The sequence below is a fragment of the Carassius gibelio genome, chromosome B11 (genome assembly GCF_023724105.1).
Source record: "Carassius gibelio isolate Cgi1373 ecotype wild population from Czech Republic chromosome B11, carGib1.2-hapl.c, whole genome shotgun sequence".
NCBI lineage: Eukaryota > Metazoa > Chordata > Actinopteri > Cypriniformes > Cyprinidae > Carassius > Carassius gibelio.
Window position 1 is genome coordinate 24661247 of NC_068406.1, and position 72089 is coordinate 24733335.

The 72089-nt window shown below is 35.9% G+C and overlaps 1 protein-coding gene and 2 long non-coding RNA genes across 4 annotated transcripts; 2 read left to right on the forward strand and 1 right to left on the reverse strand.

Moving 5' to 3' along the window:
• Positions 1–17138: 17138 nt before the first annotated feature.
• LOC127968170 (uncharacterized) lies at positions 17139–20582 on the reverse strand. 2 transcript variants are annotated; one of them, XR_008155916.1, is made up of 3 exons: positions 18103–20582; positions 17542–17813; positions 17139–17458 (listed from the first exon to the last, which is right to left on the reverse strand). It is a non-coding gene; the product is annotated as an uncharacterized LOC127968170 (long non-coding RNA). The 2 variants fall into 2 exon arrangements; XR_008155915.1 differs by having other exon boundaries at positions 17542–20582.
• Positions 20583–20803: 221 nt separating this feature from the next.
• Positions 20804–26431, forward strand: irf2bp2b (interferon regulatory factor 2 binding protein 2b). The gene is made up of 2 exons (XM_052569156.1): positions 20804–21739; positions 24607–26431. The coding sequence occupies exons 1-2, from the start codon at positions 21001–21003 to the stop codon at positions 25332–25334; spliced, it is 1467 nt and encodes a 488-aa protein (XP_052425116.1). The 5' UTR covers positions 20804–21000; the 3' UTR covers positions 25335–26431.
• A 28394-nt stretch (positions 26432–54825) lies between these two features.
• On the forward strand, positions 54826–58782 carry LOC127968571 (uncharacterized). Its single transcript, XR_008156014.1, has 3 exons — positions 54826–55212; positions 56333–56427; positions 58658–58782. It is a non-coding gene; the product is annotated as an uncharacterized LOC127968571 (long non-coding RNA).
• Positions 58783–72089: the final 13307 nt, after the last annotated feature.

Here is a 72089-nt window from a genome sequence, read left to right on the forward strand (position 1 = left end):
GAATTGCAAGATACAAACTCAGAATTGCAAGATACAAACTCAGATTTGCGAGATACAAATTCAGAACTGCAAGATACAAACTCAGAATTGCGAGATACAAACTCAGAATTGCAAGATACAAACTCAGAATTGCGAGATACAAACTCAGAATTGCGAGATATATATTGCGAGATACAAACTCAGAATTGCGAGATACAAACTCAGAATTGCGAGATACAAACTCAGAATTGCGAGATGCAAACTCAGAATTGAGAGATACAAACTCAGAATTGTGAGATATAAACTCAGAATTGTGAGATACAAACTCAGAATTGCGAGATATATATTGCGAGATACAAACTCAGAATTGCGAGATATATATTGTGAGATACAAACTCAGAATTGCGAGATACAAATTCAGAACTGCAAGATACAAACTCAGAATTGCGAGATACAAACTCAGAATTGCGAGATACAAACTCAGAATTGCGAGATACAAACTCAGAATTGCGAGATACAAACTCAGAATTGCGAGATACAAACTCAGAATTGCGAGATATATATTGTGAGATACAAACTCAGAATTGCGAGATACAAATTCAGAACTGCAAGATACAAACTCAGAATTGCGAGATACAAATTCAGAACTGCAAGATACAAACTCAGAATTGCGAGATATATATTGCGAGATACAAACTCAGAATTGCGAGATACAAACTCAGAATTGCGAGATGCAAACTCAGAATTGCGAGATATATATTGTGAGATACAAACTCAGAATTGCGAGATACAAATTCAGAACTGCAAGATACAAACTCAGAATTGGGAGATACAAACTCAGAATTGCAAGATACAAACTCAGAATTGCGAGATACAAACTCAGAATTGCGAGATGCAAACTCAGAATTGAGAGATACAAACTCAGAATTGCGAGATGCAAACTCAGAATTGCGAGATACAAACTCAGAATTGCGAGATACAAACTCAGAATTGCAAGATGCAAACTCAGAATTGCGAGATACAAACTCAGAATTGCGAGATACAAACTCAGAATTGCAAGATATATATTGCGAGATACAAACTCAGAATTGCAAGATATATATTGCGAGATACAAACTCAGAATTGCAAGATATATATTGCGAGATACAAACTCAGAATTGCGAGATATAGATTGCGAGATACAAACTCAAAATTGCGAGATGAAACTCAGAATTACGAGATACAAACTCAGAATTGCGAGATGAAACTCAGAATTACGAGATACAAACTCAGAATAGCGAGATATAGATTGCGAGATACAAACTCAAAATTGCGAGATGAAACTCAGAATTACGAGATACAAACTCAGAATAGCGAGATATAGATTGCGAGATACAAACTCAGAATTGCGAGATACAGATTGCGAGATACAAACTCAGAGTTGCAAGATATAAACAGTATTGCGAGAAACTCTAAACTCTTGGATGATGATTACTGATTCGTTTATGTCTGTTTTACTTAATTTATATCTAAGACAGCTAAAAACATACAGGTACATCTCAATAAATTGGAATGTTGTGGAAAAGTTCATTTGTTTCAGTAATTCAACTCAAATTGTGAAACTTGTGTATGAAATAAATTCAGTGCACACAGACTGAAGTAGTTTGATTTTGGCTCACATTTAACAAAAACCCACCAGTCTAAATACCTAAAAAAAAAGTATAAATATATCCTGTGTAGGTGTGTGTATACACACACACACACACACACACACACACACAGTTTAACTACTTTTAAGATTTGTACTCATGGAATTAGAAAATTAATGTTTAATTACATAATGATATTCTAGGGAACTGTGTGCTTTTAATTTTATAGCAACAGTCTGGACAGGAATCTTTTTTTTATTCTAACAATGCCTCGGTCTATAAGGCTAGGCTAAAAAATAAATGATTGATTGATTCCATGAGGATGAAATTGGCTGGTCTGAACATCTCTGATGTAACTTTGAATGCAACTCTTTAAAAGGTAAAAAGTTTCCAGGACCATTTAATTTTAATGTGACCTTCATAACAAATGTGTGTGTGTGTGTGTGTGTGTGTGTGTGTGTGTTGTACGTATGTGTCAAGAATGTGCCAGATAACACTGGCCATGAGCCATAAAGCATAGCATTCATGCTAATTTCTCTCATCTGTCATCTGGAGCGACGCCAAACATGCCAAGAGGACGAAAAAATCTGCCTTTGACAATCACATGTCCACTGAATACACACCCAAGTCACTTTAAGATCAGAAGCCAAAGTATATCAAAAGGTCATATTTATAAATATGAAGTAGCTACTTTATATCAATTACAATTGGCTTGGAGGCAAAAACTAGAAAAAAAGAAAAATGGCTTAACTCATATTGTGTTTTGTTCATTTTGACCTAGAGAGGAATTTATTTTTTCCAAAAATGCTAATTAATGTCATTGCTTTAAAATAAAACCTACTGACTATGCTAACTCAGGATGTGTACTTAATAAAATGCCCTGCAATTGTACTTTTAGTATACTAAACCGGTATACTTAAAGTCTGCAAAATTGGAACAACTGATACATTTTACATAATACATATTTAATGCACTTTAATTGTGCAAAAATACAATTAAAAATATGTTTGGTATATTTGATTATACTAAAGTGGAACACTTCAGGTACACTTAAAATATTTTGCATTTAAAGACCGATATCATACAATCCTCATCAAAAGTGACATTAAAACACATTTTAGACTTTATATTAAGGAGTACGCCAAAGTAAGTTTAATTATAATTTTGTATCAGTAAGTCTCGAGTTATCTGTCAGTCAATATGTTAATTGATTTGAACTATACTTAGTATGAAATAAATGTATTTTTAAGCTTTTACTGTGGTAATGAAGGGGTTAACTGAAGTAATCACAGTGGCCTTTGAGTGAGTGACGTGATTTGTGGCCCTGAATTCACTTACAGCATGTGCTGCCAATCTTTGAAGGACACAAAGATTAGCAAAAGAATCGGCCTTCTGCCAAACAATGTGGGACTTCAATGAGAAGTTGGTCTTATATAAAGCAGATTTAATTGCTTATTTAATTTGTGTTTCCAGACCCAAGAGCAACACAGATCTATCGCACGCAGTTTGTTTCTCTGGTTGTGATTATGCAACAACACGACTCATGATACTAAATGTTAGTTTTTCATACGTTTTATCTTCCCTTCTTGATGCATTACCCATTTTTGACAGTAGATGGTGATGTAAGTTATTATAGTAAGCGTATTTAGTGATGTAATATTACTAGTAATTAGTAATTACAGATTATTAAACATAAGTGATTTATAGAAGCTTGTCTCCGTCATGGAATAAAAATAAAAACGGTAATAATTACGACTTTGTCCAAGTAGTTCGGAGAAAAAAATTTAAATAGCGGGATATAAACTCGTGTAAAAATGTAGATGGAAATTCAGAATAATGAGATGTAAACTAAAAAAAAAAAAAAAAAAACATTAACAAAATGAAAAAAAAAAAACTTCGCAAAAAACAATGGCAAATTACCGTTTTTTTTTTAAAATAACTTTTAATAACAGATCTGCGTTTTGTATTAGAGATTTAATTGTTTTAGTTTTTGTTTTGTTTTTTGTATTACAAGCATTGTTAAAGGTGAATATAGAAATAAAATATATATTTTGTTAATTCTGTGCAAAATATATATCTTGTTAATCTATTTTTACTGTTAATTTTGTATGAATTACACAGTATTTCTACAGCGTCTAAATTTCTACATGAAATTTCTATATATGCAGTCTTGTTTCTGCCATGGAATAAAAAATAATCAAATTAAAAAAAGGTAGTCTATATAATTTGGAGGAGGAAAAATCTGAATTGCAAGATATTAATTACTTTTTACTCTGACTTTTTCGCATCTTGCAATTTATTTTTGTCTCCAAATTTTGAGTTTAGAACAGAACAGACACAGAAAAACACATGTCTCTCCCTCATGGCCCGGTTTCTCGTGATCAAAGAACAAACTTCATCATGTAATCTAGTCGCTGGTCGGTTGCTACAGCAGATGAGTTGTTTGAGCAACACATGGCTTTTCCATTAGCCACTCAGACCGAACTCCTTCGTCAGTCCTTTCCTCTTATTTTCCTGTCTGGCATTCGGGATCGTCATCTACATGAAGCTAATTTAGCCTCATTCTAACACACGGCTGTCTGTCCGACCCGAGGGACGCCCGGAGAATTCCAGTAACCCAGTAGCGAGACCCACCCACCGTCTCACACACACACACACACACACACACACACACACACACACACACACACACACACTGGAGTGGTGGATCCATTAAAGGATTTATTTCCAGACGAGGCCAGTCCTGCCGAGATGATCGCTCACATCTCTTCACACGCGACGCACTGATTCACTTTGCTTTCCATTACAGTTCAAAGAGAGACAGCGAAACAAAGCCAAAAACTAGCATCAGAAACTAAAGGTGAAGAAAAGGTCATAATGAGGCACACATGGTTCTAAACTACAAAAAAATATTTTCTAGCTCAGTATTTGTTATATATGTCTTGTTATCCTGTACAAATATCTACACATCCCTAAAGCCAAATACTTTTACCTTATTATTATTTTAATATTATTGTGTGTGCATATATACATGCATACAGTGCCGTGAAAAAGTTTTTGCCCCCTTCCTGTTTTTCTTTTTCCATATTTGTCAAACTTATATGATTCAGATCATCAGTCGATAATGCAAGTAAATACAAAATGCAGTTTTTAAATACTGATTTAATGTAATAAGGGGAAACCGCTGTCCAAACTTGTCAGGCACTACGTGAAAAAGTAATTGCCCCCTCCTGTTGAATCATGAAAGAACTGTGATTAATCACATTATTTCAGAAATCTGAGTTAAACTTCACTAGCCACGTCCAGACCTGATTACTTCCAGACTTGTTGAATCAAGAAATCACTTAAACAGAAGCAGTCTGACAAAGCGAAGCATGATTAAAGAGCAACACATCATGCCACGATCAGAAGAGATTCAAGAACCGATGAGAAACACAGTAGTTGAACATGCATCAGTCTGGAAAGGGTTATAAAATCATTGCTAAGGCTTTGGGACTCCAATGAACCATTGTCAGAGCCATTATCCACAAATAAAGAAAACTTGGATTAGTGTAGACCCTTCCCAAGAGTGACCGGCTTTTAAATTACTCCAAGAGCGCAACGAGGACTCATCTCATCATACTTTTGTAAGAACAAATAAAGTGCTTTTTCTTTCTCGTAGATACACACACATCTCCCTGACATGACTGCTTCAACTCTAACTGCAGTTACTGAAACCACGCCTTCTTTCTTTTACATGTACGCAAATATTTCCACATAGTGACATAGACATGTGGGGGCGTGTCTAAACAAGGCATTCTAGGGGGGCGTGCAGAAATCGTAACTTTGATAAAGAATGTCTCTTTGGATTTGAGATCTCTATCCTAAATTATATATATATAGATCATTCACATCACTCAGTCTACTAAGTGCCTGCTTATGGAGTCACATCAGTTCACACGCCCGAAAAAAAGGATACGCTGAAAATAAACGCTTTAATTTGTAGCAGAAGATCTCTGTAGTGAATCGCCGAGGATCATGGGAAGCGGCCGCAGTGGGAACACACTTGATCTGGTTTCAGCGCTGGAGATGAGGTCAGAGAGGACGATGGGTGTGACCCTCGGATATCCATTTCCAAAAATACACGCGTGGAGAGAGTGAACGCTGGAGCATATCAAAGCTCAAACCCAATCTGATGTTACAAACTGACTTTTCTTTGAACTGTTTGTATTTTAGTAACCGTGTAAAATAATATGCCATAATCTCCATTAATGCATTAACTAACGTTAAAGGGTTAGTTCATCCAAAAATGAATATGCTGTCATTAATTACTCACCCTCATGTTGTTTCAAACCTGTAAGACCTTCGTTCATCCTCATAACACAAATTAGGATATTTCTGATGAAGTCCAAGAGCTCTTTGACCCTCCATAGACAGCGAGGATCATTTCTTCACTCTTTTATCCAGTGCAATTAAAAACGAACACACCGATTGCATGCATAAATCACAAATACATTTTTTCAAACCGAACTTCCTTTTAATTTTTACTGCATTTATGTAGCTTTATACCAAACATAGGATGAATGTCGTCATATTCAGCTGCTAAAACAGGCTGGATTACATCCAAACACACATTAAGTGAATGTTATTAATAAAGCTGGACGTTCCAGTGCAGTAGTATGATGTGACTCTATTATTATTATTATTATTATTTCATACCTACCTTCACGTTTTCTAGCCTTCGGGTCATGAGATAAACATAATCTCAGAGTTTCCCAGCGCCAAACAATCAGACAGAAAATAGGCCACAGTAAAGCCCTAAGGGAATGAAACACATCACAGACTTTCCTCTGTGTGTGTGTGTGTGTGTGTGACTGCATCAGTAGTGGGTCGGACGCAGACACACGGGAGTTTTCCAGGAGTCATCATTCACACAGTTTGGCTGTTGTTTGCTTAAGTCAGCATGTCTGTGGTCTCGAAGCTCACACACATGAGTGTGTTTCTCACCCCCAGCAGACTGACACGGATCTGTGCTCACAAACCCACTCCTGCTTTCCCATCGGGACGGAGAATCACATACGATTATTGACATCTACATTGAAAAGCTGATAAGATTAAACTGAGGTCTTTGCTAAATTTAAGTCTGGTTCAGTTTGTTCTGTTTCTTCGTGTCACTCCATGATGATCAGATCAGATCTCTGTGTGCAGCACATGTGTGTGTGTGTGTGTTTATAAATGTATATATAAATAACGGGGCAGCACAGCTCAGCAGGATACATGGAAAATGCCAGAGGCCTGATGGTACATCAACAGATTGGAGTGCCAGTGTGTGTCCAACACCATGACACGCTGGACTCGTGTGTGTGTGTGTGTGTGTGTGTGTGTGTGTTCCCCTCTCGGCTCAGTGATGTTCTTCAGCATTGTATCTGCTCCCAAACAGATTCGAGTCTGTGGCAGTGCTCTTCTTTTCGAGCCGGAGTGTGAGTTCAGTCGGCTTTGAACACACGACACCAAACGTCTGAGAGCCACATCAGACGAACAGACGAGGGTCAGCGCGAGCGAAGCGTTCCCAGCGTCCAGACGTCGTCTGACCGTCTGACTGACAGCTGTGACACACTCCAGTGCAGACGAATGAGCGAGCAGTAACCATCCTCAAACGCCCATCATCCTCAACCTGAGACACGGAAAGAAGGACAAAACGAGGTTAAAGACAAATGGAACATGCAGCAATTGCAATTTTTTCAATAATTCTTTTTTCATCTATTCCTTTACAGTTTATTTTTTTCAATTGCTTAGACACAATCTTAACTTGTCGCACAGTTTCACAAAAGCTGACACTGAAACAGTGGAAGCACACACCAAATCTGCAAAACCATACACTATTTCTCAGCATTTTCATAAAACACTTTTTGCAAAACACAAAACTCTAACAGGAATTGATGTTGTGGCAAAGGGGTTTGCTTTTGAGATGTGTTTGTGATATTTTGAATGCACTGCTTAATTTTTTGCCAGAAATGAGAGGTATTTTACATTTTGTGTGTGTGAAAATGTCCTTTACATTCAGTCAACATTTCATAATGTTATTATTATTCATTTTTAGTCAGAAACCCTGTAAAGAAAGCAGCTGCACTACAAGCTGACTGTTTCTATAGCATGACTTTAGTGATCAGTGATTGGCTCTTTTACTCAGAAGGCGGGGCTTCGTTCGATAGAGCCGCCTTATTGAGCTTATTTTTTTAACAAAGATTAATAACTTCAGTTGCAAAAGTAGCTATTGCTCATTATTATTTTTTAATGCATTAACTAAGGTTAATTAATGAGATCATATTGTAAAGTGTTACTTTTTGGTCTTTATAGCCTAATTCATTTGTATTTTAATCTGTGTGAAGTTTGTCACTTTATAATTTTTTTTTGCGTATTATATTATACTTTTTTTCAATACCGTGATAATACCGTATACCGTGATAAAAGCGGTATGTGATTAAATATATGCACTTTAATCTCTGTGAAATTTGTTACTTTATACATTTTTTTTTACGTATAATATTATACTTTTTTTCAATAGCGTGATAATGCCGTATACCGTGATAAAAGCGGTATGTGATTAAATATATGCACTTTAATCTGTGTGAAATTTTTTACTTTATACATTTTTTGTGTATTATACTTTATGTAAACTTTCAGTTCTTTTTGTTATAAGAAAACAGTTTAATACACTTTTTGATGCAAATTGTAAATACCGTAATAATACCGCGATACAAGTAATTAACCGCAACGTGAAAATTTCATACTGTCATATACCTAGCTGACAATTAAGTGCAAAATAACAAAAATGTGGTTTATATTTTGCTTGGTATTACTAAAGTACAGCAAAAACGTTTTTACAGTTTAGATAGATGTTATTAATTTAAACAATAATTTATACAGTTAAGTAAAACGATTTTTCGAAGTTGTAAATAATTGCACATTTACAAGAAAATACTGTTTCAGTCTATAAATCAAGTCTAAAAATAAAAAATTATGACTATATATATATATATATATATATATATATATATATAATTTTGATAGCTTTGGAGTTTGGAATGACATATTTACACTAGAATTTAATTAAATGCATCTTTTCCAAATCTTCATATGATTTTTTTAATGTGAGCAAAATACAAAAATTCACGTTTGACATCAAATAATATGTGATATTTCAGTGCTATGACAGGATCTTGAGTCAGTAGTGATGTATGTCTGTGATGTCGTGGATTAGTGTGTGGTGGTGGACGGGGAATTCACTGTTTATTTGTTCTGGTTTTCTCCAAGCCTCCTGATCCTGTTCTCAGAGGCTAATTCTCTATTTCTGTCACGTTAAACCTCCTGCCAGGCATATTCTCCGTTCAGTTCAGTAACCTATGAAGGCTGTGACGCATGTTTGGGCTATTTACACTGTGTGTGTGTGTGTGTGTGTGCTGAACTAAGCCACTCAGAAACGCTGAGTCAGTCTGATCTCTCTCTGTTGGTAGGGGGCGTGTCTGTTTGTGGATATGACTCCGCCCCCTCTACTCATTTGTGTAACTGTGTGTCACCATCAGCTGGCTCCGCCCCTCTCTGTTTTTAAAGAAACAAAGCCAGAGAAAGAGAGATTGTTGAGAGCCTGAAGTATGTGACCTTTCCACAAAAATCTCCCCACATTTAATGGCTCGTCACACAGAAATGTGCACATTGGTTTTCGCATACAAATTCCACTGAATTTACTATGGAAGTTGTTTTAAAAGAAGTCCTACACCACATATTTTCAATAATATTTGCACATTTGAATATACATGCCTTTTGAATACACATAGGAGCCAGGGTTTTCCTGGAAACAGATAAGAGTCTGTGTGGTTTAATGTTTTACTACGGTACGAGAGAATCAGCGAGGGTTCAGACCTCTTCAGTGTCTCTGTAGTTCCTCCAGATAGTAATGCGATTAAACAAGAGCAGATGGAGAATAAAATCCTCTTGTTAGACGCCAGAAAAAGACTTGAGTAACTTCAAGAGTTGTCTAAAACTGAGATAAGATACTAGGATTTGTAATCAGAAATCACAGATCTCAATATCAACTCAAACATTTCTCATTTTATTCCTTAATCATTTAATATATCTGCTCTTTCACTGTATGTAAAAAAAATATTGTTTGTGTCTAAAGCTGTTATTTTATATCACTGATATGATATTATAGATTTTGTTAATATTAGATTTTATTTCCTTTTTTTAGTCTTTATTTTTTTGTTGCTTTTGTAACATTTAAAAGAAATGTATTCATTTTTTATTTTTTTTATTTTAGTAGTTTGTTAAACTAAATAAAAATGAGAAACGTTGCCTTGAAATTAAGTTTTCATAATTTTAATTTTATTTAAAACAATGAAAATAATGACTTTTATGGTTTTAGTTTACCTTGTGTAAAGCAGTGTTGTTGTTTGTTTTTGTTTCTTGTTTTTTTTTGTGTCATTTACATACTATTATAGTTTTTGTTAATATTTTGAATTAGATGTTATATTTATATTTTTTATTATATTTAAAAATTTTAGATAAAATTTTTGGAATTTTATATTTTTTATAAAAAAAAATGTAAATACATTTTTTTACATTTATTTAAATTCATTAGTTTTAGTTGTTTTATTCACGTAAACTCAATAAAAAATGGAAATGTTGCCTTGGCATTTAGCTGAGAATGTATGTTTTTAATATTTAAAATGTATACTTTAATATTACATTTTATATTTATATTTAATAATATTATATTTTGTATTTAATAATAAGTTTGAATATAATTATTTTATTTTTTATTGTCCTGGTCTTAAGCAGTGGTTCTCAGTAAGGAGGGCTGTAGGATTGAATTATTAAAATTGTCAAATTAAAATAATCACATTTAATTCAAATCGAGGCATAAAGCTGAATATGAATTTGATTAGTTTCCACCGTCAATAACTGTAATTGTATTAAACACAGCACAGTTCCTGAAATGAACTGAAATGATCTGAATATATTAACACTCTCAGTTTCCGTTAACAGTTAAAAACGAGCAGCTTTGTCACCAAACACAGTCTGGGAAGCGCTGATCATGAAAAACGGAGAGGATATGTATAAATCAGCTCTTTGTGGTGATATAATGTTAAAGTGGAACAAGCGCTGCTGATCAACAATATAGTTAATCTGCCAACTTCCTTCTTAAAGTGGTAAAACGGCTCATTATGCAAGCTTAAATAATACTTCTGTTCATGAAACACTGGTGTGTGTGAGTACTCTACGTTTGGCTTATGTGGCATGAGTCGGGGGTTTTATTTCCCCATTTGTATTTACAGTAAATGCACTACACGTGTTGCGCAAGCCGCTGTGTTTACACACATAGGTTTCCAGTGAATTCTGCACAGTTCACAGTAAAAGCTCAGACACACACACACACACACACACACACGCTGACCTGCAGCACAGCTGTAATTAGAGTTTGAGTCATGGGTTGCACAATGCAGGACGTGTAATCACATTACTGAAGCTTATCTGTCTCGCCAAGGGCACCTGGTGTACTCTGATCCCGCTTCAGTGTGTGTCACAGAAACACACACACACACCGCGAGAGAAAGTGCAGAAGAAAGTCTCTTCTGCTCAGCAAGACTGCGTTTGTGTGATCTGTAAAAATACAGTAAAAATTTTAAATATTATTCTAACTTAAAACAGCTTTTTTCTATGTGAATACATTTTAAACTTTAATTTATTTTTTGTGTTCAAAACTGAATTTTCAGCACATTATTCCAGAAAGTACCAGAAATGTTTCTCGAGCAGTAAATCATCATATTTTCATGATTTCTGAAGATCATGTGACACAAGACTGGAGGAATGATGCTGAAAATACAGCGGAGCATCACAGAAATAAATTATATGTAAACATGTATTCACATAGAAAATAGTTATTTTGAATTTGTAAAATATTTTACAATTTTTTACAGTATTTTTGATTGTCTTGGTGAGCAGGAGAGATTTTGAAATCGTGTTCATGTGATATCTCGTAATTGTTGTGCTGTCCTCAGAGGCAGATGTGATCAGATCAGTCATTTCAGGACACACAGTTTCATAATACGCATTTTAAAATGATAAATTGGGATTTAGAAAGCCCTCATCATAATCTAGCTCTTATGAAGCTGGCACTATATATTACAAATATTGAGGAATTACTGTTTTTCTACAAGTTTTTTTAAAAGAGCAGTCATTCTCAAGCTTTTTGACTCAGATTCATTAACATCAAGATTCAAAGGTCTGTAAATTCAATTTAAGATCACGTCTCATTTTAACAGATAATAAATAGTAAAAAAAATTGTTTATTTGTACTCAGAAATGGCTTGTAAATTTCACCTGCAATTATAAAGAAGCGTAAAGAAAATTAACTTTTGAAGTAGAAAGTCTGAAATGGTATTTCCTTGTAAAACATACTCCAATAATCCTTGTTTATGCTTATTGTGAAAAAAAACATTGTTTCCAAAGTTGCAAACATCAGCTGCATGATTGTTTATAATGATGCAACATTTTCATGATTTTCTGTAAAGCTGATTTGAAATTGTTTTTGTGAAAAGCAGTATACAGATGTATTTGACTAGAAATTTTTTTATTCTTTATTACAATTTCAATGGGATTTTTAAATGTGTTGAATTTACATAATTTCATTATTTTTACAATGTGTTTTTAATGTATTTATTAAATGGTTTTACTTTACACAACTTTCTTTTTTGAACTTTATTAATTGACTATTATTTTGTGAATTTTCACGACTTCCATTTATTTTTATTTTATTTTTTTAATTCACATAACTTCCATTTATTTTATTTATTTTTTACATTTAATTTTCCATTTTATTTTTTTGACAACTTCCATTAATTTTTGTATTTTTATTATTATTATTTTTTATTATTATTTTTTTTTTTTTACATTTTATTCATTTACTTGACTACCTTTTATTTATTCTATTATAATTTTTTAATATATTAATTTTCATGACTTCCAGGTATGACCTCATATATCAGTCTGGAGAAACCCTTTGTATTAATAGTATATAGATTTTCAGCATATTTTAACACTTGTTTTGTCTCATTTTAAATCATTTTGAACCTGATTGAAAACCTAAAACAGCAGTAGACCAAAAAACTACTACAGTAACTCACAAGCTTTCTGCCAAAATACCAACACAACTACTCTGAGCCTCTTGTGGTCTCGGGTTCCTCTGTTAATGTGCATCTGTGGGTTTTTCCTGCTGAAAAAAGGTGAACATGATGCCAGTAAAGTAATCATTCACGTCTGGAGCACACATGCTGAACTTTCAGACTCTGTTCTGGAGATTCGATCATTAACAGGAACAGTCAAAGGGATGCTTGACTTATTAAACACCACTGATTAACCTAGATTTCCAAATGAGAAATTCCCGGCACGTGGAAGTATGAATGTCAAGTTGTGTTGTCACTAAACCCATAGAGAGAGAGAGCGAGAGAGAGAGAGAGAGAGAAATGGAGTCTGTCTGGACGTTACATAAGCTGTCATTATGTGCCATCCTCGCTTCGGGGCTCGGTTACATCACTCTGAACTTTACCGTGCTGCGCTCGTCTTACTTTTGGAAGCCGTGTGAATAGTGCTAACGTCAGATACCTTTGCAGAGCTAAGAGAGGAAAAAATGAGGGAAGTGGGGAAAGTAAGCAAGAAGAAAGACATCTGTGTTCCCGTCAGACGCTGGTGGGATAAGAGGAGAAACGAACACAGTTCAAGTGAGGATTGTTGATGAGTTTACAGTTTCTCTCCAGGAAGAAATGAGCGCATGGAGAAATCCACAGAAACAGACGGACGCTGTAACACGAGCCTGTCATCATGACATCAGTCTCAATCTGGTCCGAGTTTAACCTCGTTTGGCTCCAGATGTGGATCAGGAAACTGTAGAACAACAGACTACAATCTCAGAGTGATTTCTCAATATAATTTACAGCATCCACAAGCCATTTAACTTTCATATCAGTCAGGCCGGACTTAATTATATCTATTAGATCAGTGGTTCCCACAAACCTGATAAAAATATTATTAAAAATAGATATAATATTATTAATAATCATATTTGATTTGTATTGTATTAATTATAAATGTTTAATATTATATTTATTTTAAAAAGTTTTTTTTTTAATTTGTCTGGGGGGGGGGAGGCAATATTGGAAACCCTGTATAAACGTACTATCAGAAGTTCTGAATAATTAAATAATTAAAGATTTAATGTAATATGCAAATTAGGATATTTTCATGATTTCTGAAGATCATGTGACACTGAAGACTGGAGTAATGATGCTGAAAATACAGCGGAGAATCACAGAAATAAATTACACTTTAACTGATATTGACATAAAAACAGCTGTTTTGAATTCTAAAAATTTTTACTGTATTTTTGATCAAATAAATGCAGCCTTTAAATATTTAAAAAAAAAATTAAATCATTTTCACACTTAATTTTGAATATTTAGACTTTGAAAGTCATGCAAATTAATCAAATATATATTTTAGAATAACTATCCATTTTTCTAGTCATGTCAAGCTCTAAAATATTTAATCAAGAAGAAAAAAGAAAAACTTTTATCCCACAAAGAACTGTAAAAGTCATAGGGCTTTGGGGTCAAATAGTTTGTGAAAGCTACTGCATTGGAGTTATTTCACGTTATTTCCATATTTAATTAATTGTATCTATCCGCTGCTGCTGTTGTTCTCCAGCAGATGCACCGCAGCTGGAATCTCTGGTCACTCATTGGCTGCAGATTTTTTTGGCAGCGGAGTGATGCGATGGTTGCGAGAGAAACAGGCCAAAACACAAACCAAAAGAACACAAAGAAGTGGGAGAGTCTGCGTGCCTGCATTAGTTTGGCGTGCGTCCAAGGCAGCCATAATGCAGAGACAGAAATGAGGCTGTTGGAGGGACACCAGGTCTCAGAGAACAAAGATGTGAGTGCTTCTAACGCCGGCAACTGGGGCTCGCTTGGCAGCGTGTGTGTTTTCCCTTCCATTTTGCCTTGGAAGCGCGCCCCTCCAGTTTCCAGGCCTGCAAAGAGGATTACGGCGAGATCAAGAGGAGGGAAAGAGAGACAGACTGACATAGAAACACTGAGCGATTCCATCTGAAGCTACAAACCCTTTCCCCAAAATGCAACCCTCATAATGAATTCAAAATCTGTAGATTATTTAAACATTCTAGGTCCATTGTTAACCATTATTATTTTAGAAATAGTCATAATGTAATATTTTTCAGCTAAACCCACATCTTATCAGTAAGTTGTCATTAATATGATTTAAGTGTTTTTTATAAGTTATCATGTTATTGCATTAAAATCTAAAATTTTAACTATTTAAAATTTCACTAACTACACATGAACCACAACAACAACAAAAATATGATGCAAAATATATACATGGTTTTTTTTTCAATATTGCTGAGAAATCTTATAGGAATATATCGTTGTAATAAATGTATAAGAACATATAATCTGATAACTGTTAACCCCATTGGAATCAATAGAATTCAGTTAAATTCCTTTGAATGAATCATTATGGCTCATGATCGATTAAATACAGTCCAAATGTATGCAACTATTTATGCAACTTATTTATATCTAACAAAAATACATATATATACAATATAATAATTTTGCTTCATGCTTCTTCATCAATAGGTGAACATATTTATGTTAATCAACAAAACTAAGCGTGTGAGGCATTAAGAAAAGGCTTAATATATTTTATAAAAGATTTTGACACAAATTTAACTTCATAGATCATTTTACAAAAAGTGTTTTTGATACTAACAGGACTCCATACATACCCGGGTCAAAAATGACCCGAACACGAAACTTAATTATTTTATTTATTGGTTATATCTCTTAAAAAAGAATTTTACAAAATCTGAAATTTCAGATTATGTGTATTTTTAGGGTCTTAAAGCATTTGCAAAGTTTTATTCCCTTACTTAAAACTATGCATTTTTTAGCTATCTTTATGTATCACTTACGGGTCAAAATGGACCCATATGCATTATGCATTTCTGAAGGTTAAGTCAGTGCATTGGTAGCCCTCCAGCATAAAACTTCCTGTCCTTGAGTCCAGCACACTGATATTTATGGGTTAACGCTAAACGATATAACATGCGATGACTGTCAGCAGGACAAATGTGTGCAGCTGACATCCTTTGCATTGATCTGCGCGAGGCGTGCAGATGTTTATCTTTTCTCCAGTGTGGCGATGTTCTCTGCTGATTACTCTGAGAGAGATTTATTTCTGTCCCGCCCTTTAACAGCATCCCATCGAGGTGATGCTGAGATTTACGGCGTGCACACTCAGCAGCAGGCGTGCAGAAATCTAGTGCATGCATTAAATCAAAGCCTTGTGCATTTAGACAAGAACCAAACATGGCGGTCCTGTGTGTTTTCCTGTCGTATTTCACTGCATGGGAGGTCTGCCCACATGAAAAGGGAATGCGACCAAAACATTGTAAACAGGAAGTGGATAATCACACAGGCCACCCAGATAAGGTTATGGTCTCCATAGCTACGCCTTTCTGTGCAACGAGCCAACCAATCAGAGGAGAGACTCTCACTGGGCAAGAGGCAATGTACACAACATCACCAGAACATGCAATTACATCACTGATTGTTTTCATTTCCGTGCATGCGCATTCGGTGCACAAAAGTCATCATGGTTAATAGAAGTGCTCGGGTGGATTAAGTTATTCACATTAAAAGCTATTTGTATAATTCACTATTCAGCACGCAGCTAACACCTTTCCTGTCTATGCAAAGATTAAATAGGGATTCCTTAATTGGACAATGTGCTATTTAAATATTGAACGGCACATCAAAGCGTGCCGAACAAAGCTTTCTTTTAATTATTAAAGAGACGCAGTGTGTGTGAGTAACACATGATCTCTTTCTCTCTCAGATGAGATTCATCACATTGCATCACTTCACAATACTCCAACTCTTACTACACTAAACAGAGAACTAATGTTTTATAGAAGTTATAAAAGTGTTAGGACAAAACGTCCTTAAAGAAATGTTTATGGAATGTTTTTATAACTTTATTATATTTGATATGCGTCATAACGTTGGGAGATAGTTCTTCTCAGTCATTACGTTGTTCAACATTCAAAGAAACATTATCTAAGTCACGATAAGAAAACAGGACATTGTAACATTTTAAGAATGTTACAAATAATCGTTCAAATAATGTTATACGCATTATCACTATAAAAAAATCTATATATAAAATCTAAATATAATCTGAAGGATTTTTTTTCCATTTATATAATTATATATATAATTATGTATATTTAAAAACAATTTTTACAAGTGTTTTACCAGTATTTTTACAGTTTTTTTTTGGGCAAACAGAAATATCCGTAAAATTATTGGATAATGTCATGTTTAATGAGCAGCCGGTACTTTTTCTGTTATTTTACAGATTTATTTTTTTACTGTGTATTTTGGGTGAAACTTTGGAAGAAATGAGTTGGAAGAAATATTTCTGTAACCTTTAATGTTCTAATCACAAGAAGAGAACTGGACATGTATCTGTTTTGTCTCGGTTCTCAGATCGTCTAGACACCTGACCCGTCTCGTCCTCCAAGTCTAACCCATCTCTCCGGTCCGGATCTGTCCAATTCCTCCCATGTGAGTATTTAAGCGGGCTGCATGCACTCGGTCCTGCTGTAGGAGCACATGTGCAATGGATCCGTCTGCCCACAATTCCTGGAAACCTCAGAAGGCGCTTATTAAAGTCTGTCGAGCACCGAATTGTTTTCTTGCTCTGCTCTGCTTTCCTTTTGCTTAAGTAGTTCCTGAGGGGGAAAACACTGGATATTAGTTTTGTTATTATTTGTAATATTTAGAATTCAATTAACAATTTCAGAGAGCAAATTACCCAGTGCTCTTTAGCTCAGACTGTTGATTTGGCCGCTCCTAATGTTCCTGCTGTCTCCCTGATGGATTCGTTTGGTTTCTGAATGGTTTCGCTTGTATGGAGAGATCCTTTGACTGCATGATGCAACAGCTTCCAAAAGCAAACAACACACTCAGAATCAACCCTACACCTTTTACCTGCTTAATTGATGTAGAAATAATGAACGAATAGTATATACGCCACATCCGTCCATTGACCAGCGTTTGAGTCAGTTTTCCAATTCCTAATGGTCCCTTGAAAAAAATGGGAGATGCATAGTAAAGAGCAGACATTATTTAACCTTTGCTCCAATTGTGATGAGAATACCCTTAAATTTGAGCTCATAGAGTGTGAATTTAAGACCATATTCATCACCTAAATGCATGTATGTATAACATATATTTACATCTGTATTTATTTAGCAGATTATTTTATCCAAAATGATTTAGACATTATGAATACAACAAGTTCTTATATATAAAAGTGCATATTTTTTTCCTGTATGCTATGATTATTATTATTTTAGGGTTTCATTTCACTTACATGTGCATTAGTTGGGTCTGTGTTCTCTGTGGGCTCTAGTAAACTTCTGTCACTATAAACCCTTATCTTATCCCTTCACACGTCTGCTACCCGTCTACACGCATTATCCCTATACACTAGATTGCGTAATATGGAGCGGATAGACAAGACTACAGAAATAAAATCAGCCGGCCAATCAGAGTAACTAGAGGTGAGTTTCTCAAGACAAGGCCTTAGGTGAGGGATGTTCCAATTCTGCTAAACCAGCTTAACTAAGAGCCTTAGGAGGGGGAGGTTTACCTAGAAAACCTGATGGCATGATGACAAGAGAAAGCCCAGAGAAAACGCCAGTAAGCAACATGTGCTCTAATCTCACACGTTAGTCACTGGAGAGGATTACGTCGAGCAGAAAGTGTTTATCCTGCACTTTAAAGCCATAACAGTGAACAATGCATTCCATCTAAATGCAGAAAAGGCTAACATTGTTCTGCGTGTCATTCACATTCCCTGCTGTTGCTGACTCGTGCTTTTAGGTGGAACTGAAATGCATGTTGTATATTCACGGTGGTGCATTGACAGGCGTAATGTTATGTGTTGCAACACCTTTGGCGTTGTTCGCGAAAGGAGATTTACATGACCCATGCATTTACATAGTTTCCTTTTATCTTGGTTTTAGACACATTATAGCAGCATGCATCCCTTCCTGACCGCCTGCTGTAACTTCTGCTGTCAAAACAGAAATGCACAAAGCAGCAGTGATCATGTTTCTGCAACATGCACTCGCTGTCAGCGTGTTTTTGGCATTGCAGCGACTCGTCCAGCAGAGCGTGTTCACAGATCTCTGGCCTGCTGCCAGTTTAGGCTTGGTTTGTTTTTCCACGGATGGGTGAGGTACATGCCTAACTCTCTTACTTCCTCATGAGTGCCTGCAAAAACAAGTCCCAGTCGGTGCCTGCGGCTCCTGAATCACCTCGTCTTTTGTGCTGAACGGAAAGACCTTCAGACAGACGGAGAGAGGGGAAAACTGTGATGCTGCAATGTTGACATAATTCCCAATTTCCCTGTGCAACATAATCGTAATGTTTGCTTTCATTTTGGAAGAGTTGCACCTATGACCTACATGCAGCCAATCAAAATTATAGGCCAACTCTGTTTCGGTAATGCATAAATGAACCATAAAAACCCTGAAATTTGGAAAGGCAGAACCACGTGGTCTCCGCAAAGGGACTTTCCATAATTTTGCCAGCCGTCATGAATCACATGTTCTCTTGGCAGGGATGAATCAGGCTTCGAGGCTGAACGAAGTCCAGCGCGGGTGAATAATCTACCAGCGTGGATATTCCAGACACACACGGCTCCCAAGAGCACTACTGATTAAATCAGTAAAAACTCCCTAAGAACTGCTGGGAAGTCAGAAGCTCATTCCAGCGTTTTTTTTTTAGGTTATGGAAGAGTTAAAGGGATGCAGTGGCGCGTGACGTTGTGTTGGCGTGCGCACAGGAATGTGAGGGTTTTAAAATCACATTTACTCACAGCCATCAGTTGTGCAACAAGTTACCATTGCATTGGCTCTCCATTTGGGTCATTGCTGCTCTGCAGAACCGTATAAACTCTGCAACCTTTAAAAGTCAATAAAAGTTGATTATTTACACAAAACTGGATGCCAGACAGGATAGAAATAAAGAGCACACATTTGCTCAAAGAATGGAAGTTTTGACATTTTGAGAACTAATTACAGGATGGGATGTAGAATGACAAACCAACTAATAACTCAAGAATAACTCATGAAATCCATTGTAAATACTTACTGTTGTTTGCTTCTTGAGAATGATTTCAGTGTCTTTTGGAAATTACCAGACTTTTGGATAGCCTATGACAAGACTAACAGAATGGAAAGTGATATTGACAACACAGAAACACTATAAACTGAATAGAAAGTGATTAATGTACAGTTTGTTCAAATGTTTCCATCTTTAAAGCTTGTGAGTTCAACATTTTATCCAAAATATTAACACGTTTGTTTGAGACATGGAAAGTCAGATACCCATTCTAATCTTTCAATCAGAGAATGAAATATGTGATACAGTTTGTTTACTTTAATAATTGAACATCTTATTTATACATATTCCTTGCTCTAAGTATATTCTTTTTTCCATATTTGGATTGGATTTACCATTGTAATGGATCTATAATTGGGTTATTACTGTTTTGCAGAACCTTATGAACTCTACAACCTTTAAAAAATCAATTAAACTGTTGATTATTTACATAAAATTGGATGCCAGACAGGATAGAAATAGAGAGCTACAGTTGCTCTCTGGATTGACTGATTAGGCTACATGAGGATAAAACTTCATCTTATTTTTTAACCATGTTTTGACATTTTAAGGTTATAAAACCAATTCCAAACATGATGTAATGTAGTATTAGACTGGCAACCCAAATATTATCTAAATTACCTAAAATATCAAAAAGGGAAATTACCCTTTATACCCTTATGACTATTAGTCTTGTGGTCCAGGGACACGTATGTATTCTAATTCGTTTGCTTTTATAATCTAACGTATTAATTACATTGTTATTCCTCTCATAGCAAGGCGGACGAACCCCCAGTCGTCAATACACACTTTTTGAAACGTTTCACCGCTTAATGTCGAGGAGGGAGCGCGCCGCGCGTGCGCAGAGCGGTTCTTCGAGGAATCAAGTAAATAGAAGCGGCGCGGTGACGTCACCGCTCCCACACCGAGAGCTCGCGGACGCGTTGTGGAGCGCGCACACTGCCATGAACTTCAGAGCGTAACTTCGCCGTTTTTCTCGGTGGGAAACTACGACCGTATTGATCTCTTTTTCTCCCCCTCATCAGAACGCGCAACATTCGGAGAATCTAGTTGCATATTTTGTCCCTCCGTTTCCAGCAGCATGTCGTCCGCGGCGGTCGCTGCCTCGCGCAGGCAGTCGTGTTATTTGTGCGATCTGCCCCGCATGCCGTGGGCGATGATCTGGGATTTTACCGAGCCCGTGTGCCGCGGATGCGTCAACTACGAAGGAGCGGACCGCATCGAGTTTGTGATCGAGACCGCGCGGCAGCTGAAGCGCGCGCACGGGTTCCAGGAGGGCAGATCACCGGGACCGGTGGGCAAACCGGGGAAGGACATGCAGCACATGAACCACACTGAACCGGGCTCGCGTGCTCCGCAGGCGCTGGATCGCTACCCGCTCGCGTCGGACAGACCCCCCAGACTGGGTCCGGAGTACCAGGGGGGGCGACAAGCGAACGGGATCCCGGTGCCGAACGGGTTTCCAAAGCCCGACGAGCCCCCGGAGCTGAACCGCCAGAGCCCGAACCCGCGTCGGACCGGCGCCGTGCCTCCTAACCTGCTTCCGCTGGTCAACGGGAGCATGCATGCGCTCAACGGGAGATCCGTGCAGATGGGGATCCACCCGGTTGCGTTAACGGCGGAGCATGTGGGCAAACGCGCGGAGGACATGAAGGACAAACACCGCGCCGACAGCATGAGCGACGCGAGCGACGGACACAAGGACTGGACGCAGAAGGGCAGGACGGTGCGGGAGCTGATGTCGCTGCACAGCATCGACTCCCGGTTCAAGAAGGAGCACAGGATGGGATTCGAGAGCAGCTCCGGTGCCTTAAAAACAGGTAACGTTACCGAGCAATGCTTTCAAGCGGAGTGTTCGTCTAAATAGATCTTAATGCATGCATCTAGTCTTTCAAATAAAGCGAAGCATCAGAAAATGCGTATTTTTAGCGAAATAAACAAGCTTTCCATTGATGTGTGGTTTGTTCGGAGGACAATATCTGTCTGAGATGCAACTATTTGAAAATCTGGAATCTGAGGGATGCAAAGAAATCTAAATATTGAGAAAATCATCTTTAAAGTTGTTCAAATTAAGTTCTTAGCAATGCATATTACTAATCAAAATTTATTTTTCGATATATTTACGGTAGGAAGTTTACTAAACATCTTCATGGAACATGTTTTTTACTAAATATCCTAATGATTTTTGCCATAAAAGAAAAATTTATTATTTTGACCCACACAATGTAATGTTGTGTAAATATACCTGTGATACAGTTACCTGCCACACAAAAATGATTGTGAAGCTTATTTTATTAGATTGCACTGTTTGTAATTTAAATAGACACAGGTTTATAGACCGTGTTAGAATTTTGGTCTATTGTAGATTAGTTAAAATAAATAAAATAAATCAACATTTAGAGTAGTTTAAACCGTCCAAGCATGCTTTTGAACTTTAGATTTTGTCTCCACATTCTTATTTTTAACTGTTCAATCTTTAAAATAATGCTGTAAAACTTATTTATACATGCATTTGGCTTTTAAAACATAAAAACTCTAGATTTTGTGTCTGGAGTTAAATCTTTAGAATAATTTGAGATGTCAAAACATGCTCGAGGTTACTCACAGGCGTATTTATTCATGCATTCGCCATTAAAACATCAGAGCATGCTTTCAAACCCAAGTTTTTATATGCACTCTAACATTTTTTATATTTTCTCCAAACTTGTATTTTTATTTTTTATTTTTTTACTGGATTTATATTTTGATTAAGCTGAGATGTCAAAACATGCTTTAAAACTCTGTATTATTTTAATTTACACATGCATTTGTGTTTAAAACCGTGCAAAACAGCAGCTCATGTTGTACATATGATCTACATATTGTATCCAGTTTTAAACTAGAATCAATCTTTAGAATAATTTGAGGTGCCAAAACATGCATTTGTGTTTAAATCTGTATAAAACATCCGGGCATGTTTTAAAACTCTAGATCATGCATCTCAATTCCTTTTAGTTTATTATTTTGTACCTGCATTCTCCAAAGCATGCTTTAAACTCTCTAGATCATGCATTTGTAATGTTTGGAAGCATAGCAGATGCCCTTCGCTGCCATTTCATCATCCGGTGATTGGTGCATGGCACATTTTGTCTGGAGCGAGAAAATAGTGCTAACAGCAGGTCATGCATGAAGCGCTGAACTAGCAAAGGGCTGTTTAGTCAAGTATAAAGTCTCTTACGCCTGGAATGCATGATTTTTGCCATGAATTTCCGCTGATTTACAGTCTGGAGAAGTTGACGCTAGTTGCCGTTGCTAGTTGTCGTGTAGTGTATGATGGATAGTTAGTTTTCCTCTGTCACTGTTTACAAAGTCGGGAAGTGTATCATGCCTAGTGTTTTAAACATCTGTTAAAATGTTAAAAAGTCGTTTAGGGTATTCCAGCCTTGGAAGGAGTACATTTCCAGAATAAAATGTTTCCCCCGTGTCATCCAAGATATTAATGTCTTTTTTCAGTCGCAAAGAATTTGTTTTTTTTTAGGAAAACATTCCAGGATTTTCCTCCATATAGTGGACTTCAGTGGTGCTCAATGGATTGAAAGTTATAAATGCAGTTTCAGTGCAGCTTCAATGAGCTCTACACAATCCCAGCAGAGGAGTAAGGGTCTTATCTAGCAAAACGATTGACCATTTTCTGAAAAAAAAACAAATTTCATCCACTTTTTAACCACAAATGCTTGGCTTGTTCTAGCTCTGCAATGCACGTCTTCACACATAACGTAATCCTGTTGGAAAGGTCATGCGCGGTTAGTTCTTCGTCTTTGTACTTCATTTAAAAACTCCATCTTAATTTTTTTTTCTCCAACTTAATAATCTGTCATAGTTGTTTTTGCTTTTTTGTAAAGTGAATTTTACGTTTTCTTTGCATGTTTGCTTTTTAAACACTGGGTGGCTACTTCTGCCTACGTCACATTTGACCTTCCAAACATCACCTGATAAAGACCCGCATCACAGAGTTAATGCTAGCCCAGCATTTGTGGTTAAAAAGTTTATAAATATAATTTGTTTCTAATAAAACAACCAATCGTTTCGGTAAATAAGGCCCTTATTCTTCTGCTGGGATCGTGTTTGAAACTACATTTTGCACCTTGAAATCATTGGCCACCATTGAAGTCCACTATATGGAGAAAAATCCTGGAATGTTTTCCTTAAAAAGAAAACTTAGTTATATATGATATATGAACTAAATCTAGATGGCTTTCTAAACATGCAGCTCTTTCGTGCGAGATGCGAGTGCAGCGCTTATAAATGTAGCTTTAGAAAATGTGCGAAATACGCATTCTGTGTGAACGGCTTGGTTTCAGTTTTGATGTAAACGAGATCTCCGTTACGAGGCATCCTCAATCCCAGACGAAGACTAAAATACTGTGTGGAGGATGCAAAATAATTTAATAGTTATAATATGATCGCGTGGTGAACCTATGAACCAAATTCATTTCTAAACATGGTCTCCATGTCGTACACACATTTGTCCTTACAAGAACAATTTTGGTTGTATTATTTGTGTCCCCTTCAAAAATTGCTCTTGAGAAATTTTATGTATATTATCCTTCCCTACTGTTAGATGAAATTTACGCCCTTGCATAGTGGTGAGCAAATGATCAGCTTATCTTTTAAGTGTTTCTCTTTCTCTCTCTCTCTTTCCCTGCAGATCGTGGTAAGCACTCTCGGGGCATTAAAAGGAAAACCTCTCCCGAGCCGGACGGGGAAAGCAGTGGCGGCAAACTTAACGGCGAGAATCAGCCGTGGTTGCCGTCTCCGTCCGAGGTGCTCAAGATGCCCTTGGGATTCGCCGCCGCTCCTCCCTCCACGATCTCCCCGCATTCACGCACTACACCGCCAGAGGCGTCCACCGCCGCGCAAAACGGCCAGTCGCCGATGGCCGCACTAATTTTAGCCGCGGACAACGCTGGAACCGGCTCACCTAAGGACAGCGGAAACCAAGTGCACTCCACGACCGCGGGACAGCGGAACAGTGGAAGCCCACAGTCGCCCTCGACAGGACAAAGGCGGCTCACGCTGGGAACGTCGGGAACGACGACCGTGCACATCCCAGGCATGGACCCGCAGGCCGGGCATCCGCAGAGCATTCCCGATTCCTCGGTGCCTCCCGGAAGCGTGCCGTTGTGCTGCACCCTGTGCCACGAGCGCCTCGAGGACACACATTTCGTCCAGTGCCCGTCCGTTCCGTCGCACAAGTTCTGTTTCCCGTGTTCCCGCGAGAGCATCAAACAGCAGGGGGCGACGGGAGAGGTTTACTGCCCGAGTGGCGAGAAATGCCCACTTGTTGGATCCAACGTACCCTGGGCGTTCATGCAAGGCGAAATAGCCACCATTTTGGCTGGGGATGTAAAGGTTAAAAAGGAGAGGGACCCTTGATTTTTTTTTTTTTCTTCTTCTTCTTCTTTTTTTTGCGCAAAATATCCTCCAGGTTTAAAAAAAAGTACACTTCCATAATGTACTTGTCAAACGATTAATCGCGATTAATCGCATCCAAAATGAAGGTTTTTGTTTACATAATATATGTGTGTGTGTGTACTGTGTATATTTATTATGTATATATAAATACAAAAACATGCATGTATATATTTATATTGTTTAAATATTAAAATAATATATTTATATATAATATAAAATATAAGAATGTATCCATGTGTATATACATGTAAATATTTGTTAAATATATACTGTATGTGTGTGTGTTTTTATATATATATATATATATATATATATATATATATATATACACAGTACAAATACATGTATTATGTAAACAAAGTGTTTATTTTGGATGCGATTAATCGCGATAAATCATTTGACAGCACTGTTCTTAAAGTGCTCAGTTTTTGCGCACTACTTTTGTACTTGATGTACTAAAAGTGATTCTTTAGTACTTCTTAAGCTCGATTAAGTGTACTCAACTATGATATTTTGGGACATCATGAATATGAAAAGACAAGTATTTTTCTGTATTGAAAAAATAGTACTACTACTAAAATACATTTTTAAATACAGAGATAGTATGTTAAAAGCGCATTTTATTTCATATTCATTGTCTCCCAAAATAGCATAGTTAAGTACACTTAGTGGAGCTCTACATTATGGAAGTGTACTTTTTTTTTCTTTTTTTTTTAACCTGGGCACAAATCGTATTGCATACCATCCAAACGTGACGTACCGGACTTGTACATATTGAACTTATGGGAACTGTACACTTGGTAAAAATGGCTGTATAATTTTTTTGATTTCCCTTTTTTTGAATACATTGTATTTCTATATTTTTTCCTTTCCCCCCCATTCAGTGGTTGTTCAGAGCGAACGCTCGGTGTACTAGTAGACCTGGTGGCAGTCCATGTTTAAACACTGAATGTGACTAATACTCTTTAAGCACTTGGCAAGAACTGAAACGCTTTTAGCTGTATTGTATGCACTTGTTTAAAAATTGCCAAATACAATTTCTGACCTTGTAATAACAATCTGACGTGTCTGTGGTTGGCTTATTGTCTGCCCTCGCTGAATCATGCAACGTGGATGATGCAATGACCTCAATGAGTGCGAAAAGGGAACTAAAAACCACAAGCAGCAGCTCGGGGAGATTTTGTCCTGGTGCATGCTGGGAGTTCATTGCCTCAATAATGGTAACCGATATCATGAATGTTTGCAAAGCTAAAGGAACCCTAGAATGCTTGAATTTGGAAGAGTATCTAGTTTTTTTCTTCTCTATCACACAGGCTGTGACTTGTATGGCACATTGTTTTCGGCCTCCATGTGGAGTAATCTAACGCTGCGTGCAAGACGACACTCCGCGTCTATTTTTACTCGCATGCTGTGTGTTGAGGAGCTCGTAAACAATCTTTCCTTTAGCCTTTTTTGGTGGATAAAGACCTGCGATGTTAAACATTACAGCTTACATGCTCTCCAGGCGCAGACGGGGCATTTTAGCATCTGAAAAGGCTAGTTTATGCTTCAAAAATACATTTATTGGTAACTTAGTTAACATAAATGAACAACAAAATACTTCTAAAGCATTTCAATTTAAATTCCAGCATTTACGAATACATTAAGCACAATTTTATAAATGTTATTCATGAACTACTTAATGCATTTAAGTTATGTTAACTAATGGAAACACTCAAGCTTGTTGTTTTCTAGTCTCGCACTAATCGTCTTTTGTTAGATTTAATCAAACTGAACTGTTCAGATGCATTAAAGACAGTGCAGGCTTAAACCGTCGAGCTCTATTATCTGAGGCGCGCTGTAGCATATGCTTAATAAAATGTGGAGGATCACGTGGTCGCTGTGCTGGTATTCCTGAGTCACACTCGATCGCCCGCCTCGCTTCACTGTTCACACAGCATTCAAATGAATGGAGATCTGTCCTTGCACAGGTCACATGCATTCCAGTTAACCCTTTCACCACCGCCATGACCTGGAAAACTGATTTGGCTTCTAACTGGAATATTTTAATTGCCTTTTCAGTTTTAGCCATCGAATAACTTCAAATTGAAAGTTTTTTTGGTGCACCTTTGATTTTAGCCAAATAAAATGCTTTGAAAAGCATGCATTGCAAAATACGTCATCGTAACACTTTACACAAGCAGGTATTTGTATCCAAATCAAAAGCAAACATTGATTCAATGGTTCAAACGTCATGAGCTGCAGTCGCCTGGAGGATTCCAGCCGTGCCAACATGTCTTTTCAGCCTTCGTCGAAACTCAACACCCCGAGGGGGAAAAGACTATCGTCAGAGATGAATCACTTTACTCCAGTTACATTGTAGCTCTTTCTGTCTTGTGTTTGCGCAGCTGGTTAGCGTCACATGGATGTCTTCAGCCTTCACACAAATTTCACAATTTACCTTTGAGATTTTGGTTGTCATCTTATATAAGACCATTTTGTTACATGCACTTCTGTTTTACTTAAAAGCATACATGCATCCAAAAATCTATGCAATGCAAGTGTGGCGAATTCACTAGGCCAAGCTGTTTACATGCTCGTCTCACACTAATTGAACCAATGAGAATTATGACAGTTTTTGAAATCGAGTTTGCATTGATCTAAAAGGTGACACTAAGCCACTTCAAATTCAGGTTAGGATGGTGCATGAGTGCATTTTCAAAACAAAAGTACTTTGGATATTTTTATTTAATCATTTCCGAACTTTGAAAAGCTGTGTTCAGAACTTCTCAAACCTCACAACAAAGACTTTATGAGTTTGGAGTGCGTTCACCTCGCTGTACTTGTTTAGGGTTGGGTTGGTTTGTTTAGACTAAGATGTTTGATTCCAGATTAACAAGGAACAGTATTTCACTGGAATACAGTGAGGAGTCAGCTTTTGGAAGTAAAAACCCATTTGAGGAGTTGATTTTAAGCGATATAGTCTTTATTGGGTGATGCCTTTTACAGAATCATTTTGGTTCTCCAAAGAACCTTTCATGCAACAGTTCATAAAAGATCCAATAAATAAGCTTTTTTAAACTTTTTGTGCAATAAAAAGGTTTAAGGATCTTAATGGAACCATTGATGCTTTTTTTGTTTTATAACTTAAATATTTAGTTTGTATACTTACTATTGACAAATTTATTTATTGTGTCAGCTAAAAAAATAATGTTTTAAGTACATTTGGATAACGTTCCTTCTGAATATTTTCAGAACATTCACTTTTTCAAAATGCTTTTAAAAAGTTTTTTTTTTCCTGTAAGTGTAACCAAAAGATCAAACTAAAATGTTTCAGGAAAAAGGTTCCAAGAACAATTTAAGAATTGTTTAAAAAAAATTCTCGTTTATATGTATGTTAATAAAACATTAAGGGAGCATACATTAAAAAAAAGACATTTAATGAACATCCAATTGAAATCCTTTCAGAAAAACGTTAATTCAAAATGTTGTTTAAAAAAAGAAAAAATGTAAAGTTTACAAACATTACGCAAACATGTTTTCTGAACGTTTTCAAACAAAAAGTAGCGTTTTAAAAAAAACATTCGACAAACATTTCATAAACAACGTATGAATAACACTTAACATAAGGCCAGATATAGTTATAAACATTACATCATCTTAAGTGCTTCGTGGAATCAACAGTTCCTCCCTTCATAGAAGTCAAAACACCTTTTGTTTGGTTTTATTGTGATTTCAAGTCCTTATTTGCATAAAATGTTGTGATTCAACACTAAACTGGTTGGTCTAGGCTTAGAAATATTTACTAAAGAATTCCATGTAATCCTTCAACAAGAGCGAGAGACTTCCGAAACTGAAGCCGGCTCTCATGATGTCTGCACTAGTGAAGTAGCCGGTTTGCCACGTCAGCAGTTTTAGCCATTTGTCCTGAGGGTTTGTGCTGTGTTAAACGCACACATGCACGGGAGAGGAAAGCAAAAAGCCAAACACCCCAGATCACATTCCTGGGCCCCTGTGCTGACAAAAAAAACTGAAAGCGGAGAATGCAAGGGGAGCGAACGAGGCGGATATTTCCAGCAGTTGCTCTCACTATAATTAGACAGAATGCACAGCCATCAATCACACACACTGCAACACCAAGAAAGGAACTCGTGTCCCGCTGACCGCAGGCCTTTATCTAGAGGAAAGCTTTTTATGTCGCACCAAATATAGCGATCACACACGCTCTGAACCTGGGACGTGTCACAAAAGAGTGCATTCGTTACCTGCAGAGAGAGCAAACAGAGGATGTGTGATGTGCCACGTCAGTGCACATGTCCACTATCCCAAAACAGCTGATGAAGATGAAAGATGGATGTGCAACAAACAGAAATCGAGTCATTAAATCAGTGCGGACGATTGCTGAATATAGAAGCAGAGTAACTCTGCCTTAAAATCTATTTTTTAAGCCTTATGGACATTTGTTTTTTTGACCATTTTGCCTGTGTTAATGCCAAGTGCATGAATGTAGGCATTATATTGGAACTTTAATATTTCACCCTATAATAAATCTATTCTAGAACATAGAGTTCCGCTCCTTGATTCTGATTGGCTGAGCCACATTCAAAGCTGTTCTAAATGACTACAAAGTAACACACACCTTTGTTTATGTTTGTGTGTTGCTCGGCAACCACTTTGTAACAACCTCAACTGTTTCTGAGGAGCTACATTGTTTGATGGAAGAATACTGTTGTTATTAATATCATTACAATTTATTTGCTCGGTTTTATTTTGTGAAACTATACTGCGAATATGGAACAACCGTATTATAAAAGCAATTACCCTGTGAAGCTGTGGTTTACAGTGAATATAACAGCTAAAGGGGTTTTAGGCACTTAGGTGTTATAAATTCACTGTAAACCACAGCTTCTTGGGGCTTTTGACTTACTGTTATTTATATTCCCTGCTTACAAAAATAAGTTCTAATACGATTTTTATGACGTTCCTGGTATGTTATTGAAATGGTATTTTAGATTTTTCTTAAAGATCAGATTTTAAAAATGTATTTCTTTCTTCGAAGCCACTGAAGGAATATTTTATATCTTACAAACATTATGGGAACATTACTTTTAATTGTTTTCTCAAAGCTTTGAAGCATGTAGTTAACGTTTAGAAAACAGACAACGTCCAACTAAAATGTTTCATAAATAATGTATAAATTACATTTTGAGAACATTATTGAAGACCAGATAATATTAGTATTTTAATTTTGTTTGATGTTATATGCCTCCACTTAAAATATATACTTTACTTAAGCTTTACTACTAACTTTACTATTTACATTATTTACAGTATATTCCCAGCTAAAAAATACATTACAATAACATTTTGGCAATGCTCCTGATAATTTAAGGAAAAGTCAATTCTGCATGTTCTTACAAAAATTGTTTTCTTCTAAAGTTACGTTCCATTTTAAAAACATTATGGAAACGTTACTTTTAAATGTTTTCTCAATGTTTTAAAACAAAATTGCGAGATAAACTCAGAATTGAGAGATATAACCTTAAAATGTATATAACCTTAAAAATTAACATATAAACAACGTTTTGAGAATATCATCGAAGACCACTTAATATTAGTATTTTTTAATTTTCATTGATGTTATATGCCTATGCTTAAAATATTTGTATTTTTGACTTAAGCTTGCCATTATTTATGTTTTAAGAATGTTTTAATAACATTACCATTAAATTATGGAAACAATATTTCTGAATGTTCTCAGAACAATGTTTTTATTTTTAAGTTTTTACATTAAAGGAATGTAATTTTTTGTAACATTATGGTAATGTTACTTTTGAATGTTTCATTTGAATGAATTTCGAATTGATCATTTAGAAAACCTTAGAAAACATTCAACTAAAACTTTGAAAAAATAAGTTACTTTTAAATGTTACTTTCGAATTCTCTATGATTTTAATGTTTACATCAAATGCTAATTTATACGAATGTAAGCAGTAATATTAAGACCACATTTTTTCATTTTATGCACATTATGGGAACGTTAATTTTGAATGTCCTCTTAACGTTCTGAAACAAGTAATGTGTAAAAAAAGTTTTATGAACTATAAATATTGTTCAACGTTACACAAAAAATGTGTGCAATACAAGCCATAACTATTGAAAAATTGCTGGAAATTGTTTTGTACACAGACCAAAACAGCTACCTTTTGGCTTGAACGTTATGAAATGTTTTCCAATGCGGAAATCGAAATCGAGTTTTTATATAAATTTTATATTTAAAAACAATAGGTGAAATAGCTAACTATCTTGTTTTTTTTTTTTTTTTTTGTGAAAGTCAGTCTGAAACCCTTAGAGATGGACTGAATTGAGAATGTTATGGAAGTTTGTGGGTAACTGAGAGTTTTTGGATGGGGATATTTTAAGCTTGAATTGAGAATAACCAATCAAACGCCCAGATTGAGCTGAAACATGAAACGGGCCTCCAGTAATTCTAGCAGCATAATTAATCAAAGACGTCAGCTTATAAGATATGCCTTATGTAGTTTCGTCTCTACATGTGGCTGACTCGCCTTTTACAAACCCAAACTTTTTATTTTTACGGCAAGTTCAGAGAGATTGTGTGAAATCTTTCCCATGTGATTTTGGCCTGGCATCTTTTATAACGAAATCGTCCTTTAATTATTTGGCAGTGAAATGGCAGTTTTCCTCTGAGCGCTGCGTTTAAAGAGACAGTTTTGAGAGGGGGACTGAAATATTATTCCAGAGCGTTTTCAACCCCGGCTTTATTCTCCTGAGCCGTGTGGCAACTTTGAACACGGTGTCCTATTACAGGACGCCAGATCTCAGAGATTGGCTCTTTAAAGTGGATCTGTCATATCCTTCCTTTTTGTTAAAATGCCTTTCAAGGAGACAGCCGTGTTTTGGTGCAGATGGCATTGGACTTCTTATACACGATTTAGAGGGTTGTTGTCTGTCTTCGGTGTGTTAAACGATAGCTTTGCATTGAAATATCCCATGCGACAAATTTAGGTTATAAAAACGTTGTGCGAACATTGTTTTGAAATGTTATTAAAAAGTTCAAAGGTCAATTTTTTTATTGTGATTGTTATTTAGAAGTAAAAAAAAAAAACAACATTCTACTTTTTCAGTGAAATATCACAAGCGACATATTTAGGTTATGAAAACGTTGTGCGAACGTTGTTGTTGTAATGTTACCTTTTTGTGTGTTTATAAAAGTTACAAAAACTTTTTACTAACTGTTTTCACTCCAAATTTGGTATTTGAACATTTGTTTAAAATTCTAAAAATGTTAAAATATTGTTTTCTTATCGTAATTAGAATTATAAGTTATTAAAAAACTTACAAAAACTTTTCTTTACAACATATACTGACTTTATTTTCACTTAGAATATGACGCTATTTGAACTTATATTTTTAATATTCAGAGAACTTTAAAATGACGAGTTTGATCATAAATGGAATGTTACTAATGTTACTATTTAACGTTACTAAAACATTTCGAAATATTCTCGGAATATTCAAATTTCCATTGTCCCATTGTTATTATTTATAAGTTACAAAACGTATCTTACAACATTATAACTTTTTCACCCAAAATAAAATCTTATATGAAAGTTTACACATTAAATGTCCAATTACATTCTTTAAAGGTTGCAACAATGTTTCTTATAATGTTATATTAGCTTTTAGACCCAAGATATAACGTTATTTTTCATTTTCTAAGAACGTTAAAATGTCCATTTAATTATAACGTAATTAAAAAGTTATGAAACATATCTTACATTGTTGTATTAACTTTAAATGCAACCATTATATATTTTTTCATCTAATAACATTTTCTCTCAATATTACAGCACATACTGTATACCAACTATTAATGCCATAAACATTACTTTAAGAATGTTTTGTCCTAACTTTAAGTTATGAGAATGTTTCCTGTTAGCTGGGATCCTCCCAACATGGGCCAAAGTCATGAAAGAAGAGGGAGCGGAAAGAAAAGAGGGAGTAAGAGTTCGCTCTGACCTCATTTGTTAATGTGTAGCAGGCCTTTCCGTAGGCTCTGTTTGACAAGAGTTGCACAACACAGAGCTTTGCACTTTGGCTGGCCTGCGGTGTGTGGGTGTGGTAAAGCACGGCTAATCTTTGGCCTTGGCAAGGTCCATCTTGCAGAAACTCCCATTGGTCAGCCGTCATCGTCTGTGTGTGTTTCATTGCCTTGTTTTAGTTTTTTCCTAGTTTTGTCTGCAACAGTTGCTAAGTGAATCAGCAGCCAAAGCAGTATGTGCAAAATAATAAACATATGATTCCAAAATGCTAATGCTAAAATCCTCCTAAATTATGATTTATTTACTTTATATTATATTTTTTCATTATATATATATATATATATATATATATATATATAAATAAATGTATAAAAACAAGAAGGAAAAAACAAGAAATTAAATTTTTTAAAACAAAATATAGATAAGTGCTGTGCAATGATTAATCACATCCAAAATCAATTATTTTGTGTAAATAATACATGTGTGTGTACTGTGTATATTTATTATGTCTATATAAATACACACATGCATGTATATATTCAAGGAATATGTTTATATATTAAATATATTTATATATAATATAAATTATATGAATATAAATATATACATTTAAATATTTATATATACTAAATATATACTGTGTGTCTTTGTCTTTATATATACATGGTAATTATACGCAGTACACACACATATATAAAAAAAACTTTGATTTTGGATGCGATTAATCGTTGCCCAGCACGACAATAAATATATAAATACATAACAAAAAGAAAAAAAAGAAAATTTATATTTTTCATAAAATATATATATATTTTTAAATGTATAAAAAAAGCATAGACTGTATAAAAATGGATTATGTGTCATAAAATATAAATAAAAATATATTACAAAAACATAAGAAAAATAGGAATATATAAATAAATACATAAAAATCCAAGAACACAACAATTTCATAAAATCTATTTATATATATATAAAAAACATAGGAACAAAATATTTTATTTAAAAAAGAAAACGTAAGAAAAAATTTGAAATAAAATAAAGACGTTTTCATTAGATCCAAATATAAATTCATGTCATCACCAAACTCAAAATGTTATGAATTAACCAGGATGATAAAGCACATGGTAGTCATTAACCAGTGAGACATGGCTGGCTCCGCCCCTCTCCCCTCATTGGGCGGGGCTTATCTCACAACCACTTGACCTTTGGCCCTGCAGATCTGTGGGTAAGAAAACAAACACATCTGGAGAACAGTGTCACCGAACACTGACCACTGCTTAACAAAGACGCCTGCAGGCCATGTGAGTATAGACTGTGAGGAACACAAAGTCCTCTGTGTGTGTTTCGAGGGACAGAGTAAAAAAACACTGGATACGTATCGATATTAGCCAGAAACTACGTTATGAATGGTTTGTGTATTAACTCACCACTGAGAAATCTTTGCCTTTTAACCCTATAAATACTGAAACACATCAGTGCAGTGACAATTACAGAGGATTTGAGCCCCAGTTAAGCCTAAATAAAGTTGAATTCCCTCTGTATTGAACTATAATGTTATATAATACATAAGGCATATTTTTCAATGACTTGAAACAATGTTTCAGTGACCACAATATGTGCACTACAAATGTAACGTTGACTATTGAAGGTAAAGAAGCTTGTTTCTACCGTTGCATACAAAAATAAAAGTTATTGCAGCTTTTTATCTCACAAATGTGACTTTTTTTTCTTGCAAGACTGAATGTATAGCTCACAATTCAGAATTTTCTCTCATAATTCTGATAAGAGAACTCAGAATTGCGAGGAGTAAACTCAGAATTGCGAAATTTTAACTCATAATTTTGACATATAAACTCATAATTGCTAGATATAAACTCAGAATTGCGAGATAAACTCAGAATTGAGAGATAAACTCAGAATTGCGAGATATAAACTCTGTATTGCAAGATGAACTCAGAATTGTGAGATATAAACTCAGAATTGCGAGATAAACTAAGAAATGTGAGAAATAAACTCAGAATTGTGAGATATAAACTCTATATTGCAAGATGAACTCAGAATTGCGAGATATAAACTCAGAATTGCGAGATATAAACTCAGAATTGCGAGATAAACTCAGAATTGCGAGATAAACTCAGAATTGCGAGATATAAACTCAGAATTGCGAGATAAAAACTCAGAATTGCGAGATAAACTCAGAATTGTGAGATATAAACTCAGAATTGCGAGATAAAAACTCAGAATTGCGAGATAAACTCAGAATTGCGAGATGCAAATCCAGAATTGCGATGTAAACAATTGCAAGATAAGCTCAGAATTAAGAGATATAACCTTAAAATTGACATGGAATCAAAACTGTGAATGAAATTCAGTATTGTGAAAAATAAACTCAGATTTATTAGATATAAACTCGAAATTGTGGGATATTAACTAAAAATTGCTAAATATAAAGTCAAGTTCGACTGTTACTATGATATTCTATTTTATAATTAATCTTTGTTTTTATGGGTTGAAACTGGTGTGTGTTATTGCCTAAAAAGACATAAAGTGCGAGAGAAAAAACATCTGCACGTCTCACTTCAAAAGTAACGAGACGAGCCGACCCTGAAGAGCACAGCAGCATCCCTGTTTGTGTGTAGATGAGTCTGAATAATGAGCCAGCCGTGTTTTAGCTGTGTCCCATTAACCTTCCCATCCATACGAGATCAAAGCTGATGGAGATCATCTGTTGCGCGGATGTTGCACCATCGCTTGAGCCGACATGAGAGCGTTTTCTCACAGATGTTAAAATATGTATAAAGACGATTTCACAGACCTGCTGGGCAAATCGAATGCTGAGACGCAAAGGGAGGATACACATCACAGCCGAGTGAAGAAAGTCCACTACAAAATCAATGCAGAAAGGCTGTTTGCAGCTCTATGTGCCAAAAGAGTGAAATAAATGAAGGGCTTTTGAGTGGAAAACACTCAGAGGTAATGATGATAAAGCCTCTCAGAAGGAACTTCTGACCTGAAGACTGTCTTGGAAACCTTGTGATCTAACCAAAATTGACTGTCTTTGGCTTTTTTTCCAGAGCTGATGCCTTCATCCTTGTCCCCAGTTTGTTATGACCTGGTTTTCCTCAAAACCTTCTGTAATCTTTCTGTCCACTGAGTGCTGCGAGAGACAGAAAGATGTCGTCAGTAAGGTATCATAAAAGCTGCAGACATGAAGAGAAACAAAGAACAAACTCACGCTTTTATGTAGAGACAGAGCTTTTGTTTTTTAAAGCAATGCTTCTTTCTTTTCTTTTCCTTTATTTTATATATATTTAAGTGCTATTTTATATTTTATGAAAAATGTAATTTCTTGGTTTTCTTATTTTTTAAACCACATGAAAAATAAAATTCTTGCCATTCTGAGAAAAAAAATTCAGAAATGCAAGATATAAACTCTTATAGGCTACATATACTTACATATTCTTTTAGTTTACATCTCGCAATTCTGACTTTTTTTCTCAGGATTCCAAGTTTATACTTCATAGTTTTATCACAGTCACAGTTGCTTTATTTATGTTCTTTTTCAAATCAAGAAGTTGCTGTAAACCGAATTAATATTATATCAGAATTGTACAATACTATTGTGTTTTAGCTATGATTATGATTAATTAATTTCAAGAAATTTGCCACCAATACAGACACTTAACATGCTCTTATATAACTCCTAAATACAATATTCTAAACATGTTTTGAATGCACAATAATTTAATAGTTGATTCAGGATTATCAGATGATTATGAAGCTGTTTTTGCACTGATCCCACACTTATTTAATACCAGACATGATTTTATTTATTTCATTACTTGTCTTTTGGTTCACACGTGCATCAATTTCCAAATACATGAGAAACAAAGTAAGATAAAACACCTTTAATTTCCATAAACAGCTAAGAAACCCCTGAGATGCACAGCGATTCTATTCTATATTCTCACAGTACACAGTAAGTTATTCTTCAACGTAAACAACCTGTGTTTTGCATTGTGCCTAATGACCCAACTTTCTGTTTTGAATGCAGACACATTTCTACCGTTTTAACCGCACTTTTCTCCTGCCCTAGGTAGAGATTAGTATGTTACCAGACACACATTTTCTTCTTCTTCCTCCTTTGCATGATTAATGTCCTCTCGCCCAGTCACCAAACCGCTCTATTTTTAGCTCTGATGTCAAAAAGAGGCCTGCAGGAATCTCTTTGGGCCACGATTCACATGACGGATGAAATCATCACATGGTACAGTCTCTCTTTTTCACTCCTGTGCTGCGAACGGAGTCTGTGAAATGGAAATGAGTGTTGCTTTTTTGTCCTCGTGACATTAGAAACTAGGCACTCATGTGAACGATGGCTCTCAGATGCTGGATTGCTGTCAAATCCGCCGAAAACTGGAGCACGGGAGGGAGGGAGGGAGGAGAGAACAAAAACAACTCAGAGGACCAAAACGGATTTCGACTAGAGAGAGGGGGAAAGAGAAGCAGACAGGCCAGTCTTTTGTGTGCTAGACAGACTTGTTTAGGACGAGGAGGATTCAATCAGCTGATAACGTGATGTGTTGATAAAAAGCTCTTCTGTGTTTTTGTGCCTGAACAAAGGTCTTGGCAAAGGTTGTTCAGTTTGACACGCTTCAGGAGTCACACACCGGTTGTTTAGTCAGATACCGGATCAGGACGGGGTTCAACAGAACTACAGACAGGTCTGAACATAGGTGGACTTTCTATAAGCCCAAATGGAGGATTTCAGTGAAGCCAGGATAAAAACTGAAAAAGAATCCGTTTACAGAAATTAACTTGCATTAAAGAGCGATATTTAACTCTTTAAATTGACTTAAGCATTTTTTTTTTACTTATATAGGGCCAAATGTTCTGGAAGAAATACGTTTTTTATGCTCATCAAGCTGCGTTAAGATCAAAAATACAGAAAAATCTTGTGAAGTATTATTACAATTTAAAAATAAATAAAAATTGATGTTGTGATCAGAGCTGAATTACACCAGACATTAGTCACATGATCCATGTGCTACTTTTCTTTTCTAACAGTGTTTGAGGCATTACTATCTCTTTTTGTCCATTTAACATACCCTTGCTGAATAAATGCATTTTCTTTAAAAATATACATAAAATAAATTGCTGATGCAACTTGGATAATAATACATTATATGGTGAATGGCAATCAAATGAAGGTAATAACAACAAAATTCATCTTTGCACTGCAGAAGTGGCACAGAAGCTGCATCTGAAGTTTCATTTAGATGCATTTATGCAGACAGTTTAATGCAGCTCAGAGATGCCATGAATGCATTTACACTGCAATTACAAATGCTTAAAAATATTTATGTGATTGATGTTTTACATATAATATAGAACTATGAAATTATACACTGAAACTATGAAACTACACCCGCTAGGTTGCACTAAATAATAAATATTATTAAGTTAATTATTAATTTACCAGGTTCAACTGATTCATTTAAAATTACTGATTCATTCAGGAACTAAGCCAGTGACTTATTGGGTATGTGTACTACCACAATACTCTTAATTTTTGAGTCATTAAAAAGGCTATAAATAGTTGCAAATATGCATTTTTGAGTTTAGTCTTTATGAATGAATAGAGTCGATTTGTGCAACGCAATCATTCAGGAACAAACTTCTTTTATTTACTGTTTACCATTGTATAAAGTATAAACTAGTGTTCTTAAAGGGATAGTTCACCCAAAAATTAATTTATGGAATAAAAAATATTAATAAAAATATATATATTTTTAAATACTATGGAAATCAGTGGCTTCTGACAACTGTTTGTTTCTTAACATTCTTCGAAATATCTTCTTTGTGTTAAACAGAAGAAAGATAGAAACAAAGGAACGCTCTGGTATTTAAAAACAGGAATGTCTGACCTAAAACCAGACGGGTGACCACCCCATGTGCCATGTCCTGCTCAAAAACGTACTAAAAACCAACTTACTTAGCATTCAGCTAACTTTGTAGACAGTGTGGCTATTCACTTGCACCAGTCTGAGATAAACCTGTTAGTTGGCTTGAAGAGGAAAGAGTTTTAGAGCAGAAGATGGATAAACTCATTGCTCACTCTCAGCTCTTGTTACATTATCTCTTGAGTGTGAGTAAAAGAGATCCTTTTCTGTCTCATTAGTGTGCCAATCTGAAATATTAGTTCATTCCTCCCTATTCCTCCTTCTCTTGACACACAGTATCCTGACAGCTTGATTATTCAAGAGTGTGAAGCATCTTTTTCAACAAACGTTGCAAGAGCTGGGAAAAATTCAGAACTGAAAAACAGGAATGAGAGCAAGTGGAATTTACTGAATTGCAAAACAAAGAAACGCATGTAATGCAATAATGATCAAATATATCAACTAGATCTTCTCTATTTGTTTATATCAATCATTCCATTTTTGTATCTATCCGTCCATTCATGTGTCCATCATTTTATATTTGTACCTGTGCTTTAATTAATCTGTCCATCCTTCTATTGTTCTGTCTTTGTATTTGTCCATCCATTCATCCATCCATCCTCCTATCATCCATCCATTCATCCATCCACCATATATTTAATCCATCTACCCATATTTCATTGTATTCATTCATTCATCCTCTCTCCATCCATCTGTCCATCATTCTGTCTTTGTATCTGTTCATCCAACCAACCATTGTTCTATCTTTATATGTCATCCATGCATCAATCTGTCCATCCATCCATCATTCTGTTTTTGTATCCATCCATCCGTCTTTGACTCCATCCATCCTTCTATCATTCTGTCTTTGTATCTGTCCATCCATCCATTCATCCATCCATCTATTATTCTGTCTTTGTATCCATCCATCCATTGATCATTCTTTCTTTGTATCTGTCCATCCATCCATTCATCCACCTGTCATCCTTCTATCCATCTCTCATCAATGCATTCATCCATCCACCCATATATTTATCCATCTATCCATCATTCTATCATTTTATCTACTTGTCTGGTCTTTCATCTATCTGTCCATCAGTCATTCTGTTGTTCTTTCTGTGTATCTCTCCATTCATCCATTGTTCTATTTCTGTATCTGTCATCCATCCATACATCTTTTTGTCTTTTTATTTTCCATCCATCATTCTGTTTTTGTATCCATCCATCTGTCATGGTATCCCTTCATCCATCTATCCATCATTCTGTCTTTGTATCTGTCCATCCGACATCCATCGTTCTATTATTTTATCTGTCATCCATCACTCCATCCATCCATCCATTGATCATTCTTTCTTTGTATCTGTCCATCAATTCATCTATCCATCCATCCATCATTCTGTCTTTGTGTCCATCAATCCATCAATCCATCTGTCCGTCTTTGTATTTGTCCATCCATCCATCATCCATCCATCCATCTATTATTCTGTCTTTGTATCCATCCATCCATTGATCATTCTTTCTTTGTATCTGTCCATCCATCCATTCATCCACCTGTCATCCTTCTATCCATCTCTCATCAATGCATTCATCCATCCACCCATATATTTATCCATCTATCCATCATTCTATCATTTTATCTACTTGTCTGGTCATTCATCTGTCCATCAGTCATTCTGTTGTTCTTTCTGTGTATCTCTCCATTAATCCATTGTTCTATTTCTGTATCTGTCATCCATCCATACATCTTTTTGTCTTTGTATTTGTCCATCCATCATTCTGTTTTTGTATCCATCCATCTGTCATGGTATCCCTTCATCCATCTATCCATCATTCTGTCTTTGTATCTGTCCATCCAACATCCATCGTTCTATCTCTTTATCTGTCATCCATCCATCCATCCATTGATCATTCTTTCTTTGTATCTGTCCATCAATTCATCCATCCATCCATCCATCATTCTGTCTTTGTGTCCATCAATCCATCCATCCATCCATCATTCGCTTTGTATCTGTCCATCCCTTGATCATTCTGTCTTTGTATCCGTCCATTCATTGATCATTCTTTCTTTGTATCTGTCCATCAATTTATCCATCCATCCATCCATCATTCTGTTTTTGTGTCCATCAATCCATCAATCCATCTGTCCGTCTTTGTATCCATCCATCTATCTATTCATCCATCCATCATTCTTTCTTTGTATCAATCCATCCATCCATTCGTCAGTCTTTGTATCATCCATCCATCCATCTATCCATCATTCACTTTGTATCTGTCCATCCCTTGATCATTCTGTCTTTGTGTCTGTCCATCCATCCATCCATCATTCCGTCTTTGCATCTTTCCATCCATCCATCCTTTCATCTTATCTACCGCACTTATTTCAAGTTAAACTTTCTTTTAACATAGAGGATAAAAACGTCCGTCCAGCGTCAGCATCCCTCGGCTCATTGTGTATATAATTCCAGATGATTTCTCCGAGGCATGCGTTGGACTGCGGCCCAGAGAAAGCCATCCACGTCCAATCCCATTCCTAAACAAAGAAGAATGTTAATAACAGGCCTCACTTGGACACCTAAGAGTGCGAGTATGACCTTTCTTTCATTGTTGTTTGTGCACATCTGGATTTTAGTGGGAAAGGCCGTGTGGCGTCTCCTCTTCCACTGGCAGCCAGGCTCAAGTTTGAGGGAAGAAAATAATCCATTGTCATCCAGAGCAGTCCGTGGCCAGGTCAGAGAGGATACGCCACTGGATGCTTGAGTTCAGCAGGAGCTTTGCCAGAAGAGCATGAATGTGGATGAAGCTGTGGTTGTGTACATGTGTGCTGGCGCTCGCTGAAACGGTCAGTATTTACACATGCGTGTTTGTGTAGGCAGCCGTGTACGGCTAAAAGTGTTTTTATATGCATTTATGAGCGGCTTTGTTGCAAATTGTGTCGAGAAATTTAGCTTTATGATTTTAAATGCATGCATGTTAAGGCACAATAAACTTTCAGCATGCTTTAAATTGGCACAAGTTTTGAATAAACGTTTGAGTAAATATTTCAAAGCGCCGGTTCAACCAAAATAATATGTCAACTTAAGAAAGAAAATACAACATTGATAGTTTATTTATTGTTTAGTAACTGGGAAGTATGTGAACTTGTTTATGTGTTTGTCTGTAGGTGGAGACAGGAAACTAATTCTTTCTAATGGACTCTTGACATTAGTAAGACTCCACCACGCTTCTCTCTCTCTCCACGTGTGTCCTGTTATGGTGGGCGATGCGTTAAAAGCCAGCTCTTAAACTGAGATGTTTGCGTCTATGACTGGGCTCCCACAGTTGCTATTTTAACCGCACATGTCCAGTAAACGTCTCCAGGCCCATGTGCATAAATATCATGTTGATTTGTTGCTGGTTAACGGAGACGTGTCACTGAAAATGCTCCTCAGACATTCATTAAGTGGTGCTTATTTAGGGAAGTCAAACTAGACGGGTGGTGCGTGAAGTTATAGCAGGAAACACACCTTCAGATCATCTCTTTCTGAACGGAGAGACCTGCAGCGACTGGGCCGAGTTTTGTCTGCAAATAGCAGCGCTGGCTGATGACTGCCAGAGGATCGTTCCAGAAAACACGAAAAAATTCTAAGAAATGCTGTTCTATTGAACTTTCTATAAATCTGTAAATCCGAAAAAATAATATAAATCATACAGTGGATCAGCCTTGGTGAGCCAAAAGAGACTTCACTCAGAACATAAAACAAAATAAAGACTCCAATCTTTTGTGAATTGAGTGTTGAATTGAACGACTTTTACATTCCATGTTAATTCCAGAATTTGAATTCTAGCAGTAAATTCAAATTTCATTTTTTGTTTGAATGTATCAAAGTAGAATTAAAATGTTTTGACATTCATCTACAGCTACAGTAATTGTAATTTTTGATGAAAGATGGAGGATGGATGGATGGATGATAGATGGAAGGATGGGTGGATGATAGATGGATAGATGGATGGATGGATGTATGGAAGGATGGATGGATGATGGATGGATGGATGGATGGATGGATGGATGATGGATGGATGGGTGGATGATGGATGGATGGATGGATGGATGGATGGGTGGATGATATATGGATGGATGGATGGATGGGTGGATGATAGATGGATGGATGGCTGGATAATGGATGGATGGATGATAGATGGATGATGGATGGATGATAGATGGAAGGATGGATGAATGGATGGATGGATGGGTGGATGAAAGATGGGTGGATGGATGGATGGATGTGTGGATAATGGATGGATGGATGGATAATTGATGGAAGGATGGATGGATGGATGGATGGATGATGGATGGATGGGTGGATGATGGATGGATGGATGGGTGGATGATATATGGATGGATGGATGGATGGGTGGATGATAGATGGATGGATGGCTGGATAATGGATGGATGGCTGGATAATGGATGGATAACTTGATAATGGATGGGTGGATAGATAGATGGATGATGGATGGATGATAGATGGAAGAATGGATGGATGATAGATGGAAGTGGATTGATGGATGGATGGGTGGATGATAGATGGATGGATGGATGGATTATATATGGATGGGTGGATGATAGATGGATAGATGGATGGATAATGTATGGATAATGGATGGGTGGATGGATGGATAGATGATAGATGGAAGGTAGATGGATAGATGAATGGATGGATGGGTGGATGGAACGATGGATGGATGGATTGATTGATCTATACTATGATTCAATTCTACATCCTGTGTGCTGCAGCCAACTGAAATTCACACTTATGAATTGAACGAGAGCCGAATGTTCAGTTCTGTATTTTGCACAACCGCACTATCACCATCACAGCAGTGTAATACCAGGAACCATGCACTTGTAAGATTAACAAGGCATGAACAGCCCGTGTCAGTCTGTCGTGAGTGGATCTGTTATATTTAGCAGTGTTAGTGGACGTAGACCTGCAGTCAGTGTGCTATAGCAGTGCAGCACACATTTCACCATTAATTCAAACGTCCGGATCATTAGATTTCCCCAGAAAGAGGTGATTTACAGGGACGATCCGCTGTCCGGCTGTCTTTTGAACTGGTCAAGGACGCTCCTCTGACAATGACTCCCTAAACAGAGCGGAGTCCGAGGAGGAGGACATTAGATCCGCTGCTGGTGAAGTGCCAGGCCCTTGACTAAGCAGCAGAGGAACCAGAACCACAGAAATCCACCACTGCATACTGAGCATCTAGTTTATCACATTATTAAAATGTTAATGCAGTTTAGTCTTACTGTTTTCCCTGAAACATTCATAATCATTACTTTTGTGCTGTGGCAAGCTTTATGCATGTGCATGATCATTATTAGGCTATGTAATTAAAGGCTTAATTTAATGTTTGTGTGTGTGTGTGTGTTTGTGTGTGTGTGTGTATATACTCATAAATGATTTTCAATATTTGAAAGTTGAAAATTAGTAACTAAAATTAAATTAAACCTAAATAGTAATATATATATATAAAACTAATAAAAATTACAAAAAGACTTTACAAATGAATTACAAACATTTTTTATAAACTTACAATGTAAACTGAAAGCTAAAATAAAAATAAAAGGAAATTCAAAATACTAATAAAAAAGATTGACTCGTTCTCGAGTGAAGAGCCGTTTCTGTCAGACGCGTCCGATTCGTGAACCGAGGAGCTGATGATACTGCGCATGTGTGTTTCAGCGTGAAGCAGACCGACACACAGAGCGTCTGAACTGAACTGATTCTTTTGGTGATTGATTCTGAACTGATTCTGTGCTAGTGTTATGAGCGCGGGTAAACCGAAGGCTTGAATCAAGGGCAATCATCGCCAATGACGCCATTGAGTCGAGTGCAAAAGAACCGGTGAACCGTTTTCTTCAACCGGTTTATTGAATCGAACTGTCCGAAAGAACTACTGGTGATCCGAACACCGATGCAACCGGTTCTTCACTCGTGAATGAGTCAGTCTTTCTTTCGTTATCTGGCTCGGCTCGGTGTTCATCTTCATCTCTTCACAGCAGTTCAGTCAGTCACTGTTTGAGTAAATGAATTACTCCTGAATATTGGTTTGTTTGAACTCAGAGGGAGTGTCAGACACATTAAAAAAGTTAACAGCTTGAGTCATTTGTGGATTAATGCGTATTGGAGACGCGAACCGTTTAAAACGATTCAGTTCGATTTGGTGAACTGGTTCAAAAAGATCCGGTTACATCTAATGATTCGTTCGCGAACTGGATATCACAAACTGCTTTGTTTTAAACTCTCTCTCACAACAGACACAGAAGAGAAGACAAAGTTATAGTTTTTGCTATTTTTGGACCAAAATGTATTTTCTTTCTATTCTTCAAAACCCTCTGATGTCACATGGACTACTTTGATGATGTTTTTCTTACCTTTCTGGACATTGACAGTACACCGTACACACAGCTTCAATGGAGGGACTGAGAGCTCTCAGACTAAATCTAAAATATCTTAAACTGTGATCTGAAGATGAACGGAGGTCTCACGGGTTTAGAACAAAATGAGGGTGAGTTATTAATAACATAATTTTGATTATTGGGTGAATTATCCCTTTAAGGTCAAGCACTCAAATCAATAGAAATAAAATAAATAAAACAAAAAATTAAAAGGTTAAAACTTGAGATGAATAAAAGATGATAAAATCACATAAATTAATTACTAAAATGAAAATCAAGTTTAATTAAAATTTTATAAAATCACAATTAATCACATTAAAAAAATAGTTTACATAATATATGTGTGTACTGTATTTATATATATATATATATATATATATATATATATATATATATATATATATATATATATATATATATATAATTTTTTTTTTTTTTTTTTACATTAAATCATACATTTGACACTTACATTTTTTCCAAAATTATTTACTACCAGGTGAAATTCAAGTATAAGTTAATTTCTTATGAAAAGTCTAGTCATGATTACTTCAGCTCAACATTCCCCTTTGATTTCAGAAGGGAAGTGTAACGTCACAGAAAACTCCCTGCAAACGTGTGTGTGTGTGTGAGAGAGAGAGAGAGTGAGTGAGTGAGTGATTGTGTGTGTTTGACAGACATAAAATAAGGAAGTTGTTTTTTAGGTCATTGGTCATAGGTTGATTAATGCTTATGTTTGACATCAAATATGTAACATGCAAATATTTCATAATGAAAATGTGCATTTCCTAGTTTTAAAATGCAGAATATTAATGCAATCTTAGTTTATTAGAAAACTGGCTTTACAATAATATAAAAACAGCCTAATTATGAAAGCTTGTTTCTGGATTGAAAAAAAAAAATGTTATGAATTTATCTTGCATTTTTGCTTGACAATCCTCATACGGCTGCAGTTCTCTCGGTTGATGTGCATCTTTTTCTTCTACACTTTTTCCTTCCAGTCAACATTCTGTTAACATGCTTGGATACAGCACTCTGTGAACAGCCAGGTTCTTTGGCAGTGAATGTTTGTGGCTTACCCTCCTTTTGAAGGGTGTCAATGATTGTCTTCTGGACCACTGTCAGATCAGTTTTGAGTTGATTGGCATGTCACCATATTCTAATTTGTTGAGATTGTGAATTGCATTTATGCATTTTAACAGATGCTTTTATCCAAAGCGACTTACATTGCATTCAAGTTAACAATTTTCTCCTATTATGTGTTCCCTGGGATTCGAACCCCCAACCTTGCGCTTGTTAACACAATGCTCTACCACTTGAGCTACAGGAACACTTTATTGGTGGGTTGAACTACTTCAGTCTGTGTGCATTGAATTTATTTAATATATATATATATATATATATATATATATATATATATGCATTTCAGTTTTAGAACTTTAGAACTTTTTTCATTTTTATTTCTCCTAGTAAACATTTATTTTATTTCATTTCCCCCGCTTATAGTGTCAATTTAATCTCCCTGCATGGTCAGACTCAGACACGAGACGTGTTTGTCAGTCTTATCGCTCTCAGATCCCGTTAAGCGTAAAGATCAGGCGCGATGTGGATTTCAGACGAGCAGGTTTCTGTCTCAAGGCCGTCGAGACATGTGGAAGATTTTTATTGGTGGGATTTTGCTCAATCAAGTATGATCAAGATGAATCTAGTCATACTTATACATACGTGTTTTATTCCATTAGAATCATATAGCCTTTGTGTGAAAGGAATGTGCCTATGTCTGCAAACAACATCCTGACCACCACTTTTCTTTACCATAGCAAGTCTCAGGAAACATCTGGAAAAACATGCAATGGGTCTCTTCTCTTTACCATAGCGTCTCCCTAGGGAGGGATCAAAATTGCAAGCCTAAGGAAAAGATTGACTATTTGGAAACGCCCTGTAAAGGGTATATAATGACATGCAACCTGGCATTTCGACAGAACTTCTTGCAACAAGCTCTCGACTTTGTTTTGCTTAAAATAAAGTCTTTTCTTCTGAGAGAAAAATCCCTGACTGAGTTTGATCCTTGGGAGAACCGGCAAAATACACCACAGATTTGGCACCCCAGATGGGACTGGAAAGGAGCAGAGTGGACGACTGCTCTTGAGCTGACTGATGAGCAACACACACACAGTGGTGGCCACCATAGAATAAGGTAAGCATTTTTGCTTATATAATTAGTGTGTGTTGTTGACTGGTCAGCTCTGAGTGGTAAGGACACTTAAAATCTGCTCTTCCAAATTTAGAAAAATAATATGATATCTAAATTGAAAAAGGGGTTTTACTCCAGAAGAAATAACTGCATGCACATATTTGGGTTATTAATAGGAAGGCCTTGGAAGGCAACCTCGATTTAAGACAAATATGGTGTAGGCAGAAAGACATGGCATGCTGTGGTCTGTGTTTATTGGATAGCTGTGCCAGGTAGGACAGTGATAAACGGATAAGCAGATTAGTTAAGGAATCGCGAGGAAAAGTCCCATGGATACCGCTTTGAGAATGTATAAGTGAAATTCTCAAAGGACTGAATAGATGGGCCCTTAAGGACGCTCTAGGTAGAGCGAGCTCTAGGAAGAGCTGTGTTTTGTTGTGTGGATGTCTCTGTGTCCGGACAAATGAATGTGTGAACAAATAAATTCTGTGTTGGGTGGGTAAAAGTTGCGCACCATTCTTGGACCGTCACTTCAGGGTGGCTGGGTGGAGTTTGACACAGCTAGTATCCACTTGAGAGGGATGAATGTATTATGAGCCTTGATAATAAAAGGACAATTAATGTGTGATTATCCATTAGATAAAGGGAAAAAGTATGCAAGAATAAGCACTCTGGCTCAATAAAGAGTGTAGCAAGTGTGAATGGGTTTAGGAAAATAGCATCAATAAAGTTTGAACCAAGATCTATAATAGATTTTTGCATTTAGGATGTCTGTGTGAAAGGGGAGAAAATTTTCTGAGCCCAGTGTAGTGGGAGTGAGAACAAAGGAGGACGTTTCCACAGTAAAGTTGTATTACATGGATGGAGCAAGAGGTGCTCTCCCCTCCTGGACCATCACTTGGGAGTGATCAGGTTACAGAGACTGGTGTTGAGAAAGGAATGCAGGAGCCCTAAAACAATAAAGTCAACTGTATGAAGGTTGTTTTAGAGAAAAATAAATACAAATGTTCCAAGAAATGGACTAATATAGAGAGGGCAGATATGGTGGAATATAGATATAATGATAAATTAATTAAAATAAGATATGCATTTATTATTGAACAACTTTTATTAATAGATGAATTTAAAAGATGCACGTGCTTAAAATTTTTTTAATACGTGAAGACATCTAAAATTTGTTTCTTGTTATCCCTGGGACAGTATGAAAGTTAATCCATTACAGAGTTTCAGAGATTGGGCTTGTGTAAATGTAAAAAATAAAAGAAATAACTTGTGCAATGTGGAATGAAAGCAAGATTGGGTGACCAAGTTAATAGACATTTTGATTCAAAAGCTATAGGCATTTTACAATAGGAAGGGAACTAGTTGCTTAAAGAATTAAATTTAATTATTTTATTTACAATAATAGGAATTATTTTATGTTGGTTAGGAAACATTAATTCACAAATACCGGATAATTCTGAATCATGTATGCAAATATAGAAGAAAAATTATGATTGAAGTCTTTATTTTACCATATGCATGTCATGCTGTTATAAAAAAAGGTTTATTTTATTTTATTGCAGTATATTTAGATAATAAAGGTAGCTGATTTCTGCATTTTGCAAAGAAGAAAAAATGCTTGCTATTTTCCTGCAATGAAGAACTTGCTTAACTAACAAAGAATAAGAGAACTGCTGTTTTCAACCAGATGATTTTGTTTTTAATAAGGGACCACTGAAAGAAGAGGTTGAAAAGTGAAAATTAGAAAAAGAGCTGACTGCTCAGACACAATTTGGTCAGAAGTTACATAGGTACATTTGATTAATGCAGTCTCTGAGTGTTAAACTTTCAGATGACTTCTGGAACAGTGCCTTGACAAAGGAAAGCAATGAAATGGAGTCTGTCGAGGAATGGCAAAGCAGCAAACACAGCTGAAGAGAGAAGAAGAGGGAGGGGCTGACGGATGTTCCCCTCCCCTCTTGAAAGAGAAGAACACACTTCAGCAAGGAGAAGACTGAATCAAAGCAGGAAAAGGTGAATCTTTCACTTGAGACTTTTCCTGAGGTTGAAAAGAACATTATGAAATGCAAAACTCTGGCAGAAAGCAACCAGAATCCAGACTGAGAAGAAGCAGAAAAACAACGGAGACCGTACGCCACAACATCAGGTCTTTGAGTGCCATCACAGACTGACGACCCGGTACAACAGCCCAGGCTGATGATGTCACCAGAAGGACTTCCATGCCTTCTGTGCACAGGTCCTGCATATTCAATGAACACTATAGAGACTGCTTCAAATGTTAATTATTTTATTTAATTATTTTATTTATTATGTTTTAATCTTGATTATTCACTGGTCTCACAGCACTTCCTTAAATTCTGTGTTTTAACTAACTCTCTCAATCTGCTTTTCAATAGGTACCAGTCCAGCCTCATGTCTTAAAGAAAAAATAATAACTTTGACAGACAGAAGTGAGTACTTGACTCACCAATCAGATAAACATGGAGCTGGATTTGGCATAGTAAGACTGTTTCATTAAACAACTAGGGGGAAATGCACAACTAAATACTTGACAACAATGCTGAGCGCTTTGGGAAAGAAGAGAATAAATAAATAAATAAAAAAGGGTATCCTGATGAACAATAGGAAAAATTTATATGGTTGAAAAAATAGAAATATTGGTCACTCCATTTTGTTTTAAGGTAATTTTCTAAGGTATAACTGAATAAAATAATAATGAATAAAAGATTATTCCAAAGATCCAAAATCATGAAATCACATATACTGTCATCACTGGGGATAACCAGATGGAAATGTTGATGGCCATGGATCCAAGATATGCAGAGATCTCCAATCCTCTTCTCAGAGTCGCTCATGAGCAATAACAAAAAAGTATTTGACTAAACTTTAAATTAGACAAACACATGACATTTGAGAAATGATAATTGGCTCTCTCAAATGCCCAATGCCTAGGCCTAATACTCTAAACAAATTAATCTAGGAGATTTTGGAAAAAGGAAGGAAAGAAAGAAAAGAAAAGTTTTTGGCAAAAAAAAAAAAAAAAAAAAAAAAAAAAAAAAAAAAAAAAGGGGGAGTGAAAGTGTGTGAAAAAGTATGAATGATGGTGTTGTATGGCATGAAAGAGAGTGTCTGACGAGACACTGAGGCAATTCAATCAATTTGCCCAAACATCTGTATACACATTTGAATGTGGGCCCACAGGGCAAACTTATGCCCAGTAAAATAATGACCATGGATGAATTTGGTTAAGTTTCCTGGTCAGTACCTAGGTCTTTGTGGTGGCAGAAAGAAAAACAGTGCCACACATGCGCAGCGTATAACATGGGAAGGCAGAGCAAAGCAAGCTTGCTCTGTCTACCCAACATTTAACTTTCTTTTCAGCATATCATGATGGAGCTGATTGTGTCAAAAGGATGAAATATTGTCTGTTAAATGACTGTTAAAATAAATACAGTGGGTTGAGTGTTTTCCAGGGCAAAAGACCTATGCTACTGAGCAACATAGGCCTAGATAAATTATCCAGTAATATAGTGGAACTCAGTTTACAAAACAAAGAGATAACTGAATAAGCAAATGGTTGAGAATAAAATTGAAAGGAAAAAAAAAAAATAAATAAATAGTAAAGACAGCACTGAAATTGTGAAAACTCAAAAAGGGGCCAAGACAGCCCTCAACCCACATTACATTTCCACAGGTCACACCAAGAAGGACGACTGGCAAGATGAACAAATTAGCATGCTTGATAACACTAACAAAAATTCTTAAGTTTTCCATTTACAGGTGACAGCAGTTCCAGTAAGACCAAGGAATGCTTCGCCCCATAAAAGAGAACAGCTTCAACAACTCCACACAGCATGAAGTGAGGGATGAAGGGCGTGCTAGTAACGACCCACCCTTGCCAACGAGGGAAAGACCATTGCAACGACTCGCAAAGAGTCTCCCTGGTGAAGATGGAATGAGAGAGTGATGGGACTGCTACTGAGATCAAAATACTTGGGTGCAGATATGAGCCAACAAATAGAAAAGAAAAGGTGGAAAGAGAATTTTAAGTAATGGTAGATGAAGAATTTGAAGGTTATGAGAAGGGAAATATGGATGTAGGAAGATTTGAAGGGAAAATAGAGCAATTTGATGCAACAAATAGAATGAAAGGAGCAAAATAGAAAAACTCAAGATTTGTGAATTGAAGAAGGAAAAGTATGTGTTTGGGGAAAATGCTGTATTTATAGAAGGGAGCATTTAATGAAGAACTGATCAAATTGAAAAGGCTAAGAATGGTGATAAAGAAAATGTTGGAAAAGATAATAAAATGTAAGACTGGTTTGATTTACAATTAGGAACATGTGGAGTATAGTTTATAATTAAATAGGGAAAGTTTTTAGGAATGGCATTAATGACAGGATATTTACTATTTTACTGTATACTTCCTATATTGAGGTCACTAGTCAAAGCCACAGTTAAGCAAATTAAATTCAAAGATATCAAAATAATGGGAAATTGATACATAAGGTATCTAAGCTGAAGATCAACTCTTATAATCTTGTGATATTCAATGTGTGATGTGATTTGTATTTGTATGTGTATGTATTTTTATGCCTTTTATACAAAACTGTGATAACCAGGCAAATGCTGAACCAATTGCACATTCATGCTTTTAACAATGTTTACTATTAAAGAGGGGTTAGGGAGACTGGATCTTTTACTCACTCCTTGTCAAATTAGGAGAGAGATGTTTGGTCCAGTAATCCCTCAGAGTGGAATTTCATAATCTAGTCACTGGAGATAATACAATGTGACTTATTTAGTCACTAGATAGTGTAAATAATATGACTGGATTATGGAGTAGCACTCTGGATAAGAATAATCAAATGTGAGACTTATTAAGTCTCAAAGGGGAGAATATGTGGAAGATTTTTATTGGTGGGATTTTGCTCAATCAAGTATGATCAAGATGAATCTAGTCATACTTATACATACGTGTTTTATTCCATTAGAATCATATAGCCTTTGTGTGAAAGGAATGTGCCTATGTCTGCAAACAACATCCTGACCACCACTTTTCTTTACCATAGCAAGTCTCAGGAAACATCTGGAAAAACATGCAATGGGTCTCTTCTCTTTACCATAGCGTCTCCCTAGGGAGGGATCAAAATTGCAAGCCTAAGGAAAAGATTGACTATTTGGAAACGCCCTGTAAAGGGTATATAATGACATGCAACCTGGCATTTCGACAGAACTTCTTGCAACAAGCTCTCGACTTTGTTTTGCTTAAAATAAAGTCTTTTCTTCTGAGAGAAAAATCCCTGACTGAGTTTGATCCTTGGGAGAACCGGCAAAATACACCACAGACACATCCCAAACTTTCTGTCCTACTTTTAGAACGCTTTGAGAAATTTTAGATGGATGAAAGATGGAGACGAGATGAGAGAAAGATAGAGGCTGCTGTGTTTATCTTCATACAGATACAGACACGTCTCACAGGAAGCAAATACACTCATGCATTTATGATTCCCAGTTAAAAACAAGACACAAAACTTTAGCTTTTTGTAGTAAATGAGAAATAATCACACATCTACTCAATCATTTCCTATTGTAAATATTACCGTAATAAAACATTACTATAATAAAATATTATTAATATTTTAGAAAGTGTTTCTTTACTATTATATGCAAAATTTCAACAACAACAACAAAAAAAAACATTTAATGGTTTTAGTTAACAATAATAACGCTGCTTGGAATATAGCACATAAAGATCATGTTCCATGAAGATATTTAGTAAACTTCCTACCGTAATTTTTGATTAGTAATATGCATTGCTAAGAAAAATAAAGAGAGAGATGAAAAGGAGAACAGAATGAAAGACACAGAGGTAAAACCTCATTTGATTCCTAATTATAGTCAAACGGGCATAAAGAATGGAAACTCCCGAGCTCACATGTGTTCAGTGGGTCGTTCCTGTTTTGGAAAAGCTTTCAAATTATTCTTGTTTAAGGAAGTGTTTCTATGACAGACCTGGTGTGGGATCTACTTACTCAGAAATTACAGAAATAATTACAGGGAAATGTTCAGCAAAACACTGAATTAAACAGAACATTTGAAGAAAGCAGAAACAATATTTGAGCAATCTTTTATATTTTAGAAATATTTTTTTTTTCTTGTAAAAAAAAGCCAACTAAACCCTTAAAAATATGTCATTGCTTGAAATAAGATAAATGTTTCCTGAAATAAAATAGAAATAATTTGTTTTAGTAAAATAAAAATGTAAATATTAATATATATATCAGCTTGTTGCCAAGGAATACATTTTTTATTTTCATTTAGTTCTACCTGATGAACTAAAATAAACATAACAAAAAAATCCAATATAAAATTAATAAAAACAATTAAAAATTACAAAAACTTACTCAAAATACTAATAAAATCTATAATATTGTATCAGTGATACTAAAATAAAAAAAACTCAAATTAAATACTTTTTTTGAAATAATATATCTTTAAAAAAATATATTTTGTAATTTTTATTTGAGATTTCTCATTATTTTTATACTCATATTAAACTTATTTGTCTTGTTTTTTATTTTGTTAAAGAGATATTTCATAAATTACCAACACAAAAACAATATTCTGCTTGTAAATTCGTCATTATACAAGAAGCACGAAGTATTTCTTAATAAATTATCAGATTTTCAATGTAGAAGTGCGAATGAAAATTGTAATTTCCAGCAGTAAGAGTTTAATATGTGTGTTTAATAATAGCAATAGCATTGCGTTATCAAGCACAAGGTTGTTGGTTCGAATCCCCGGGAACACATGATAAGTAAAAATTGTTAGCCTGAATGTACTGTAAGTCGCTTTGGATAAAAGCGTCTTGGTAAATGCATAAATTTAATTTAATATGTGAATATTTTGTTCATTGTTAAACCGTATAGAGATGTGAAACTGAGCAGGGAAAGTGACATTTGGAACGACTCTCGCTGAACTTTTACGTTTCTTCCGATCTTGTGACGATCTGTCTGTCGTTCGTCGGAATGAAAGTGTCTTGCGATGTGTTTTGCCGCAGCTGCTGTGTTTCTGTAGGAGTTACAGTGTTGGTGATTCAGCGGCTGGAATCGAAAGCGACACAAGAGAAGTGAAAGCACCTGACGGGGATTTCAGAACTGTAACTGGGATTTTTCTGAGGTCACCAAGAGTATGCCGTTACCCACAATCCACTGCGGTAGGCTGCAGTAGTAGTACAGATTCATCTGTGTTTACGTTTTCTTGTAACTGATTAACAGCATAGCCATGGGGTTCGATTCCCGAGGATAAATGTACACCTTGAATCTAATGTTTAGATACAAGCATGTGTCAAATGCATCTTTGCATACAGCAGGGTTATCATCATCATTAACTAAAACTGTTAAGACAAAAATTCATATAACGTCATCATGTTTTATTTATGCTATAGTGGCCAAGTCAACTTTTCTTCAGTAGTAGTTCAAAGTAGTTAAATTACCAAAACTAAAACTGAAATAATAAAAACTATAAATAAGATATTATGACATATAAAATGACAAAAACATACAACAAAATTGCTAAAACTAAAATGAAAATGGTAAATCAATTGTTAAAATATTAATTCAAAATACTAAAATATAGACAGATATATTTTATGAATTAATAAATATGACAAAAGCAACACAATTTGAATTTAAAAAAATGAAAAAAAAAAATACAATTAAAATGGGAACTATAAAAATAAAAACAAATTCAAAATATTATAAAAAAATATTAAGTAATATTAAATATATAATAATATTAAATATAATGTAAAAGATAATTGCAACTTTTTATTTTTATTATTTATTTCTTACCATTTTGAATTTATACTTTTTTTTGTTGTTGATTTTTTTTACTTTATGAATACTAATAATATATACATATATATATATATATATATATATATATATATATATATATATATATATATATATAATTTTTCACAAATTATTTGAAAACAGACTCCATAAAATATTGTTAGGAGTTTCTACCAGCAATTAAATATATATCTTGACCCATATATCAATATAATTTTATTTTTCAATCCCATATAACACCAAATAATCTGTTACTCAACAAGTAATTAAATTGTGAAAACACTCATGCTTTCCTGTAGTTTGAACAGTAGATCATGCGAAGGTCATGGGTTCGAATCCCAACCTGACTTCAAATGCAGTGCAAGTCACTTTGGGTTAAAAAAGCATCTACCAAATTCATAGCGACTTCTGGCCTACAGTTTTTAATTCTTTCTTTTTCCATTTTATTTGCACTGATGATTCGTTTGTGTCCGTCATCAGTGATTCTCGTGCCAATACGGATGATGTTCCCAAATGCTGGTCTGGATCCCTGAGAGGCCTGTGGACACACAGATATCATGCAGCCGAGTAAAAAGGTAACAGATTATAAATTACATTTAAAATCAAATAATGTTTCTGTACCTCGGTTCATATCCAGGAGTTGAATCTGTGTCCTTTTAGCAAGGGCAAAAATCCAAATGCATAGCAACTGTGCAAAATGAAAGCAGTTTCCAGTGATAATCAGAGGAAGGAAGCCGCGAGCGAATCTCATCGACGGAAATGAGCGATTAATGACTTCCGTGAACCTGGACGGGTCGTGATCGTCCCATTATAGCAACCTGAACTCGATCAATAACAAAAGAGTTGCCAAAGCAGAATCAAGTCCAGGATGGTTTAAGATGTGTGTGATATCATTACAGATGCATTCGGCAGATAATGCTCTAATAGTGCATGGGTGTGTTAAACTCTTGCTGCTTTCAGACAGTCTCAAAGACGTTTAAGGGCAGGATGGAGTACGTGACACGTGTGCGATGTAAACGCTGAACTTATGAGTGATTCAGCAGGTTTGTCCTCTGTGTGTCTGGCTCTTCATCAGTGGAAATGAGTATATATATCAGAGTGACACGCGACTCGGCAGGAAAGCGCCGCATGGGGGCCAAAAAACAGCCTGATTTAAATAAGGGCAGCGAGTATGGAGCGTACTTTCCTTTGGTGATCACTCTGATTTATTTTCAACCCCGGAAAGTTTGGCTACAGCTTTGGGAAAGCATAGGCACAAATCAAGCGACCTTCAACATCTGCTGCGACTGGCTCTGGTGTCAATCAAACCGCAGGTGCATATCTGCTGTATTAATGCATGGGTCAATCCACGAAATCGGTGCATTTTAAGCTTTTTTGTCAACACTGTTACCGACACAAGTGTTACTAGATGCTATACTTTAATTAGGACTCATATGCCACTGAATTATATATGCATTAGCTCCATAATATACTGAGGGATGTTTGTATTTTAAACAGAAAATCTTTAAAAACAGGGTCAAAACTAGTTAATGTCATCCCTGTTACCTACATGTCAAAAAGTAACAGGGCTGACAGTAACAAGTTTGACGATTTCAAAAAATGTGCTTCTTTAAAAGCATTTTACTTGTAGGTATTGATTACATTTAACATGAGAAGTAATTGTTTCTATTTACGTTTTAAAAATGGTAACAGGATTGACACTTCATGACGTTCCCCTTTCAGTCAAGCCTCATAAATCATCAAAAATAAAAGATTAGAGAAGTTAGAGAAAAAAAAAAACATGCTTGTGTTTTAAGTGTAGGAATCCTGGTTGAGAGATGATGTCACATCCTGGAAGTGATGTCACTTGAACGTACATTGTTTTACAAGCGTTTTTTGATGAGGGTAACAGGGCTGACATAAACATAACATAATCAGGGGACACCAATGAAATCATTGATATCTTAAAGAAAGAATGCATCCTTATGTCAAAAACAATGCTTAACAATGAAACTACATTTAGAACAATATGCAAATGGGTTTTTCTTTTTTCATTTTGCAAATTAAAAGTCCTGCCTAAAAAGAAAAATCATAGTGAGCGACAGGTCAAAAACTGTACCCTTACCAGCATAAACGCTATTTAAATTATTTTAAATATTTTTTATTTGATTTTTTATGTGATATTGATGAAAGCATGCATAGTATTGCCTATGTTTTTAAATTGCACATTTATTTGTTGTTATATTAAGTCTGTTATAATGATTAGTATTTTTCAGCAAATTTAAATTTTTAGGTGAACTGTTCCTCTAAAATGCATTATTATTTCACATTTATGTGGGCAACATTACACTAAAAAGCATGCATGCGATGCTCATTATTGAGTATGGATATGTGTTCTGGGACTTTAAATCAGCTCTGATCCTCTTCAGCTGTAGTGCAGAGAGGTCAGTTATCATAGCTGTGCTGACCTTTGACCTTCATGTTTTCTGAGATCTCTAGAATTTCATGCCGTGATCAAAACAATAACAGCAGCTGTTGCTTATTATTTCCCCGCTCAGGGAAAGCTGAGTTTACAGTGGCTGACATCCAGAGGTTATTCGCTCGGATGGTTTTCAGAGAACTTTATCACTGCGCTCTTTCTCAGTGCTCTAAATATAGTCATATTACCATCCGCTCCGTCTCTGAGATCGCAAACATCTCCATATTTAACTTGAGGTGGCGAAGGTTATATCGATTAATTTCACAGTGAAGGCAATCGAAAGCTGAGGTGAAATGGAGAGTGAAATCTATTGTCCTCTCAGTGATGAATGTGATTCTGTGTTGCAGTAAATCTGATGGACAATAACACTGATGCATCGTTTCCAGGAAAGACCTCCGTGATATCGACCCCTCCTGTGTCTGCTGTCTCTCTTCTGCTCTTATTAAAGACACAGCGTGCTGAATACAGGCAAGTTTGTTTGTGCAGATGTTTTCTCATCTGTTATGTAATGTTGTTATGGAGAGATTTAAGATTCTAGGTACATTCCATTCATCTTTTCTGCTAAGTACTAATAAAATAAAATAAAATAAAATAAAATAAAATAAAATAAAATAAAATAAAATAAAATAAAATAAAATAAAATTTAAACAATAAATATTTTTTTTACTACAAATAACATTTATAAACGAAATATCTGTCAGTAGAAAAATCTTAAAAATGTTACTTAGAAATGTTACTATATATATATATATATATATATATATATATATATATGTATATGTAGTAACATTTCTAAGTATCATTGTTAGCTTGTGTCTGAATAAAATGCATTAAGTTATTAATAATAAAAATAATAAATACTATTTTTTTTATTAATATTTCATCAAAATGTTTGATTTGAACCAACCATTAAAAAAAAAAAAAAAAAAAAATATTTGGCTGTAAAATTTTTGAGTTGGTCCAAAATATATATATTTTTCAGTGCATGGTATATATCACAGCATCAGTGTTCTGAAGGCTCACTGTTATGCTACAATATGCAAATGAACCTTGTTTATTAACAGAAAAGCAGCAGCAGAATCACTTTCATTTGTACTCATCAGAATCAGGATGGCGCGATTGATTCGCCATCTGCTGGAAAAAAACATCACATGACACGTGTTTTCCTGAAACACACACACAGAGTCTCCCCACGACTCTCGCCGGCGTCTGATTGGCCGGGATCCCATCGCCGTAACCATGGCGACTGCCCACAGAGCACCTGGAGTGATGATGCAAGCGTCTCTGAGACTCCTGAAGGACGGAGCGGCGATATAAATAGAGAAAGGGATGAGAAACTGGGGGATATTTGGGGAAGATGGTGGCAGCTGTGACCCACACACACACACACACACACACACTAGAGCCACAGGTGTGCCACTGACTGAATGCCAATGGGAATGGCTCTCAATGTGACTTTGGAAACTCATCTCCAGCAGGGATTTCACTGTCGATCCGACTGTAACAGGAGACGTGGAGCACTAAAGTGTATCGTCCCACAGGAAAACACTGAATACTGCTCTCTTTCAGCTCAGGAGACTCTTGTTGTAATATTGAGCTTTGTCTCAAATGCTCCTTTTTTTATAAATAGAAGTAGAAACTACAATATTTGCATTTTCTGAAGGAAATCGGATGGTGTTTGTGTATGTAGAATGAAGGTGGATGGGTTATTATCATTAACTTAAACTAACACCATTAAAAATATTAATTGAAATAGAAAGCTTTAGTTAAAATATCAACATTTTCAAAATGTTCTTTACTGCTGCAGTAACTAAATACATTTTATTTTTTATTAACTTGATGTATTCAAATAAATAAAAGTACAATTTGTGAAACTTAAATATAATAAACAAAAAAATATTTACAAAATAAAATAAAAATATATAAATGTCAACAGCATGTTTGCACTTAACAGTTTATTATTGTCATATTTTAAACTAAAATCATTAAAAATCTGCTGTTACTTAAAATGATTTTTGTATGTTATTTTATAAAAAAAATTTAATTACAGCCATTTTTATTTTTGTTTAATACAATTAATAATTCTGTAATAATACAACTAATAATACTAATAATTCTGAAATTACAAATAATAAAAACTATGTAGACATATTATACAATATATATATATATGCAAGTAGGACTTGAATTATCCCATCAAACGATTAATTTCATCATCCTCCTCCTGCTTTTATCCAGTTGTAGTCTGTGGTGTTTGTTATTTCATGGATTCACGGCTGTTAAGCAGGTTTGTATCAAATCTTCACAGATGCAAACAGATCTAAAGCACAAGTTCTGGGTGAAATACTCAAGTGTGTCTCTGTGTTCAAACACTTGCATTGATTTCTTTATTTCAGAAGCGGATCACGCAATGTCTGGCAACCCTTCTGCTCTTTATATATATAACCACACTCAGTTTCACCGTCTCAGACAGAAAACGTGACAATTAAATAATAATTTAAGTATCGAATCAGTTACTAGAAGTGTATATATATATATGTATGTATATAAGAGCCATTCTACTACAAATTGTATAATATCCAAGCTACATATTTCTATTAATTGTGCAGTCAGTTCTCATTTCGTATTAAGCGAGTAAGCTTACTGATATTTTAAATGTTATTGAGGGTTTAAAAAATCATTAAAAGATTTGAAAACTTAAATGGTTTTTAAATGTGTTTTTGGTGTTGTGCGATTGCAGTTTGCACTAATTCTACACAGAGTATATCGACTTTAATCACTTCAATGTTGATTTAAAAGCATATCTCCATCCACAAGACTAATATTATATAATAAATAGAAATATGGCTTTAATTACTTTAATTAAGGGTCTCATGGATCATACAACATTTACACACGTGACCTGTGACCTTTCACTGGTGCTGGGGTCAGGTGACTGTTATCAGACGAGGCGTGACGTGTGATTGGTCAGCTGGATCACGTGACCCAACATCCTCTCGGGAGGAAAAGTTCAGGTGTGTGTCTCGAGTTTCCTGTGTGGATCGTTTTTCATTGGTTAATTATGAAGTGTGGGAAAGAGCGGTTCACTGTGTGTGTGTGTGTGTGTGTGTGTCTCTGTGTGTGTGTGTGTGTCTGTGTGTGTGTGTGTGTGTGTGTGTGTGTCTGTGTGTGTGTGTGTGTGTGTGTCTCTGTGTGTGTGTGTGTGTGTGTCTCTGTGTGTGTGTGTGTGTGTGTCTCTGTGTGTGTGTTTTTGTGTGTGTGTGTGTGTGTGCGTCTCTGTGTGTGTGTGTGTGTGTGTGTGTGTGTGTGTGTGTGTGTGTGTGTGTGCGTGTGCGTGTGTCTGTGTGTGTGTGTGTGTGTGTGTGTGTGCGCGCGTCTCTGAGCTTTACATGTCATGGGATTGTCCAGCACATTGTGTAAATAAGTTCTTCCCCGTGTAACCCAAATACATCTCCATTCACGACTAGAGACACTCCTCCTGCGTTTAATGTCAGCTTCCCAAAGCTATCGCTTTCCATGTGTGTCCGTGCTTTACTCCTGTTCTGGGAAACCTGGCCTTTTTCAGTGATTTCTAAGCTACAGTTTTAAAAGTATTTAAGGCAAGACACCACAGGTGACTTCTTCAGTTGATTAATCACGGTAAAAGTGTGTATGACAAGTTTTCTGAAATGTTATGTTTAAATATACTGTACCATGATATGCAATAATTTCCTGAAGATTAATCTGAACATTGGATAAAGCCAGATTCAAAATTCTTGTTTGGTTTTGTTGATATATTAGAGTTACATTTGTACTTCCCCGACAGAACTAAAACTCCTCTTTCTCCGCATCCAGACAAGATTTGGTGATGAAAGAGTGAAACCACCCACACACACACCCACACACACACACACACCCACACACACACACACCCACACACACACACACACACACACAGAGCAGCACTGTGGTCTAGTAAACAGCGTGACGTGTGATGAGGAACTCTGAGCACATTACTCAACGGCTGATGATTATTCACACTAACACGCCGTGGGGAAATGAGGCAATGATGGATTTGGAGGAAAAGCACAAAGCATCTGCTGTCCGTCTGAAAGCAGTGACCCTTCCCCACATCTGAGATCTTTATAAATGTTTAGTTGTTTCTCCTAGATCACAAGATTCATGGTCAAATATGTTTCTTAGAAAAGACCCAGTTATCACACATGCTTAAGATCACAACGTGTCAAACTGTGCTCAGATCCAAACGTCAAGTCAAATCACGTTTAGTTCTACACTTTTTTACAAAGCTTTACAGTAATAAACAGGAATTATCCTGTTACTGTTTTAATGTAGCACAATCAATCTGTAATGAAACAATTTTTTTATGTTACAGAGTTTATGTTACGATTTTTCCCCCCTTTAGAATTTTGAGTTTACATTTGTGTTAACCACAGGGAAAAAGGTAATTGCAACTTTTTATTTCACTATTCCTACTTTTTTCCTTCAGTGTAATTAATCATTTGAGTCAGTTCGGGAGTTCGGAGCGGGATCGCGAATCATTTGAGTCAGTTCGTGAGTTCAAAGCAGGTTCGCGAATCATTTGAGTCAGAATACATTTGAATACATTTGAATCATAGCTGTATATGGACAGGCATTTTTAACTAATTTAGTAGCTAGTTCTAATTACGTTTTGTTACAGAGTTTATGTTACGATTTTTCCCCCCTCAGAATTTTGAGTTTACATTTTTGTTTCGACCACACGGAAAAAGGTAATTGCAACTTTTTATTTCACTATTCCTACTTTTTTCCTTCAGAACTGTGAGTTTATATCTCACAATGACAAGTAAACATTTTGTAATTCTGACTTGTTTCTCAGAATTATTTGTTACACAACAGTGATTTTAAACTTAAGTTTAGAATTAAAAAATTCTGAGATTTTATCTTGTTTTGGCAAAAAAATTGTCAGAATTGCGGGATATAAACTTAATCTCACGGCAGAAAACATCCATAATCATCAGAATCTCAATATGATCTCAAACATCACTTATTTAAATAACCTGAGCTTCATTTCATGGCTCTTAACTATTGTCTTATTTGTGATTTCTTTTTAGGATTTTTAGAAGAAACATTGGAGAAAAAGCAGACCCTTAAAGGAAAAATAATTGAGAATCAGATTTTTTATATACAGTATATATAATTTTTAACATAGGCTATATTACAAAAAGCATGATGCCATATATAATGGTAAACAGTGAAAGTGTATATTTTGGATTTTCCCCTCTTGAAACATGTACTTTGAAACACTTGTGTGTGTGTCTGTGTTTCTCCAGCTTGCAGCTTGTAATTACACACTTTCTGTGTCCCGCCGTAACACATTCCTTGTGTCCTGTGCAGCAGGAGTTAATCCCAGGTTTGGAATTCCCCTCTGTCAGCAGACCCCCCCCCCACACACACACACACACACCCACACACACACACATCCCTATGTAGTGCAGCAGCAGCAGAAGTGTAATTCACATGCAATCATGTGCTTAGCTGTTAAACCCAGATTAACTCTTCAGTCTGTGAGACTGTAACGTCAGCGAGGAAACAGTGTTGATTTGTCCCATGTCTTATGCAAGTTTTGATGTTTTTGTGCATGCTTGAAATATCCAACAGGTGAAACCTTTATAGACAGCTTTGTAAGGCATGACTGGTGCATCACTGTGGGCGTGTTTCCGTTTATTCAAGTATGTGCGGCAGTCATGGCCCACATACTTTAATTAATTAATTAAAAAAGTAACAGACAATGCACCATGTGGTAACGGTAACAGAGTTAATTTATTTAAAAAGCAATGTGTTACAGTATTAGTTACTGTCAAAAGTAACTGCGTTATGCGTTACTGCCCAACACTGGTATTAAGTGATTCTGTGTATGTTTTTCTCATGCAGCCTGTCTCTACTGTGGAGTCGCCGGCTTTCAGTCAGCTCCTTAGCATGATATAATAGATTTCATTTTTAAACAGCATTTATATATATATATATATATGTATGTTTGTCGAAATTAATTCTGAATAATTCAGATTGCTTTCATTTATTTATTTCAAAATGTTTTGAATCATTTTCATCAGTTTGGGAGTTTGGAGCGGGTTCGTGAATTATTTGATTCAGTTCGGAGGTTCAGAGATTGAATCATTTTAATCAGTTCGGTCGCTCGAAGTGGGATCGCGGATCATTTCAATCAGTTCGGGAGTTCGGAGCGGGATCGCGAATCATTTGAGTCAGTTCGGGAGGTCAAAGCGGGATCGCGAATCATTTGAGTCAGTCTGGGGATCGCGAATCATTTGAGTCAGTTCGGGAGTTCGGACCGGGATCGCGAATCATTTGAGTCAGTCTGGGGATCGCGAATCATTTGAGTCAGTTAGGGAGTTCAAAGCGGGATCGCGAATAATTTGAATCAGTTTGGGAATCGCGAATCATTTCAATCAGTTCGGGAGTTCGGAGCGGGATCGCGAATCATTTGAGTCAGTTCGGGAGTTCAAAGCGCGATCGCGAATCATTTCAATCAGTTCGGGAGCAAATCATTTGAGTGAGTTCGGGGTTGGCGAATCGTAGCTGTACATGGATAGGCATTTTTAACTAATTTAGTAGCTAGTTCTAATTACTTTTTCCACGCGTGTTTAGGTGTGATATGTGAACTCGTATTTTTTGTTTTAATGATGTGCCTTTTAACAGAATCAAGAATATTCAAACACTAAACAAATAGTGCCTAAAAAGTGCAGGCATCTAGGCTAATGTAAAGTTACATGTTGAAGTCATACTAGTGCACGTGTGCATTTTGAGTGCGTTCTTTCACTGCATTATTCGGTGAATTCAAATCAATTTATGAATACTTGTGAATGATCACAAAATTCAAGATATTGGGCTTAGAAAATGTATTTGTTTATATCATTTTATGTAGTTTTCTCCAAAAAATCAACATGATTAAAATGTGATATTAAGTAACTACAAACAATAATTTAATTACAAATACAAAATGTTGCAGGATAATGTAATATATGAATGAATAATAGCCTAAATGGTTCTATATAGGTTCTATATATGGTTCTATATAGAACCCCAAGAACCCTTTTTTCTAAGAGTGTTGTCCAGTGTTGGGCAGTAACGTTTTATTAGTCTTTTATTGCAAAATCTTATTTTTATATAGAATTTCTGTTAACATTCATAAAAGTGGTATTATTATAAGTATATTGTTTTAATTTTAGTTTCAGTTTTAGTTAACTATAATAACCTGATTGTGGATCATTCAAAAGAGTTTATTTAGAATTATTTACTATCATATTATCCGCAATCAAACTATGATATCACTCATTATTATCATAGTATATTTCTCTATAGTCACAGGTCAGATGACTAAGGTCATGTGAAGATTATGCTTGATTATGTTTATTCTTGTTAAACTGTGTCAGTTTATTATTGTGTTAGTTTTAGATCCCTTTCACGCAACTGTTTAAGTTTATTTTTTAACATTTTCCTTCCAATATTTCATTGCAGCATATAGTTATTTAATGAAAGGTCAGTAGTTTTCCTCATAGCTGTTGTTTACCTGAGAGTGTGTGTGTTCTCTAAATAGCTTCATTGAGTTCTTGCGCTGTAGTGTGTTTGTCTCGAGGTCATCCTCATCGCTGTGTTTATAAAGCCATGAGCCAGTGATTTTCCGAGATCGGCTCTGTGGGTTGATGGCAGCCAGGCAATGTAAACTCACTGACACACACACACACACGCACACACACACACACACACACACACACACACTTGAGTCTTTAAAGAGGGCCCTGTTCTCTCTCACACAATATCACTACGGCAACACCGCGACTCACAGCCTCCTTGTGACTGAACCAATCAGAACAGCCGAATGAGGAAACGCCCCTCTGTCCGACTGAAACTATTGGTTAAAGCAACAGTTCACACAAAAATGAAAATATGCTGAAAATGTTCTCACCCTCAGGTCATCCAAGAGAAGGATGAGTTTGTTTCTTCATCAGGTTTGTAGAAATGTAGCATTGCATCAGTGTCTCATCAATGGATGCTCTGCAGTGAATGGGTGCCGTCAGAATGAGAGTCTGATAAAAACATCACAATAATCCACAGCACTCCAGTCCATCAGTGAACATCTGGAGAAGACAAAACCTGAAACACATCCAGCATTAAGATGATTTTAACTCAAACACATAGAGTCTATAATCCAGAATAACACTTCCTCCAGTGAAAAAGTGTTCTGGTCTGAATCAGGAGAGAAATCTGCACAGATCAAGATTCTGTCTTAATGCTGGATGTGTTTCAGGTTTTGTCTTCTCCAGATGTTCACTGATGGACTGGATTGCTGTGGATTATTGTGATGTTTTTATCAGACTCTCATTCTGACGGCACCCATTCACTGCAGAACATCCATTGATGAGACACAGCAGATTATTTCACAGTGAAGGTGAGAACATCATGTTTTTAGCATCCTTTGCTGTATAGACAACTAAATTAAATCAACATGCACTTGTAGATAGACTATCAATGAAAGTTTCCAGCTTCTATTGCAAGTAGGAAATTCCAACTTGAATGGAAGGCATTATTTCAGCATCCAGCGCTGCTCTAAGAACTGTGTTTTACATTTCATCTGTTTCCATTCACTAGGAATACATCACACACGGCGTCTAAATGACCCAACCACTTCTCCAGACCGGTTGACAGTCTTTAAAGGAGAGTACAGAACCAGCCCGAGGTTTGAAATGTTTAAAATAGCTCGGTCTGTCCGGTTTCTCTTTGATATTTCTCTTTGCGCAGATCTCTTCCATGTGTTTGTGGCGTGTGTTGAGTTCTGAATAATCGCGGCTGAACATCTCGCTCTCCTCTGAAACACATGGCACTCATTCCACTTGTTATTTTCCTCCGGAGTTGTTGTTTTTGTTGTGTTGAGCAAAGTACAGTTAAGTGGGATGAGATATTCCCAGATTTCCGGAAAAAGAGCTCTCTGTAGTGCCTCCACCCCAGTAATGACAGCTTCGCTGGTTTGGCAGAAACCCGTCGGAGGTCTGGAGGAATGCGAGTCGCTCCCGAATGACCTGAAGCAGGACAAACCAGGGTTTGACCAACATACAGACATCTTTTAAAACAGTTGCATGTTTCAATCCATAGACTGTAAACCAGAGACGCACAAACCAGGACATGCATGTCACAAAAGAAAGGGGGAAGCATGCAAATCAAGCAGAACTTTTAATACTTTTAGTTTCATTTTTGCATTAATTCAACATTAAATATATATATATATATATATATATATATATATATATATATATATATATATATATATATATATATATATATATACATATGTATGTGTTTACACATGTTGTTTGTTCATAAACCATGAGACTCAAACTCAGTGATTTGCCAAAATTATTAAAAAATATATTTTTTGATTTAATATAAAATTATTAAAAAATTTATTAAATATTTAAAAATCATTATATAATTGTATAATTACAAATATTTTCTGCACACATTATATTCTATACATTATTTGTGATTTAATAACTCATGCATTAAATATACATATAACATTTTATGATGCAAATATTGTTGTGTCTACTGCAGGTTTCTTGATTAATGAGGGCAGAGAGACGTGATGACATTCCTGCTGTCAGGAGATTCTGCTTAGTAACCCGTTGTCATGGTGGTGGTCCTGCGCTCTGATTGGACGAGAGGCAAGTCCTCAGGGACTCCGACTGTCTTTGTATTTTTTCTCTTCTCGGACAGAAAGCAGAGCAGGAGGAAGAAGTTGTGTAACTGACATGCTTTCATCTATCACACACCCTCTCTCTCACACACACACACCTTCGTTATAATAACAGAGAGAGTGATGAAACACATAATACATCAACACACAGACAAAAATAGAAAGTGTGGAGAAGAAAAATGAATGAGAGTTATAGTCAGTGGATTATAATCAGCACAGCAGTTTGGTTGATTATAAAGAGAGCGCAGTGTGGTTATGGTTGAGCACTAGTTATAAACTAAACCGACCAATTATAATCAACCAAAGCATGAAAACATGTGATATTTTTGTTTGTCGCATCGCTTTCTTGTGTAAGACCAGAGAGATTTTTAAGAAATTAATACTTTTATTCAGCAAGGAGGCATTCAATTAGTGATAGGAAAGGCATTTTTTATGTTACAAAATAATACTTTTCAAATAAATACTGGACTTTTGAACTTTTCATGCATCAAACAAACGTGAAAAATGACAAAATAACTTTTTTTAAATTTGATATAATCAGAAATGTTTCTTGAGCAGTAAATCATCATATTTTCATGATTTCTGAAGATCATGTGACACTGAAGACTGGAGGAATGATGCTGAAAATACAGCGGAGCATCACAGAAATAAATTACACTTTAACAGATATTAACATAAAAACAACTGTTTTAAATAAAAATAATTTTTACTGTATTTTTGATCAAATAAAAGCAGTCCTGCTGAGCACATGAGAGCTTTCAGAAACAGTAGTGTGTATATATGAGGTTTCTTCATCATGACATTTTTAATTACTGTTTTTTTAATCCAATAAATGCACACTTGGTGACTATTTCAACAAACATTACACACTTTATAAACCAACCGGGGGTTAAATTTAGAGCAACGGTCGCTCGTGACATATTGAAGCCAGATTTGTCCAAAGAAAATCCATATTAACCTTTCTATTCTTTATGTATTTCTAGAAACAACCTCCCGGACTGCATATGGAGCACACGTGTGCAGAAATCATAATGCATTGTGCATGGGCCAGACATTTGTGTCTCCATGAAACAGACTGCAATCACACAAGCATTAATTTAATTCACGCACTTCTCCAAGAAATCATTTCCATGCAGTTTCTGCGCTCCTTCGCTCGAAAGGGAACATCATTTGCTGCTAAATATTGTCTGCTTTGGCCCTGAACCCATCCGTCAAGCCAGAAGCTTCCCATGAGGCTGCTTTTTCAGTCAGTAATGGCTCGGTTTTGGGGTTTTTGGGCTTTTTCAAGCTCTACAATTCCTCACCGTTTGGATCGTTACAAAACGGGACAGATCCTGTAACCGGAGAAGCACTAGTATCCGCTCGACTCCTTCAAGCTCGCCGGCCAAACCAGAAACAAATGTTTCTTGTCAGACGATGTTGGCCGGGATCCCTGGACCCCTCACACAACGACTTCCAAACTCAACCCTCCCACCCACAAACCTCCCAGAATGCATTGCAACAGCACAAAGAGAGTTGGAGAGCTGTTCCGTTCACAAGGTATCGGATGGCGCTTTGCGTCTTATCGCTTCGGGTTCATCTCGCTTGATGTAGACCGCAGCCAAGAGGCGAAATAATTATTAGTGATGTTTTCATATATATATATATATATAATCACGCTGTTTCTGAAAGAACTCTCTTCTGCTCACCTGCATTTATTTGATCAAATACAAATAGAGTCAAACTTGTGAAAAACTATTGTTATTTAAAAGTTTTCTATGTGAATATCTGTTAAACTTTACTTTATTTCAGGATCATTGCTCCAGTCTTCAGCGTCATGTTCCTCATTTTCTTTTACATTTATGTCAGCTATAGCTTCTGACCTTTAAATCAAAACATTCTCATGATTCTATAACACCAATTAATGCTATATTTAATCAGAAACACAATCTAAATGTTATTTGTGTATTTTACTTTCATTTTATTAGAAGTAGGCCAATAGCGCCCCCAGTGGAATTAAAGTATTTTAACCAGTGCAAAGGCACTTCAGTGGAGAGGCCTATCAGTATACAGTCCTACCGTTGGGTCTATCTTTCACAAAGTGTGGAGACAGATTTGTTGTGACTGACAGCACAATCGATTGTTTTAGAGACGACTGAGATTAAATCAGATTAGTGAAGCTTTAGGAATGAGCAGAATAGAGACGGAGGTCAAGGGTCACTGGGTCAGCGGTTTACTGCCCGAGGTCGGTTTGCTCACAGTTGTGTATTTTCATCTGTGTTCTCGGTAGGATCGTGTTTTCTTGGAGAAAGAGTTTTCCAGGAAGCTGCCGATGGCTGATGGTGACTCGGCAGGAGTTTATTGATTCACCGCGCCTGAAGCGTTTCCATTAGCTAAGATTACCTAGCGGGACATGACCTTTCACGCATGGATTCTGTCATTCAGTATTGAGACGTCACAGAAAGAGCAGTTTCTGCTTGGTTTAAGACTCAGGAGTGATCCATCAGAACTCAAAAGTGGTTCTCAGAGTCTGTTTGTGCTGTGCCATCGGTTTCCATGCATTTACCAAAGAGTCATGTAAAAACATAAAACCTCTCTGTAGCTTGTCAGAGACTCGACAAAAAATATGTCCCCTCAGTTTGACCCACAGATTTTAATGTTCAAAATTAGCCTCACAGACAAAAAACAACAAACCAAAAACATCCTTTTACAGAGTTTCTGCCTGATAAATGGCAAATTCTTTCTATGAGCATTGAGAAAACGACGAGTCTTCAATTTTGAGTCTTAAATTCTCATTTTTAGTTCATGAGACGCTACAACCAAGGTTTATTTATCTGTGGCTCTGCTTTTTGTCTAAATATAGATTTTGGGCTAATTGCATGGAGACCAATGGAGCTCAGTTACCCACAACATCAATGTATTCACTCAAATCTGCCTTTCTAAAACACATTCATACGTCCAAAACTTAGTGTCACATTCATGAGCCTAAATGAGGAAAAAGACACAAAATATCAAGAAGAATTTTTTTTTTATAACAGCATTGTTTGTTTTTATTATAATTATTTATGAACACAATTGTATCATAATCACTCAAATCTGCATTTCCAAACATATTAATATCTCAAAACTTAGGAACGCATTCATGACCCTAGATGATAAAAAGTCATTAAATTTCAAGAAGAAATAATTCAAGCAGTTTAAAAATCGCATTTACATTTTTTACATTTTAATTATTAATAAACATAGTTATAGTCATCCAAATTTGTAATGCCTTTCCTAACACATTTAAGTGACATTCATGAGCCTAAATGAGGGAAAATGTTTCAAGCAGTTTAAATATCGTGCACAAATTGACCTGCAACACAATAAAAGTGAACATTGGAGGAAATGGACTTCATCTGGAGGGATATGTCATATATAAACACAGGGGTCCTGTAATCCTCCCTCTCTCTCTCTCTCTCTCTCTGTCTCTCTCTCTCTCTCTGTGTCTCTCTCTCTCTCTCTCTCTCTCTCTCTCTCTCTCTCTCTCTCTCTCTCGCTCTCTCTCTCTCACTCTCTCTCTCTCTGTCTCTCTCTCTCTCTCTCTCTCAGCTCAGGGATCCAGATTACAGTCGGCTCTGTGTTGTGGTCTGTTGAAAAGCCTGACCCTTCATGCACTTCGGATAAGCTCCAGTTACCATTAATGGAGAGTAGAGCGGTCGAGCAGCCCAGAGTGAGTAACCAGCCCTTTCTCTAACCTTCCCGAATACAGTTTACAAAAACCTACAGAGCTGCCTTCCTAGACGCCACTTTAAGACATTAAAGTGTTGTATGTTATGCTTTACAGCAAAGGCAGTTCGATACTAAACAAAACAATTCCTTAAAAACAATATTCACTCAGAAATGACTATAGTAAATTTCACCAATAATTACAAAGAAATAGCAATTAATGGTGAAGTTTGGAAGTGAAACGACTAAAATAGTATTTTTCTTTAATTTGTACTTTAATTATATTTGATACTACTATTAATTATTATATTAACGATCAGTTACATATATGTTTTAAATGCATTTAT

What these genes read in the sequence shown, in the direction of transcription:
- irf2bp2b (XM_052569156.1), top strand. Translation starts at nt 21,001, where the DNA reads ATGTCGTCCGCGGCGGTCGCTGCCTCGCGCAGGCAGTCGTGTTATTTG. An exon ending in CTCCGGTGCCTTAAAAACAG is followed by an intron (nt 21,740 to 24,606) that starts GTAACGTTACCG and finishes CTTTCCCTGCAG; the next exon opens with ATCGTGGTAAGCACTCTCGG.